Source organism: Lactuca serriola, chromosome 4, assembly GCF_051521515.1.
Source record: "Lactuca serriola cultivar US96UC23 chromosome 4, Lser_US96UC23_V15, whole genome shotgun sequence".
Classification (NCBI taxonomy): Eukaryota; Viridiplantae; Streptophyta; class Magnoliopsida; order Asterales; family Asteraceae; genus Lactuca; species Lactuca serriola.
The window spans coordinates 259,861,534-259,933,622 of NC_136411.1; the positions used below are offsets into that span (position 1 = coordinate 259,861,534).

Here is a 72,089-nt window from a genome sequence, read left to right on the forward strand (position 1 = left end):
TTCAACATTTCCATATAATATATAATACTCAATTATGTAGCTTCACTCATTTAGCACCAGGTATTACTTATCCAAGTGTCTTAAACCATTAAGGCATAAGCTTAAGTCTCATTTTACTCTCATTATACCAATTAAACACATAACTTAAATTTATAAGTCATCTGTCCATGACTTAATCATATAACCAAATTTTATATTAAAATCAATTTTCCTCCACGTACAGCTCATCAATGCCACTTAATTGATTTATTATAAGCTCAATTTCAGTTTTCTCACAAATTCACCAAATGAGGTTTTAAACTTAATTTCCCCAAATTCAAGAATCGATCGTCTTTCAACATGGGATGTTATATAAATAGGCATAATCCAAGTTCAATTTTTACATAATCATCAAGAACCCTAAATAAATTAAAGAACACTTACTTGGAGAATATTATATCATTTGATATTGAAGATGACTAACTTCATATTATGATTCTTCTGTCTAAGTGATTAATTCTGATGGATGGAATTACATACACTATTATGGTGCTTTATAGAGAGGTTGGATGAGATATAAGAGAAGAAAAGACGTATCCCCTTCAATCGTTTCCTCTACTAAGGGGTTGTTTGTTTTTTTGTGAAGATCTGTACAACCACTTTTGTCTGTGTCGTGCAGATAACGCGCAGACATATGCTTTCACAGAGTGTTTGTTTTTTGGAAGTGCGCAGATCAAAAAACGTTTGCGCGAGATCTTCCTGGCGCAGACATCGACCACACTCTTCAAAGGTCTTCAGACCCCATTTTAACCTAAACCAAAAATTAAGTTTGTTAATGTTTATGATGGAAAATTAAGTTTGAAAAATCAATTTATTTCAGCAGCTACAGACACTAAAAACAAACAGTCTTCTTATTGCAGACTGCAGACATTTGGTCCACCTCTTCTACCGTAGAAGCTTGCAGATGTGCTCCGTAGACTGCAGACATTTTGGCTTCAAAAAACCAAACAACACCTAAATGTGTATTCAATTAATCAATTACACTTTATGAGAAAGTATTAGAACTTTTGATCCCTCAACTTATGGATAAATGTCATATCCATCATACTACATATAATTCATCCTAGGGACCTGATATGTCATTATGGCAAGCATTATAGTACACGATATAAATGTACCTAACATGTAATGGATATTACAAAATATTCCTAAGGCCATACTAATGTGTTATTTTCCAACATTCTCCCACTTGACCGAATGACTATTTGTATACATGTTTCATTATTTGGCCAAGATAATTTCATCATGTTTCATATTAATATCACAAGTAGAAAAGTACAGCCTTACGAATCCATTTTATATACGGGACCCCTACCAATCATACTATGGTACTTCATATGAAACTTAAGATTAATTTTGTGACAACCCGAAATTTCCATTCTGAACAAACCATATCAAGCCAATAGAAGTTAGAATAGTTACAGTGAAATTCCAGACTTTGGGTATAAGTTTGAGTATTTCAGGATTAGCACTTAAGGAGATATCAGGAGAGTGGATGCACTAGGGTTTTGTGCAACACTGTTATTCCAATACTCTAGGATATTAGAGTTGATTCCGGGAATAAAATATTTTCTGCCAAAAATCCCAAGACTATATACAGAAATTTGAACCATATTCATTCATTAGTTACATTTCCAACTAGAGAAAAGTCAAATTCTCTCTCACGGATCTTCGGGTTTTTATCCCAAATCGTGAGTACTTCTATCTAGTTATATTATATAGCTTAGATTGTGTTTTATAACATCAAAATCGGATCAAAACCCCAAGATTTGGGAGTTTACCGCCCAAGAACACTTGGAGAGTAAACTCCTTTTTAAGGGCCAAAAGAGTGCCCAATATCCCTTAAAGCCATGGAACTCAAACTAGAAGCTACCATTACATGTTCAGACCACAAGATCAATTAGAAACAAAGGCTAGAAGTGAGTTCACGGCCAAGGATGTTCTTGGGCCGTGAACTCCATTTTTAAGTGTCAAAATGCCCTAAAAACCTTCCTTAAGCCAAGAGACTTATTTAGACAAATACCCTAGTGTGTTTAGGACTAGCAAACACCTTTAGAATACCAACAAAAAGGTGTTCACGGCACAAGAAGTTCCAGGGCCGCGAACTCCAAATAATAGTGCCAAATGGTTCTATAAACTCTCCTAAAGCATTGGACAATTTCCTTGATTCATTCTTAGATAAATTAGGGACTTGAAAACACCACAAACACCCTCCCAAGGGAGATTCCGGCCGTAATCTCCAATGGATTGGTCCTAAGGCCGTGAACTCCTAAAAGGAGTTAAAAGGAAGCCCAAACACTTGTTTAAGCCTTGAACCACTTCACCACTTAAGTTGTAATAATGTTAAGCTTCATTTAGTGACCCTATGGAGAGTTTACGGCCAGGAGTTTACTCCCCCGGGCCGTAAACTCCAACACATATGGTCGTTTGACCATAAACTCCCATAAGAGGTCTTGCACTCCTTTGTTGCAACCCATTAGCCTCCTAGCACTTGACCAAAGTGTTTTCCTCGCATTAGGATGTTTATACATGTTTAATTAGTGTTATAATCACTAATTTTTTATATACATGTGTCTTCATATGTAATTAGGACCATTGTGTGTGTCTAAAGTTTCCACTTGACACCTAGCAGTCCTACCTCTTCAGTTCATCCGTATCACCCACAACAGGTGAGTTCATACCCCTTAATCAATGTTTTAACTGTTTTTAATTGTTTTATGGGGGGGGATACAAGTAGAATCGTGCTAGTTATTATATCAAACACTTGTGATTAATAAGCAGCATTCAAATGATTGGCTACTCATTAGCCGTTTTACCAAACAGTTTCATTCAAATGTTTTTCATAAACATTTTATATGTTTAAAACTCCTTATTAAACTGTACATTTTACTCTGTATGTTTCCATTCAAACTCATTTACAATTGTGTTTCAAACAAATGTTTCCTCATACTTAAACTGTTTTATCAAACCCATGCCTTCAAACCGTTTTATAGATTGACATCAAGTCGATCTTTCCTTAGATAATAATTATGTTCAAAGGTTTTACGAAACTTATTTTATGCTTTTATATTATAAATTGCATGCCTATATATGTATAGTTATATAAGAAATGTTGAAAGGACTTAGGCAGGCGATCCACCCTATTTCCTTTTCCTCGATTTGGATGTGGTCTGGTGGGATATCGGGTACCCGTCCGAAGGTCGTTTAAATATTAGTTATATATCATGTGTACATATATAGTCATAAAGGTCCTTCCAGTTCATCCAATGCCCTTGGGTAGCAAGGGTATACATCCATGTCCATAGGTACCAGTTAGATTATTAGTAAACTACCATATGGGTAGTTTAGGAAGATACTAGAACTATTACTAGAACGCGATATCATACAATGAGTCAGTTCATTCATGAGTCAATACTTGCTAGATAGAGAGAGAACACACATTACAGCTAGCACACGTGGAACATTACAGTACATTACTATACTATTACATAGATATGTTTACATGATCACACTTACATGAGTACAACTACATGATCACTTACATGAATACACTTACATATACACAGGACAGACGTCACTAGGTGCTATAGCATGGAACCAGTTTAGGATCTAGCTATACCGATGAATCACAACGAAATTGTGATAGTTATATCAGGTATACATGATCAAAGTATTGTGGATGCTCACGGCTTGCATACATGCAGGGGTCGTGGGTAGGTCCCAAAATCCCTTTGACAGGGGAGCGTTTAGCCTGGGATCTAGCCATCACATTATACCTTATCCCTCAAATAAGGCATTTGAGTACCGATGTAGTTATTTATTACAAATGCTACAGTACTTAGAAGAATTACCCTAGACTTAAGGTAATTAGTACGGTTGTAGTTTGACACTACACCATAGTACTATTTCATTATCCTATTACATTCACTTCGTGAACATTCACACGACGCATGGTAATGTAGAAACTATATTTTTGGTTAATGATAGTCAGACTTGGGAAAATACACACTCTTACAAGAGACACACACAGACACTAGATGCCATGGTAGAAGGCTACATATAGATCAGTTAAGTCTTGGTAGAAGACTCCCTGTTATAATAGTAGGAATCATAGGGATTTCTAGAGTTTTTCAAACGTTTACAGTTGTTTTACGTACATTTTCAATACTTACAATTCATATACATAAAAATTCTTACATACAAATTAAGACACTAAAATACTTATGATCTCACCAGCTTCAAAGCTGATACTCGCTTTCCAAATTACTTGTATCCTGATGTCATCAATAGACAAGTACCGATGCAAGGTTTAGAGAAGATGGAACTCATTCAAGACTCATCTTTCATTTTGATTTATGCTTTAGTGTCTATTATAATTTGACAGAACACACTTGTATAATAATTATATTATTAATGCAATGGATGATGTTGTTGCTTGTTTACTACTTTTCATTGTTGTGATACTGTACATGACGTCCTCCGCCCTAGAACGTTTCCGCCGTTCTTGGTTTTGGGGTGTGACAGATTGGTATTAGAGCATTGTTTATAGTGAATTAAGTATATCAACCCATAAAAGATATACTAACTATAAATACAATGGGATTAAAAATACTCTGACCAAGAGTTTATACTTTAAATAATAAAATATGTAATTAAGTATACGTGCTGCATTCATACTAAAATCAGTGTCACTAGGACAGTACAAAAGAATTACGATTGTTGGACAACACAGGTAGACTTAGAGACATATGGTCAAAACTGGGAAGATATAGCCTGATAACCTATATTATCCGAGAGTTGACTAGCATGTGCCTAAGTGTAGTTATGTGGGTGCAACAAGCCTAAAATTTTACCAACCCTACCACAATGAGAACAGTAGAACATAACATTAAACTTAAAATACTATAGGAGTATTTGGTGTTACTATAAGTACGTTATACTTGAGAACTAAAACGGGATCTTCATTACTAAGTTGATAGTTGCTAAGTGGATACACAAAGGCTATATGTAATTAGGATGTTATAGACTTAGAATCTGTGAAAATTTTACTTTACCCCTAATGTGTGTGAATTTGGAGTTAAGGTCACTTATTCGAAGGCCTATCCTGTTTAGATTACATATAACTGGCATGCACTTCACAAACAGCAATGTAACTAATGAAGATTTTCTAAATAATTATCTAGATACATCGTCTAAAAATTATTTTCTTACCCCAATTCTCGCGTAGATAACATGGCTGGACTCCATCCCCACGGCAACCAGTACCTTCCGAATGAGGTCATTGCTGGATGGTTTGAAGAAGAACCAGAGAATGATCATCCTATCCCTTTGAATGATCACCATGATGAAGACCTTTCAGACGATGCTAACTCCGAACCAGAGGTTGAGAACCTACCCCAGGAAGCTCTCGTTCCAATTCCTAACCCTCGTCCGGCTTTCCATGGCCTGACGCCTCCATGGGTGGAATGCTTGGAAACATGGAGCCAAGAACAAGATCAGCCCATGTCATTTAATGGTGACCGAAGCTTTTATGACCTAAGCTATGGGGGCTCAGCAGAAAGAGTCTTGTCAATCTTGGTCCGCAGAGTGGCCCGAAATGAGATTCAAGGCAGGACATCCCTACATCAGATCAATGAAGTTGTCGCTGATGCGAGAATGCATACCCTCCGCACCATTCGTCTAGAAGATGCCCGCGAGAGATCAGAGAGAAACCATGAAACCCTGCTGCAAGCACTGGCTGAATCACGAGCCGAAGTCATAGAACTCCGCGTACGCCAAAGAGTGTACGAAAGGCACCTACTTGATATGGAACGTCAACTGGCTGAACTGAGAGTTCACCAAAGGGATGACCGTCGCCAATAGTAGATGCTTTACTTCATTTTCCTTGTTAGAAAGTAATCGTTTTTCTGTCTATGCCCGAAGTGGCATTTTCTATGAAATTATCTTGTACCGTAAGTACTTTTGGTTAGGTCTTTATGCTGTCAAGAACTATCTTCTCTGGATATGATGTAAGACCTTTACAAGGTCATTTTTTCGAATCTTTACGTCGTGAATATCAAAGATATTGACAGCCGGCTAACTTCTGAGTCATTCTTCATTCAAGTACTCTTATCATACTTTCATTGGAGTCTATCCGAATCATGCTTTAGTTAAGTCATTGGACTATAGTAATTTAGTTCTGGAGACATTTCCAAGTCTCTTTCAGTGGTTGGATCATGTTATTCACCAACCAACGATACCTCGGCTTGAATGACAAACGTCTTGAGACCATTCTACAAACTCAATTCCCTTCCGTACTAGGACTGCATCATAGGGATGTAGGTCAAACTTTCGAGAACATACTCTTACTCTCTTCTTGAACAATCAAAGTACATATAGGGTCAACCAGAATCGCTCACAAAATCCTTATCTTTCGTGTTACAGAATCATGTTGTCATCCGGAAGCAATCAGTCGAACAACGAAACCTCTGCCTTTCCTATGGACGTCGCTACCTTTCAAACCACAGTTACAACTGGCGTGATGGCTGCCGTGACAGCTTTCCTTGCGCACCGTAGCGCTATCAGCACAATCAATGCTGATGATGGGATTGAAGTTTCCAATCGTGGTATCCATCCAGGAAGTCGCCAAACAGTAACAGTCACAGGCTCGCAAAGCCGAAAGACAGAGAACAAGAAACGAAGGCGTCAAGCCCAGAAAGAACGCAAGAAATTCCAAAAACTTTCCATGCAACAACAGCAAGTGGAAACCCCTGCCATCCCCATACCGAGTAGACCATATATAGGAACACTCTCGAAGTGCGACCGGTGCAACTACCACCACCAGGGAATTTGCCGAGCCGGGCAATGCGATAATTGCAACAAGATGGGGCACATTGCTCGTTTCTGTAGAACTACCTCCACCACTGGCGCAAGCCTAGTTTGCTATAATTGCGGTGAGTTTGGACACTATAAAAGAGATTGCCCGAAAAAGGAAATCAAGGAAAGAACCCGCGTCCCCATGACTCCCACTCGACACTTCACTTCCACCACCAATGTTGGTGTTGTCCATATATGTCACCAGTGTAGTGAAATTGGACACCTCAAGAAGGATTGCCCAATAGCGAAGAACTCGGGTGCAGATGGGAAAATTCTCAGGATCACAGCTGCGGGAGAGCCTGCTCCGGAACCCTAGTCAATGTAATTTAGGCGTTTCGTTGCAACAGACTTATAAACCATCCCAATCTAGTGCAACTAGAGTCTTACCTTTTGCGAGATCCTGTCTGTATAGGGATGCTCGTGCTGCGTATACTTGTCTTTTATAGTATACCTTATTCGCAGCAATAGTCTTGTAGTAAATCTAAATTACTGTAACTCTGTTCATGGTTGTACGGTTGTGTTTTGTCTGTAAACGCCTTATGTTCAAATCTAATGTCTTTAAGTTTCTGTATGATTCCGACATTATCATATGACTCGATTGAATTTGATCCTCACAAAAACAGTTTCATACGTACATCTCTTTGTCAGTAAACGTCGTTTTAGGGAAGCCGTCAAATAAGAACACCGAAGTACTCTTGCATGGAGTACCTCATAGTTCCTTTCTTTCCAAAGAAATCCCCGAAGTACCACTCGTGCAGTACGTCAAGTTCAATCCAAGGATTCATACGGTTGATCTATCATTGAGGAATGTATACATAAGGGTAATATATAATCAAGGTTCTACAGATTTAGAATTGATGATTCCACTTTAACTTCTTTTTCTTAGATGGGATGTGAGCTTAAAGAAGAATCAGTTATTCGACTATCTTTTCAATCTTAGTTATATACGACTCGTATACACGAGATGGTGATCGTTGAACCATGAATGAATTCTAAAATGAACTTCAGGACGGAGAACTACCCAAGACTACGAGTAATCGCATCGTCATGTGAACGAACTTAGAACCCAGTATGACTCCCGTAAATAGATCGCCCCACAGTCTGAACACCTACGGAGATACAAGAACAGCCCGGAAAACTTAACGAACTACACAGAAATAGAATTAGAAGACTAGGGTTCTCAGCCTGGAGAACTCCGGTCTTATTCTTCCAGAGACCGACGGATGGCATCGTATGTACCTTGGATATCGAGGACTCCGTCAAGATTTTTCATTAGAAATCGTTATCTCTGCCTCACATAGATGAGATCGTTGAGCAAACGCAAGGAAATAATTACTTTCAGAAATGGATCTAAGATCCGAATATCACTAGTTCGAGTGTTAGGGAAGGATCTCCGGAAGACTATCTTCCGAACTCGATGTGGACACTTCGAGTCCGTAGTGATACCCTTCAAATAGGACCAATACGCCCATAGTTTTCATAAGCTAAATGAGTAGGGTATGTCTTTCTTACATGGATCAGTTCGTCATTTCTCCATGTAATGACTTACTTATCTACCCTCGTAGTAAGAAGAAACCCATGGAAACATTACCTTCAGAGGTACTTTTCGCGAAGTTCTCTAGGCACGAGTTTTGAAATTGAAGAGTCAAATTTCTATGACACACTGTTAGTGATGTGGGAAATTTTGAGTACTCTTACAATTTGTCAAAGCCGTTGAGAATTTGTCGACACCAGAGACGCCGACAGACATTCGCCAAATTCTAGGTCTTACAGACCTACTGTCATAGTTCATTCAGAACTCCTCGCAAATTACAGAAACCCTTTCGACTTTGACCCAGCAAGGGGTGGCCCTTGACTAGGAAGTTTAGCAAGAGAAAGAACCTTTCGAATTCCAAGTGAGAGACCAAATTCTTTAGGAAGTCTCACTCTGAGAACGGCTTAATATGCTTCGTAAAGCCTGGAAAGCTAAATCCAAGATAAATAGGACCTCCGAGATTCTTACCAGAATCGGTCTTGTATCTCGCAGACTAGATCTACTCTGCTAACTCAGTAACGTACATTCTACTCTTCGCGTCTCAATCGTGAAACCATACCTTTCCGTTAGGACTCTTGTAAGTCCACTCGTCGAGATCCTCACCTTCGTATTAGAACCGTAGTGACCCTCGACCGAGAGGTCAAGCAGACGAAGCAACGTCGTCGCCAGTTAGTGAAGGTTCGTTGGGATACAAACCGAGGACCCGATTTCACTTAGGAGCGCTAGAACCAATCGATTAGGAAGTTTCCTCCTCACGACTCGATCATTCATACTTACTTCCTTATCTAAATTCTAATTTCGGGATGAAATTCCCTTTAACAGGGGGATGACGTGACAACCCGAAATTTCCATTCTAAACAAACCATATCAAGCTAATAGAAGATAGAACAGTTACAGTGAAATTCCAGACTTTGGGTATAAGTTTGAGTATTTCAGGATTAGCACTTAAGGAGATATCAGGAGAGTGGATGCACTAGGGTTTTGTGCAACACTTTTATTCCAATACTCTAGGATATTAGAGTTGATTCCGAGAATAAAATATTTTCTGCCAAAAATCCCAGGACTATATATAGAAATCTGAACCATATTCATTCATTAGTTACATTTCCAACTAGAGAAAAGTCAAATTCTCTCTCACGGATCTTCGGGTTTTTATCCCAAATCGTGAGTACTTCTATCTAGTTATATTATATAGCTTAGATTGTGTTTTATAACATCAAAATCGGATCAAAACCCCAAGATTTGGGAGTTTACCACCCAAGAACACTTGGAGAGTAAACTCCTTTTTAAGGGCCAAAAGAGTGCCCAATGTCCCTCAAAGCCATGGAACTCAAACTAGAAGCTACCATTACGTGTTCAGACCACAAGATCAATTAGAAACAAAGGCTAGAAATGAGTTCACGGCCAAGGATGTTCTTGGGCCAAGAATGTTCTTGGGCCGTGAACTCCAAATAATAGTGTCAAATGGTGCTATAAACTCTCCTAAAGCCTTGGACAATTTCCTTGATTCATTCTTAGATAAATTAGGGACTTGAAAACACCACAAACACCCTCCCAAGGCAGATTACGGCCGTAATCTCCAAGGGATTGGTCCCAAGGCCGTGAACTACTAAAAGGAGTTAAAAGGAAGCCCAAACACTTGTTTAAGCCTTGAAGCACTTCACCACTTAAGTTGTAATAATGTTAAGCTTCATTTAGTGACCCTATAGAGAGTTTACGGCCAGGATTTTACTCCCATGGGCCGTAAACTCCAACACATATGGTCTTTTGACCATAAACTCCCATAAGAGGTCTTGCACTCCTTTGTTGCAACCCATTAGCCTCCTAGCACTTGACCAAAGTGTTTTCCTCGCATTAGCATGTTTATACATGTTTAATTAGTGTTATAATCACTAATTTGTTATATACATATGTCTTCATATGTAATTAGGACCATTGTGTGTGTCTAAAGTTTCCACTTGACACCTAGCAGTCCTACCTCTTTAGTTCATCCGTATCACCCACAACAGGTGAGTTCATACCCCTTAATCAATGTTTTAACTTTTTTTTAAATGTTTTATGGGGGGATACAAGTAGAATCATGCTAGTTATTATATCAAACACTTGTGATTAATAAGCAGCATTCAAATGATTGGCTACTCATTAACCGTTTTACCAAACAGTTTCCTTCAAATGTTTTTCATAAACATTTTATATGTTTAAAACTCCTTAATAAACTGTACATTTTACTCTGTATGTTTCCATTCAAACTCATTTACAATTGTGTTTCAAACAAATGTTTCCTCATACTTAAACTGTTTTATCAAACCCATGCCTTCAAACCGTTTTATAGATTGACATCAAGTCGATCTTTCCTTAGATAATAATTATGTTCAAAGGTTTTACGAAACTTATTTTATGCTTTTATATTATAAATTGCATGCCTATATATGTATAGTTATATAAGAAATGTTGAAAGGACTTAGGCAGGCGATCCACCCTATTTCCTTTTCCTCGATTTGGATGTGGTCTGGTGGGATATCGGGTACCCGTCCGAAGGTCGTTTAAATATTAGTTATATATCATGTGTACATATATAGTCATAAAGGTCCTTCCAGTTCATCCAATGCCCTTGGGTAGCAAGGGTATACATCCATGTCCATAGGTACCAGTTAGATTATTAGTAAACTACCATATGGGTAGTTTAGGAAGATACTAGAACGCGATATCATACAATGATTCTGTTCATTCATGAGTCAATACTTGCTAGATAGAGAGAGAACACACATTACAGCGAGCACACGTGGAACATTACAGTACATTACTATACTATTAAATAGATATGTTTACATGATCACACTTACATGAGTACAACTACATGATCACTTACATGAGTACACTTACATATACATAGGACAGACGTCACTAGGTGCTATAGCATGGAACCAGTTCAAGATCTAACTATACCGATGAATCACAACGAAATTGTGATAGTTATATCAGGTATACATGATCATAGTAATGTGGATGCTCACGGCTTGCATACATGCAGGGGTCGTGGGTAGGTCCCAAAATCCCTTTGACAGGGGAGCTTTTAGCTTGAGATCTAGCCATCACATTATACCTTATCCCTCAAATAAGGGAGTTGAGTACCAATGTAGTTATTTATTACAAATGCTACAGTACTTAGAAGAATTACCCTAAACTTTAGGTAATTAGTACGGTTGTAGTTCGACACTACACCATAGTACTATTTCATTATCCTATTACATTCACTTCGTGAACATTCACATGACGCATGGTAATGTAGAAACTATATTTTTGGTTAATGATAGTCAGACTTGGGAAAATACACACTCTTACAAGAGACACACACAGACACTAGATGCCTTGGTAGAAGGCTACATATAGATCAGTTAAGTCTTGGTAGAAGACTCCCTGTTATAATAGTAGGAATCATAGGGATTTCTAGAGTTTTTCAAACGTTTACAATTGTTTTACATACATTTTCAATACTTACAATTCATATACATACAAATTCTTACATACAAATTAAGACACTAAAATACTTATGATCTCACCAGCTTCAAAGCTGATACTCGCTTTCAAAATTACTTGTATCCTCAGGTCATCAATAGACAGGTACCGATGCAAGGTTTAGAGAAGATGGAGCTCGTTCAAGACTCATATTTCATTTTGATTGATGCTTTAGTGTCTATTATAATTTGATAGAACACACTTGTATAATAATTATATTATTAATGCAATGGATGATGTTGTTGCTTGTTTGCTACTTTTCATTGTTGTGATACTGTACATGACGTCCTCCGCCCCAGAACGTTTCCGCCGTGCTTGGTTTTGGGGTGTGATAAATTTAAGCCAACTGACTTTAGAGTTAAGTGGTCATGCATTATTATGGAGGAATAATAATCAAGTACTTGAATAATTAAAAATTAAAAGGTTCATTGAAACACTATGTTAGAATTACAGAATACTAGGCATATTTTTAAACCCATATTGACGACATGTTCACATAATCGGGTGGTAGACCTTTCATTATCGGATCCGCTAGTGTATTATTAGTGTCAATGTGTTCGATACAAATATTATTTCCCCCACTTGCTCTTAAACGAACAAATATTTTGTATCGAGGTAAAGCCTCATTCCACTATAATTATTGCTAATGACCAGAAAACTTATAGAGGCAATATTATAGTAAAAGGTTTTCTTTTAATGGCATGTAAATGGAGTTTGTGATCATGAGTCATGTGATTTAATTCATCAACAAATTTTCATGGAATGTTTCTATGAAAAACAAATTTCTCGATAATAGTTGATATAGTCGTCAATGTTTATTTACGACTCTCCCATAATATTGGCCGACTAATAGCATACCGATGTATCCTACTAATAACTACTTATCTTTGCATTTTGTAAAGACATAGCCAAGAAACATCACTTATATGTTTTTACTTATTTCACTAAACAAGTTTTCCATTATTAGTCCCATGAAAATATTATAAACCTTTATTGGAAGCTTCCTAGTGATTTAGACAATGATTTAATGATAATGGCTAAGCATGCCACCGAAGATATGTACCTTAACTGTGGAAGGAACTTAAAGGAAGTATTGTTGCATTTTATATCGATTTACTACACACTCAATACATGTATTTAGGGACATGTCTAACGCCCTTTGGATTCCTCAATGTATTTATATGCCTTTTGCATATTACGCTTCATCGAGATCCTTCATATCGAGGTGATGTGACAATAACTGTTTCGATTTGTGCAACATATCATTGTTATTACCCGGCAAGATAATGTCATCTCAATATAGTATGAGTATGATAAAGTCCCTCCCATTGATGTTGAGGTATATACACTGATCCATATGGTCCTTAATGAAGTCATTATTGTTCATCACTTTATTGAACATTAGATACAATCGACATGAAGCTTGATTTTGCATGTATATTGGTTCCTTGATTTTACACATAAGATGTTCTTAAACCTTATAAATGTAATTATTTGTGTGGGTTATGTAAACATCATTATGTAACTCTTACTTAAGAAAATTGTTTGACATCTATTGGATGTATCTCTAAATCCAAATGAAATACTAGAGCCATTATGATCCTAAGGAAGTCAATTCAAGAAAATTTGAGAATGTTTCTTGGTAATAAATACCCTATTTTGTGAATACCTTTTAGTGACCAAACGAACTTTATGACATTCAATGTTCATCATTGGGGTCCAATTTGGTCTTAAAGACCTACTTGCATCTTATGGGTTTGAAAACCCTTTGGTAATTTGGCATGTTCCCACACATTATTCGTTTACATTAAATTAAGGTCTTCAATCAAAGATTTATTACGCTTAGTTGATTGATCACAAGTTATAGCATCACTCTCCATGACAGGGTTATTTCCTTCCATTTGTCAAGATCGGTCTCATGTAAACGTCAAAGTTTGTGAGCCGCTTACATCGTAAAAGAGGTCGTATGTGCAATTTCATGGGTTTTAATGCCAACATCTTGAGTGAGATCTTTTATGATGATTCATTTACCCATGTATTTGAAAAGGCTTTTTATGGGGCAAAACTAGAATCTCCTAATGAAGTGCTAATAGTAATGGGCACTTGAATTATAACTGAAGGTTCCTGAAGGTCAAAATCCCTCAATAAACCACTCCCACTAATTTTGGCATTCATAAAAAATCATACATGCTTCATTTCTGTATAGTACTGTGTGACAAAACAAAGAGACGGTAACCTTTAACGCTTTTAGGATAGCTGATGAAGAAACAACTTACAGTTTTCATGTTTATGTGATTCAGGATTGTAGATTTTTGTTTCGGCCGTACATCCACACCCTTAAATGCCTAAAGCTTGTATTCTTCTTGGCAAAACTCAAAAGGAATTTTAATAACAGACTGTAAATTAACTTTGTTTAAGATGTGGATTGTAGTTTTTTAATGCCTAGGTCCAAAATTAGGATAACTTGGTGTTTGCAAGCATACTTTTCACCATGTCCATTAGGTTTCTAATACTCTTCTCAACAACATTTTTAATGAGGAGTACACGACATGGGGTATTGGTTAATTAGCCCATGATCTTTGCAAAATTCAAAGAAAGATCGGGGTCCGTTTCTAAGTTCTGTATGCCTACCATAATATATGACACTTATATCTAATCTTAATGTTTATAATTTATGGACAAGTTGATTTTCAACTTTGGCGTCAAGCATTTTAAATATTTTAAGAGATTTAGATTTTCCATTCATCAAGTACGGATACATGCATCAAGAATAATAATCAATAAAAGTTATATGTGATTTTTGACCACATACCTTTGTCAAGATCTACATAGGCCAATATTAATAAGCTTTTGTAAATTGAGCATCTTGTAGATCCTTATTTATTCCTTTGGATGCAAGTGATGCATTTATTGAATCATGAGAAGTCAAGTTACAATAGAACATTTTACGACACGTATCATCCTATATTGTGATTTGTGGCCTAAGCCTTAATGTCACAACGTGGATAAAGTCTCAAACTTCTCAATTTAAGTTCTCTTCAATATTAAACGATATTGAAGGTTCCAAATTAGATACAAATAATTAGTTTCAAGTTATACTCGATACATAAAGAGTGTTTTTAAGACATTAACGATAACCACTTCCAGAAAAACAACATGAAAAATAACTTGCATTGCCAAGTGTTTCTATGTTCAAGTCTTCATTATTCCCAACATTAATTGTTCATTAAGTTCAATCCAACTTACAGATTGTATGAAATCCCTATAGTGAAAAAAAAACATACGTACAATTAAACGTATAAATCATAAATGCATATAATCCATCTTTCCTTGTAAGCCAAAAATTCCATTAGGTACGGCCTTGTAATGACAATATTTGCAACAAGGTTTACGGTACCCATATTTTGGACGTTATTAGAAATATCCTCATCACTTTTTTTTTAAGTTGCGCCTTTTTTTAGTAAAGTCATTTCATGGGACCGCATGATAAAACATACCAGTATATTTATTATTAACACCAAAATAATAGGTTTTATAGACACCCTACCAATTATCAGTTTTGTTTTGGCTAGACCAACAACTGGAAATAATGGCATACCAAAATCATGCTATGCTACACAAATATTGTAATCACCTTTGCGCAAAAATACAACATTCATGCATTTTATGCTTGAAATTTCACTGCATAACTTATTATTCAATTAGCCTTTGGGTTGCTTGAATAACAACTCATACAGTTGCATAATGTGGTGTTTAATAAACTCTAATGTCAAAACTTATGTAACCTTTCTTTGGTCCAGTGACTTAAGCTTGACATTAAAGATACCACTCGTCCACATACAAATTAAGTCACAAACAAAATCATGTGGTTACCTATTAAGCATAATATGATAATAAATTTAAACTGCATCATTAAGTGGTCTTAAGTTCATGCTTAAGGACAATACTTTAGGATTATTAGTAACATAAAGTTTTCTCTTGATAAATAACGAATTATTTTGAATTTGGAATAGATAAAGCACAACTTCATGATGGTAGGAAATATGCAATTAGATACCAACTAAAATATCTAAATTTTATTATATTGGCAAATAGCTATATGATCCCATTACTTATCCACAACATATACCATTTAAAATGATTTTTCATAAGAGATTTTGTTCATGAGGGGTATCCTTCACAAAACGTACTAGACTTTGCTCCAAAATCATAGCTATTTGGCATTTGGTTTAATTTTAATAAAGCATCAATGAAACATTACAAATGAAGTAATGGACATATGAATTTCAGTTTGAAATTTCAAAAGTTGTAGGCATTAAACATGATAGTTTATATGAGTTGAAGCAGTAGATCATTCATCAAATGAATCTAAAAACTATAATTCATCTGTGACTATTAAATCACTTTCTTTAAAAAACAAACGCCAAAATGGATTTGCAAATTTTCCTTTTAATAAGTAATCATAATAAATTTAATAGTATTTCATTCTTTTCTCTTTTTCTTTTATTCATTGTTAACGGCATTTTATTCAACATATTATGCTGACAATGACTCTTAGTCTTAGGCCTCAACACTGCAAAGATTTGAAACCACTTACGCCACCAATTTCAACATGAATTTTAAGTTGTAACATAGAAATCATAACAAACCAAATTGAATAATTTGGAGGATGAGCATTAAGAATGAAATTCCATCAAACACTAATCCTAATTTATAGTTAGATTTTAATATACCCAATTCGGTGGAAGAGTATCTCCATGACATTTCGTAGGGCACTAATTATGTTGTGCAGAAGAAAAAAAAAACAGGAAACACTTATACTCAAGTATACAATGGAAATTCTAGACATTTAGGTGTTAGACATAGCATGATTCGTGAGCTCATCATGACTGGTGTGATATCTGTGGAGTTTGTAAGAACTCAATTGAATTTGGCCGATCATCTAACCAAAGGGTTAGATAGAAATCTTGTGCACAAGGCGGTTGTAGGGATGGGTTTGAAGTCCACATAAAATCTTTTATATTGAGATGCCCAATTCCCATCTAATGTAATATTAGATGCTGAATTCAATGTGGAAAGCTTGATATTTGAAGATTGGAACACATTTTATCATCATCCCAAGGTATGTGTTCAGTACTGCAAGTTAAGAAGGTTGAAATTTTATTTCTTAATAGTTCTTTGAAAAATTGCATTTGCAGGTGCAAGAACAAAAGAACTACCTATATAAGTATGAAGTTTAGCTGCTTCAAGAAGTTGGGACTTGACTTTGATATACTTATTGAAGGATGGGACACAAGCTAGTAAAATATAGTGTCAAGTTAGAACTTATGAGAATGTAAATTGTTGTGTGTATTATCTTCATGTATTCACTATGAATAGAAAGGGTTCAATCCGTAGTGACACCCTAATATTCGTATATTTGGAATGAATAATATACTAATGTGAAATTCAATCGTCACGACATTTCATTTATGCATCAATTTGTTGTTGTTATGTTTCATTTTAAGTTAATCAAGATTACACTTAAATGGGGGAGGTTTGTTGGTGATTTTTGATCATCAATGTTATTTAAGTGTAATGAGATTACTTTGTGTTGACCAAAAATGATCTTGATAAATATTAAACAAGTACGGAAGGTGTGGAGTACACACTTGTTTAAGTTTGATCAAGTTTCAAAGTACACTGTCATTTAGGGGCGAAGCCCCTGAACGAACGGGAGTCCGGGGGCAGCGCCCCTGGGAGCGGGGTGCAAGGGGCGGCAGCCCCTGGCGGGGTCCAAGGGGCAGAGCCCCTGGCTGGGTATGTTACTATATTAAAAATGCATCAGAAAATTGATTTTTCAGATAATTGACCATTGGTTTGACCCTTATCCATATATCTGTTTTTATGACAGTTTTTATGGTTTTATGACAGTTTAAAACTGTCATATGACAGTTTTCAGACAAAGATATTAAAGTTGGTTTTGGTCTCATTTTCTGGTATATATGAAAATATCATCAAACATTCTCGGTTCTTGTCTCTCTGAGTCTTATCCAATTGAGGATTTGGGAGTACTACCAAATACTTCGATTTGAAAGTGATAATCACAATTCTCAGAATTTCCAAGCCTTTCTACACCCAAATTTCTAACACTTACGAACATAATTGTTTCTTATCATAAGACAAACAAAATTAAAAATTAGGGAGAACGTATAAAACATGGCTCTTACTGGAAATTGCCTACCCAAAATAATTTGGTTTTTGGTTGATTTGAGTTAGGCACTTATAAGCGCTACAAATCATGCAACTAAAAAATGAATTTTTATAGGAAATTCTTAAGATTGCAGGCATCATTCATGTGGTTTTTAGAGGAGGCATTAATCATTACCCAATGTGTTTGATCTCTAGTTTTGAAATCAACTCACAATCGTTAGAGTTCAAACACTAAAATGGATACAGGTTTCAAAATTCCAATTTCAAGAGAACATGGGATCGTTACTTCTATTAGGGCATGCGACTATTATCAAAGAACACTTCAAATCTGAAATAATGGCTTGATAATCTAAAACTAAACCATGCTCTGATACCACAATGTTATATAAATAGGCATAATCCAAGATCAATTTTGACATAATCATCAAGAACCCTAAATAAACTAAAGAACACTTGGAGAATATTATATCCTTTGATATTGAAGATGACTAACATCATATTATGATTCTTCCACTTCACATAATGGTGTCTAACTAATTGATTCTGATGGATGGAATTACATACACTTGACGGAATTAGCAATAAGAACCTTTTATTAAAAGTTTTGAGACCATGGGGACCATCCGTGAGATTTTTTAAAATTAGGGACAAAACTTGATATTTTGTGAAACCACATGATCATTTATGAAGTTTTCTTATTGATTTTCATTTCTTTATGACTGCAAAACCTAAAATCCTTAGCTGCCGTATTGTGATTAACATCTACATACACCCCTTTCTTTCAGCCCATTACAATCATTTCCATTATCATTCCTACCATTTTCAATTTAGCCCAATCCAAATAAGTGTAAAAACATTTATAAATTCATACCTTATCTTTAAATCCGAGAATCGATGTTCCATGATATAAGCCATTATTCTCTTTTTAAGAAACTTGATTCCATAGTGTAACTTAGTAACGGAACATAGTACATGACCTTGTATTTTTTGTTTCACCAAAAATGGAAGAGAGAGTGTTAAGAAGGATACAGAGAGTAATTCCCTAAAATTTGAGATCAAGAAGAGACGAATTGGAGACTAGGATTAGCCACATTTCCTTCCAAGATGGATGATGAACTAGGATGGGTTTGGTGGATTTCCAGGGTGGTTATTAAATCGTCTCGTAAGTTCCAATATCTGTGCTTGTAATTTTTCTCGTGCTTTTCGTTCCATTTCTATTTGTATTTGCAACTCTTGTACCTAAAAAATATTAAAACAATCATATATAACTAGTGAGTAAATAATTTATGAATAGTAAAACAATTATATATAGATTAACATTTTTATCCATTATAGTAACATACATTATTTTAGCAAATAATAGGAACCTACTTTATGGATAAGCATTTGATAAAAAAACCCAACAGGAACTAGAACCTCTTGGAACTGAATATGGGTATTTTGGCCCGGTTATCTGTTCTCCTAATCCATCATTTTTACTTTTTATTCTTTTCGTTTCGGTCTGATTCGGTCATGTTATCAATTCTCCCAATCCAAAATTTATGATTTTCGGTTATTTCAGTTCCGATCCAGTATACTTTACTTTTTATTGCTATAGGGAATGTACGTTTTTGTCTATATTCGCAACATACTAAACTTTAGCATATTGTTGGTCTTATCTATAATGGTAACCTACTTAATATACCTTTAAGTTTTACCTTAATGACTACACTTTTTTATAAAATAAAAATAATTAGAAAACTTAATTTCTTTTTTACATAATAACATCATACTATTAATTTTAACCATGATAAACAGCATAACATGTTCTTTATACCAAAATAAAATTTCTACTTAGATTTTTTTATCCATAAGCAAGGTACTTTAGTTTTCTAACATCAGCAATATACTTACATTTTTTTACCTATAATTGCAAGATTCTTTTTAAAAATTTAGAGTAAAAATGCACTTTGCCTTTTTATCCATACCAGCAACACACTGTTTTTAATGCATCATTGCGATTTTTTTTTTTCCATAATAGAAACACAGACTATCTACTTTTGAACAATATAGACTTACTTACATTTATATCCATAATATATAGCAACCTACTTTTTTTCTATAATAGTAATATACTTTCTTTTCTATCCATAAAAGCGACATATATTTCTTCATAAACACACAATTCGTTTTTAAGAAAAGTTTACCTGCTGCTGCAACTGCGTGTAGTCAAAGGATGACATGGCACACCCATAAGAAGGTCTCCCTGTCGCTACATATTTAAGATCTGAGTATCCTATTCCAAAAACATGACTCTTCCTTTTCCCTACCTGACTTTGTTTCCACAACTCCACATTATCCCCTGTATGCTGAATGATGTCCTCCCCATACTTCTCAATCATAGATCTCTCATATGCCTCCTACAATTAACAACATTATTATTATTGTAGTAGATGTTAAGAGAGTAAATATTTCAAAAAGAAAAAAAGATGAGAAATATAACTTACATACTCCTTCCACGATCTAACACTACACCACTCTAACCCATTTATTGTAAAAAACCATTTGGATACCTGTAGAGCAAACCCAAACTAAAAGTTAACTTTTTCACATACGAGCATAAAATAATTCCTGTGAAAACTATATTAAACTATTCAGCGACATGTAGTAGAATCCAAACATATGGAGATGTTAGTTTAGTTCGTACTACGTCATTGTTGAGTGACACTGTAGACTCGATGTATTTCCCTATTGGAGAGATTTTGGAATCCATATCTTCACACGTAAACACTATTTCTTTGGTGTTCTTCTTCATATCTAATTCGTAAACATTGCTTCCAGCATGAATGAGCAAATTTCCGTTTCTCATCAAGTGTATTAGCGATTTACTCCATGGAAAAAACGAGATTGGGCCATAAGTTAACACCTTCGTCCAATCTCCATCTCCATCCATCTTCCACAACTCGATCATTTCATTACAATATTCGCTTGACATATAACTTTCTTCCTCAATGAGAATGGCGACACAGAAGTGGACGCATCCTTTTAGAACCATGAAACCCAAACAGTTGGTCATTTGATTTCCGAAAGAGGGCATTGCTATCTCTGTGAACTTTTCAGTCTTTGTGTCGAATCTCATAACTGAATAAGACCGAATAAAGCTTTCTGGTTCTGTTTCCACTTGTTTTAAGAAATAGAGTTTTTCATTAAAAAAAAAAAAATGACTTGGGTGCTCCCAGTAATCTCCAGGTTTAGTCCAGTAATTTCCAGGTTCAGTCCAGTCGGAAGCACTTTGTTTGAAGTCCTCAGTGGACTCAACATTTCTCCATGAGTCTGATTTTAACGAGTATATATAAATATTGGGATGATGGGTTACATGTAAAAGCCTGTAGTCGTCATCACTAGAGATATAATACAACCCAAATATACCTTGTGTATCACAACTCATTTTAGACAGACGCTTATCGTCATTTGTGAAAGGATTCCATAAAGTTAGATGAGAATATATGTCAGGATTTTCGTGCTTGATTGTACCTATGCATAACAGTCCATGCACAGATGTTAAAATCGATATGTTTATCATGTGCCTCATATTAATTGGTAAAAGAAATGGAAAACGGCCCATGGTTAAACCATCTTTAGGTGCTTCGCAGTCTATGCTACAGAATGTATATCCATCGGTGGTAGGTAATACGAGGTGTTTGTGGTGATTTACATGATCATCGATTAATGCGCTGGCAAAAGCACCTGATTTTAGGAACAAATACCATTTCTTGCAAACACACATTAAACTGGGTAGAGCTTCCACCGGCATCCTTGGTAGTATCTGGAATAAAAGTATCTCCTGTGGAAGCTTCCGAGGGTGGGACTCCGCCATGGTCTATATTGCTTCACGGGATAGGGATATTGCATGTATTGCCATTTAGGTATAGAGAGAGTAGAACTTTTCGTGTGTTGGATAATTCTGATTTCTACTTTTAAAAGCGGAATTAAGATTTGGGAATATAGTTACAAATTAAATTTGTGGTAAATGTGACCAAATCAAGGGTTTCAGAAAAAGTAAGCATCACTAGAAAATGAAGTTTGAACAGATCAATTTGAAGAGGTTAATTCTAGTTGTTTAGGTTTCAATGATTTTCGGTCAAATTCAGCCTAAAAACCTGTGGTTGATATTGACCCGTAAATATGGGCCAAATATTGTTAGACAGTTACACATCGAGTTTGAGTGTATGTAGCATTGTTTTTAGAATTTTTATTTATGTGTTGCGTTTTATATTTACAGTAAGTCTAAACTAGGGGATATGAAGAAAACCTGTTTATAAGTCATTAAAATTAAATTAACATTTTCGTGCATCAAAAATCATGAATTAAGAATTAAGCAGGATGTATGCAAGCTCTAAAACTTGCCTAACCTGCAAAACCGACTCCAATATCAATTGAGGAAGAATTTCACAAAACTGATCCCAAATTTTAGGGAAGAAGAAGCAAATCATAACACGATTCTTCTAAAATTAACAAACTTTTATACACATTCACATAATTTACCTACACAAATCCACACATACTTTATATTTCAACAAATTAGAACCGAGATAAAAGAAAGGTACTTACATTCCCATGTTTCTCAGCGGAAGTTCCATATTCATCATCAAACTCAACTCTAATAAACCTAAACTGAAATTGAATACGGATCTTTAGACGGATTACTTTGGCTGAAGCCCAAATTCTAAATGAATTGGCAAACAAACCGATGATGGGTTTCTGTACACACCAACATTCAATAATTCTCATGTAAAGTCACTATTTACTTAAAAATATTAGATGAAGAAGATACGTAAAGGTTGATTTTGTATATCTCCGTAAAACCTGGTTGGTCATGAAGTAAACCCAATGATTTTGTGCAGAAGTAAGAACACCAACAACACCGATTTGCTTTTCCTTCAGTAAATTCATAAGTTCCTCAACTTTTGCTTCATCGGGAAAGAAAAATCCTGCCTGCAATTAGCCAATTTCTTGATTTTCTTCATATCGTAAGAATTATTGAATTAATCAATCACATCAAGCAAGAAAGTAAGAAACAGAACGAAAAACCTTAAACCTTACCTGCGTTTCAACAAAACTCATTTTCGTACCAATTCCTTCCGCCGTGATCACCATAGACGGAAAGGGTCCCCCGATGTAATGGTAACGAATCAGACTGTACCGCTATCGATTTCGAAAACGCAGGACATTCCCACATCTGGAGACGAACAGCGAAATAGAAAGTTTAGGGTTTTTTTGCTTGAGACTCGACGACGGCGGAGGTTAGAGGAGAGGCGGAGGCCGATAATTCTCAGAGAAAGCGAGAGCACATTGTCGTGACTCGTGAGAGGTATCAGTGGTTTTCAAGCCGGAGCACAGCATGATGACCAAAATCAAGAGTTACAAAGGTGACATAAAGTCGTTAGGTGCGGCGGCGAGGAAGCAGGATGACCAAAATCAAACAGCTACAAAAATAAGCCAACGGCTCACCTTTTTTTTTTTTTTTTTTTTTTTTGCCGGACTTACAGTTCTACTCTCCCTATGAAGTGTATCGAGTCTGTTATCATTTTTTTTTTTTGATATATTTGGAATTTTGATCTAAATAGGACATACATATTAACCCATGTTAAGCATCTATTCTAACCTAATAAGTTAAAATAATTTGTGTCATTGTCATGTTTTTCATGTATTACAATATATAATGTTCTTAAATATTCTGAATTTTGTATTTTTCACTTGGCATTTTTTATTTTTTCCATTTTTTCTTAAAAGGGTAATATATTTTTATATTTGTATATATATATTTGTTTACTGAGTTTTTTCGTTCATATTTACCACATCAACTTGTTAAACTGTACACATTCAGTCCTTATGACCGGGTACTCCAGATTAACCGGTAAAAATCTACCCTAATAAATAAGAATGATTTTGCCACATGCCTTCTTCTTATTTATTTTGACACTTGTCATTTTCTAGATTTTTTGAATTATTTAATATCCACTTGTCATTTTTATAGAATTTTTCATTTTTAGTCAAATACCACCTATTAAATGTCATCTCATATTAGTTAATTTTATTAATATATTAATTAATGTACATAATAACTTTCTATTTGTAAATTCTTCTTTCTATTAATATATAACTATATTAATGTAGATAATACATTCCATTTGTGAATTCATATTAATTAATTTTATTAGTATATATTATTTAAGATTAAATTACATAAATGGTCTATGTAATTTACCAAAGGTCATAAACTCAGTTGTTACTTATTTTATTATGAACATGATTCTTGTGGTTATCAAAACTTGCATGAATAGTCTTTTTTTTTTTGCTCACACGTTTTACTTTTGGACATTTTAATAAACCCGTGTAATACACGGGTCACACACCTAGTAACTTAATATGGTAATATATTTCTGACTTTGTACGCATTTAGTCCTTAATATTTTTGTATACATTTGATCGTTAATCCTACCTAATAAATGAAAATACTTTTGCCACTTGTCATCTTCTCTTTCATTTTGACAAATGTCATTTTATAGGATTTTTAAAATTGTGATTTTCCACTTGTCATTTTTTTTGGGGATTTCAATTTTCTTAAAATAAATTTCCAAAAAATTCTAATGGGTTATATATATGTAAGGTTATCATTTTATTAATTTGATAATAAATTCTCATAAATTCTCCAAAAGATTAGATTTCTATAATAAATGCTTCAAAAGATTACATTTTGTTATTGAAAAATATTATTTTATTAAATATTTAATGTTTATATATTAATATTAAATTTTTATTTTTAATAAACCCATGTAATACACGGGTGTTACACCTAGTATTATTTTGTTGCAAAATAAATCATTTTTTTGTTTTTGTATTTATTCAATACTTATGAATGATTTCATTAGATTTTCTCATTATATCTTACGTGGGCCAACCCAACCCAACCCATATAACTCGTTTAAGTATATGGGTTCGCAAGTTCATAAGTTAGTGTGTGAAATCCAGTCCGCATAACCCATTTAATAAATAAGCAACACATTTTCAAAAAACAAGGTTTTTCAATATAAAGTCATAAAGTGATTAAAGTCATTAACCATTCGACGACAAGTGGGATAGTAGGCGACCGGTGAATCGACGAGGAGCGGGTGACAGGATGAGGACGTGAGGACCGACCGTAGGCCAATGATGGTCTGGTGGATGCGTTCTTCGTTTGTGACTCGTGAGTATATTTGTTTTATTTTTTTATTAGGGCACCACAAAAAAAGCTAGCCACACAATTATACGAATACGGAAGACGAATGAATACGATGATACGAAATATTATAGAAGGAAGTAAGATTTCATTTATATATATATATATATATATATATATATATATATATATATATATATATGGGTTGTTGCATTGACCCGCGAACGAATATAGGTAATCCAACCCAACCCATGAAATAAACATTTTGATGGGTTGGACGGTTTTGTCACACCCCCAAACTTGGATGGCAGAAACGTTCGGGGGTGGATGACTTTCTTATATTATATCATAACATAATGCATAATAGTGACCAAAACAAACACAATCATCATAAATATAGTTGAAAAAGTTACATTGTTGTAAGAGTTACATGTTTCAAAATCAATTACAATATGATGATAAAAGATTTGTTTAACGCCTTAGCGTCTCATCCTCAAAAGCTTGTAGTTACATGTTTTATTGTTTTCCTGGAAATACAAGTGGTTTGAAAAAGTGTCAACAATTAAGTTGGTGAGTTCATAAGAGTATGTATGAAGAACTGTAAGTTTTTCCTTGTAAAACGATAGTGTTCGTTCGAGAAAATCCAATATTTTCTTTAAAAATGAGTTGTGGTCTTAAATGCCCTAAGACCGAAATGTACAAGTATTTTTCAAACTTAAAATAGTAATATGCATTTTTGATATATATAAAACCGTTTGAATGAGTGTTTCCCCGTAAACTAAATATATCGTTGTTATTCCATGTGAGTTTTTATAACCATGCTAATGACATAGATGGCATGTCGTGACGTTCTTCAGGCGTCGAAATGTTATGACATTTGTCACCTAAGACCTGCCTATCTAACTTGAAACATCCCAAAAATACAGTCCAAAAATTTCATTTTAAATCATTAATAAACCATAGATAACAATTTATCACACAAAAACCATAAGTCATGTATCTTAAAATGTCAAAAATATCAGTCAAACATATCAGAGTAAAAACATCCCAGGCTAATCAAATGGTGGGTGCACTACAGTTATCCCGAACTCTTCCCCTTGCTACCGGAAGTACTTGAAACCAAAACTAAAAACTATAAGCACGAAGCTTAGTGGGTCTCCCCAAACTACCACATATCATATACATAATCACATAACTTTGGCCTTCCCCGCTACATCGGGCCCCGCCCAGCATCGGACCGAAGTCCGGCATCGGCCTCGCCCGGAATCGGACCAAAATATGGCATCGGGCCCCGCCTGGCATCGAGCAAAGCTCGATATACATATGAACATATCAAAAAATACATATAAACATAATCACATAACATAAACATATGAACATTCCTCAGGCCCCACCCAGCATCAGACCAAAATCCGGAAGCATACAAACATTCCTCGGGCTTTCCCCGACATCAGATCGAAGTCTGAAAACATATAAAACAAGCAGATGCAAGAATCACGAAGATATCAAGCATACAAACATTCCTCGAGCTTGTCCCGGCTTCTGACCGAAGTCCGAAACACATAAACCTACATCGGGCACTGCCCGACATCGAACCTTAGTTCAAAACATACTAACATATATAAACGGGCCGACATTGGTGCCTTCGACCCATTCCTACTGGAAGGAAACTCACCTCAAATGCCGGGTGATAATAGCTAAAACGTCTCTGCTTCTACAACCGGCTCTACTCACGCCCTATACAAAAACAACCCCTTAGATACCATTCTATACCTGAGACCCCTTCACGAGCCAACCTTGGTCAAAGTCAAAGTCAAGGTCAAAGTCAACATCCCAAGTTGACTTAACTCGTCGAGTCATCCTCCTGAATCGCCGAGTTTCCATGCTACTCGCAGTCATGATAAAATGAGTCAGCTTGTCGAGTCGTCCCTCAGACTCGTCGAGTTCTACCCTTTACAGAATCGGGACCAAACAATTCAACTCGTTGAGTTCCTATATGAACTTGCCAAGTTCTTCAGTCAGTTGCTTCATCTTAATGGGTTAAGCCCTTATTCTTCAGATCAGAGCTTCATACTTCATATATATTGAAAATATCCTTTTAAGGGTAAAGTTTCCAACTATACCCGTTTATAGCCTTAGATAATGGGTTTAACTAAAACCCTAACTCTTAATGACCTAGATCTTGATCCAAATGCCATCAATACTCCAAACCAATGCATATAAACTGAGATCTGGACCCTAGACACTACAGGAACACGTAAAGCTTCCATCTTTCTCTCCATGCATGGCCTTTTGGAGTTAAAAAGGCCGAAATAACATCTTAAAGCTTGCATGGGGGCTTCCATGGCCATAAAGTTTACACCTTTATGCCATGAGAGCCCTTCAAGGTCCTAGATCTGGAGGTATACTCACTTGGGACGTCCATTTCCCAAAGATCATGCTTATTGGGAAAAAAAAACCCAATAAAATGACAATAAGGAGATCTAAGAACTTACTAAGCAACTTTGAGACCTGCTTACCAGAAAGTGAAGAGAATGAAATGGTGTCTCTGGATCCACTAGCTTCTTCTTGAATCCCCAAGCTTCTCCTTCCTTCATAAGCTTCAACACACACAAAAGTCACTCAAAATGGCTCCCAAGCTCACAAATGCATTAGGGTTTCGTGACTTAGGGTTTGAGACTTGGAGGCTGGAAATGAAGCTAGCATGAGGGGATTAAGGTGCTTAAATAGGGTACAAATCCCCGAAATTAGGGTTTCACCCCTGCTAGCCTACTCGTTGAGTTGAGGGCTTTCAACTTGTCGAGTAGGTTACTTAAAACCTGCCCGTCTTTTGATCTCTACTCGACGAGTCTGGGGATCCCAACTCGTCGAGTTGCTCTACTAAAATGAGTAAATTATAATTTAAATACATACTAGGAACCAAGCGTTACAATTCTCCCCCACTTGTTTCAGACTTCATCCTCGAAGTCTGCTATCTCGAATAAATCTGGGTAGTGCTCTCTTATTTCCTCTTCTGGCTCCCAAGTCCATTTTGTGCCCTTGCAGTGCTGCTACTGCACCTTCACCAACTCAACCATCTTGTTCCTTAGCTCCTTCGTCTTGCTGTCTAGGATGGCCACTATGTTGGGTTTTGAGCATTCTAACACTCCTAAGTGTACATGCAACCCTAAATACCTTGGATATATGTTTTCTCTATTATACATGCAATTATGAACATCCAAGGTATTATCCTAATCTAGCAACCAAAATAATGAATATAACAAGATAGAATACATACCTCTTTGATGTAGAAAGTCTTCATGAAGCTTGAGTGCCTAGTGCCTCAAGTGTGACACCTCAAATGGTTCACACAACACCAAATACACTTGGAATAACTTGTGAGAAACTTGAACACTCCTAAAATCGGCTAGCCCTTTCTTCTTATTATTCATAGTGGCTGATTTTTCCCAAAGAATATGATCTTATATAGTTGTTACAATTAGGGTAAACCCTAATTGTCATGGCCTTCCATTTCCTTGGATCCATGGGTTCAAATACACCATGGAGCATCCATGGACCATCCTATGGGTTTTAGCCCAACTTGATTATCCATGGAGCATTAGCCCACTATACAAGTATGGATGATTTACACAATCAACCCATATATTTAATTTGTCTTCTTTTGATCACTTAATTAATTCTAGATTAATTCTTGATCAATACTAATTAAATAATCCTATTAATATATTAGAACTTATAATATATTAATCAACCTTAAGTGTTATTTCTCTCATTATAGTCTATCCAAGTGCATGATGCCATGCAACCCAAATGGACCATGCCAGGTCGGGTCAAGTCTTACCAATTATAGTTATGGACTTAGACATTAATCCAACAGTCTCCCACTTGGATAAGTCTAAAACTATTATTGCAAGTGTGACTTCAAGAACTGACTGGCAATCGTAGCTCTCAAAAGCTTCCGTCGAACTCTGACCTTGCCGATGAACTCTAACCTTTGTCAATGACTTGTCCATTAGATAAGGGATCATATATTCCTCCATTCTAGATATCATATGGACTGAGACATGGATTATAAATCATTCTCTCTGTCCATCTGTTGTTTCCTGATTTCCGATTCATGATGACTGACTAATTGAACAAATCAAATCAGTCCTGGCCCGGCTGAGCACTTCCATTTGTCATCATCAAATCATCGAGGGGCCCACAGATATCGCTTTTATCCCGAAGGTAAAAGGAATGGATAAACTTCAACTCATATGGCTTATTCTACTACTTGTTGAATCATACACAAAGGCACGTTTTATAACATCGAGTTACCAATGCGTTTTCGTGCAATCAATGTATAACCAACTCATAGTAACAACTCATATTTCTAGGTTTGAAGAATATAAGATATTATCGTCTCATGATAAAATCCATGAAGTGATTCCAATGAGTGCGGGTTGAATCCAATACTCAAAACTTATGAGCACTCATGAGTGTTGTAGCCCATTGTCCAACATCTTAGACCTCTACAAGCCAACCCATGACAGTCTTAATTCATATCTACTTCCAACATATGACCGACTGTGGATGGTTTGAATAACTTGGTCATTCTGGAAGAATAACCTAGTTTATTCTGGAAGTCAAAACATGCAAAGTGAAACACAATAATAATTGAATCGAATATGGTATCAAAACCTATGAACATAAATAAAACACCTTTTATTTATCACCATATGATTACACATTATTCATTGTATACCGTTTCCACTATCAACTTTATTCTTGAATTTAAAACAATAGTTGTCCCATGCTCCAAGCATGTACACTATGTTTTCTAAACACTAGTCATGCCATACACCAAGTATGCATACTGTGTTTGTCTATGATATTTACTTTGTGAAATAGATCAATTGAACATAACTCCAATGACTCTCATTTCACAGTCCCAAATCTTTACTGCAAATGCAAGAATTCCAAATTCATGCCATTTACTGAAATCTGTTAGATTCTAAACTTATATGCATTGATCCTCTTGTAATGATTATGCACAAAGTCAGAAAGACTTGACAACAAATATTACAGAGCATTCCAAAGGAGATCAGCTCCTTGGAAACATCCTTCTTGCATTAAGTTTCCTAATCTTGCACAGACTGAATAATTTCTATCTTGAAACATTTTCAGATTCCATTTTGACTATCACTTCTGAACAAGAGTTGCCTCCTTACAGATTATGTCAATATGGTCCTTCCAAAATTATCACTATACTTTCAACTGTCCTTCAGCAACCAATCTTTGGTAAACCTAAGATTGTCCTCGACAATTGTTTAATCCTTTTAGTCATATCCAATTCTAGACCTTTTTCCTTCTTAATGCCCCAGGCATTTTGACAATTTTAGAAAGGATGAACATAGCACATGTAATCGATCCTATATCCGAAGCATATGGGACACGATTCATGATGTCTCACATAAAGACTAAACCCGTCTTTTGCTATAACATTTCCATTTCTATTTGCTAAGTTCTCATAATACAGATTATGAAAAGGGATGCCGTAATCATAATCGAATTTTAGAACGCAAATAATGGACCCATATACAGAATTTCCTTATGTTGAGCCATTCCAACATGAAATTCATATATATATATATATATATATATATATATATATATATATATATATATATATATCCTTGACTAAATGATTAAAACCTCACGATCTAAGCTTATAGATTTGAGATGAAGTATAATTTCCTCTCCCTTAACTATAGCAAAACAACTCTTTCCCAATTGAAACTTTTGTTTTCTATAATTAACATTGATAACTTGCAACCTTTATAATAATTATCATGCTCCCACTAACATGATGATTATTAGCATAACACTTATGCTCCCACTAGCTTTGACATGTACTTAGAAATTAGCTGACTTTCTTACCAAAGTTCAGATTTCTAATACTAGATTGTTTTGATAAAACTTTATCAAAATCATACACCTCTTTTAGATAGCTCATAGGTGTGTCTAAACAATTTTAGAACTATCAAAAGGGATGCCGTAATCATAGTCTCAATTTTTTAGACCATTTTGCCACTTCTCACAAGTCCATGTTAGTGTGCCGGTTAACCACACAGCTCCACTAACGACTTGTAGAATGCAAATATCACAATTGCTATCTACTTCAAATCTACTTGGTGGAAGGGTTTCCTCACCATCATTTTCATGAATCGGAGAGAAACCTTATGACCCTTAGATTTAATGGTGTATGTGTTCTTATCCATGTGAATTGTCAAAACCATAGTCACAAGACAAGGATAATGACAAATCCAAACTCATATGGACTGAACTCAATCTTAATTTCTTGCCACCTGGCAGCTCAAGGGCATGCCATTGCTTCCATGTTGTTGTGCAACCAATTGAGAACTTTAAGAACTCTTATGTAAAGTCAACTTTAATTGGAATGGGAACATAATATGTCAACATGATAGGTTATTAACCTCAAGTCGTGTGCTAGTGAAGAACTTCAGGTTTTATTCTTGATTAGTTCTTGAGACTTTCAAGACCTTTAACACTCCCACTGTCCTCTTGACACATAAGACTTTCTTGTCAGATACTCAAGAGACAGTGTGGATTCTAATCAAGACACACACTTTCACAAAATTGGCCTAAGTTGGTCTTTGTTTTATCCAAAACATCACAACTTACCAATTTCAAATGTACAAGAGTAGGGAACTTTTACTCTTACATTTGACAAGTGTTTTAAACCTTCTTTAAGACATGTCACTCAAGTTACGATCTTAGAGTATAACTCTAAGAATTGTTTTTTGGAACGAAGTATGAATCATCTTCTTGATTTAACCACTTAAACAATTCATAACTCCTCTTCTTAACTATCAGAATGCACTTAGAGGATGAATTGTGATAAGGTCTCTAAATCATTAAGATGGTCTTAAAACATGATACTAAAGTACTCTCCCATCTTTTTAGATTTGAGAAACTTTTATCTTTCAGCTTAAATTGATTCTTCTTATTTACTTTGTCATACATTGGAACCTTTTCCAATGTCTCAGAATTACACTTAAGCTTGTAAGTGTAACCATATTTATTGAGCTTTAGTAAATTATGATGAATAATCTTATCAATCTTTTGTGGTGGACTTGACCAATGCATAAGAATGTGTACTCGATCCCTTAGTCCTTCACTTGACTCACATATACATGTGAACAAGGAACTAGTCTTAATTTTCCAAAGCTGAAAGTTCTCATTCATCATACTGTACAACTTGTATGATTTCAAGTTTCGGTCCAATTGAAACTTGGGTGATGAGAATCTTTCCTTATTTGGTAAATTTAGACATTACCACAAATGAAAGAATCAATTTCATATTTCCACTCTTGCTATTAATGGAATCTTATAAGCAACAAAAATTTTCACAGATGCTATTGTAAGGATATTTTAAAATAAATAAAATCAGAAATTTTCGTTTTATTTTAAAAACTTTGCAGAAAACTATCCTTACAGTGCAAAAGCACATGAAAACTTTGTTGTTATGTATTTCCAAGCAATATATCATAACTCCTAAGAAGTAGCTCAAGAATCCGTTCTTCAAACTATGCGATAGAAATCCATCTACGCGATCAGATTCAACATATTCTTTCTTTAAGTTTCTTCACTTTTCTTTGATTCTTAAAACATCACCATGTGATCCAGTCACATCATGTATCAAGAATCTCAGAGTAGAAGCTTAGCAGAGTTAAATAGTGGACTTTACCTGAAGTAGAGTCAAACTTATTGACTTTAACACCCTTAGGTAAATTGGCAGCTTCGCAACCAATGCCCCTTCGTTTGGCAATTTAACATATGGACGCTTTGGTAATGGAACATGGGACTACCACAGACTTATCCTTTCTCTTTACCATTTGGTCAACCGAGTTGACTATGGCCGATCCCTTTCCACTGGGAAGAGAGAGCTTTACTAGATATCCAATGTCATCATTGTCAATGTCCATAAAGTTTTAGGAAGTTGATCTTAGCAAATAGATAAGATCATTAAGGGTATTGTCATAGTCTATTTCATAGGTGTTCCAAAGGAACTCACTATGTGACTTAGAAAGTGATTGAACCACCAACTTTCTCAAGACTTTGACACCCAACTCTCCCGGCTTGTAAATATGTGACTTCATCTCCAAGATGTGATCACACCTAGACCTTGCCTTGCCAATAAGGCTTGAGTGACCTTAAACTTTTCAAGAACTTGTGGGTTAGGGAGAATAATTTGGAGGAGGTGAAAGAAGTATGATTTCCATGGGACATCATCTTCATTTAGGAAAGCTTGATTCAAGAGATTTGGGAAGATCATAGATGTTTAAACCAGACATCTTTTGGGAGATGTTCAAGATAGTTGATCTAAAGTCCTTAATATAACACCCAATATGAAATATTAAGGCTAGGACCCTACAAACTATTTTATAACTTAGAAGAGGGATGCCGTAATCCAAGCTATAAATATTTGAAGGTAGGTGAATGACGATTCACCAATTTCCACCAAGATAAACAAAATGTATTATTAGGTTTTAATTGGATTTGAAACTCCTAGATCTTTTGAGATTCATCGAACTGTTCAATGGCATGTTTCAATCTTGAGCGTGCCTTTCAGGTTTTGTGACTGGGATGCCGAGGATCACAAAACAAGGTGTGAAGTAACCATGCAAATTACTTGGTACCCTTAAGTGTTTATCCCTCAGTCGATGTGCCGGTTAACCACACACGCTCCATCGATACTATGATAAACATTAAGTTACCCTTTGCCTACCTCGTTAAATACGAGTTAGTGTGCCGGTTAACCACACACGCTCCACTAACCGACTTAAACAAAGTGCAAAGTGTAATTTCATGGATTAGCACCTTATTCACATTTTCCTAAGTAAATAAGATTGGGTATTTATAAATGGTTTAGTTACTTAGTATTTATCATTAATACTTTTAATGAAGGGAGAATTCTAGTCCTTGTCCTACCCGTTCGGCTAACGACCCTCCACCGGTCAAGGAAGCGGTGGGTGAGAGTGGAAACCCATTAAACTGTCATTTTATAGGCAGTAACCTTATACCCCCCTTATAGAATGGCTTCGTGAATGAGGCCTACTAACGGTAAGACTGACTTTACTCTTATACATATATAGATATTATTAACTTATAATATTATAAAGTATAAGGGTTGAATTTTAACTTTTAAAATTCTAAGGGCTAACTTGGAATTAAAGTATTCATAAGTGAAAACTTTTTCAAATTCCAAAACTTGAGGGCAAGTTTTGAAACTATTCAAAACTTGAGGGCAAGTTTTGAAACTATTCAAAACTAATTAATTCCATAACTTATGTGTTTAAAGTAGTTTTAATCAAAAAACTCTTCAAGTTCCATAACTTGAGGACAAGTTATGGAAAACTTTAAATTATTAAAGAATGTAATTATTCTTTATTTTATAACTTATGCAATTAATTAAGGTTACACATTTTATTACTTAATGAAGTGACTCTTGAACTTCCATAACTCGAGGACAAGTTATGGAGTCATAAAACCATTTAATGAGACAAGACTCTTCATTTTGTAACCTTTGCCAACTTTTATGAGTTTTATGAAACTTAAATGTGATTTTTCATATAACTTGAGGACAAGTTACAAAAACACATTTTAGAATCAACTCTTAGATTAAAATGGATTGAAAACACATAATCAATTAACTTTTCTATTAATCTAAGCAACTCATAAGAACAAGATAATTCAAATAAAACTTTTTCATGTAATTAGTCTAAATCTTAAACTAATACAAAAAATGAATCTATTGACAGTTATCTTTGAAATTGGATTAGCATGAACAATACCATATCAAAAACAAGTTTATAAGTCAAAAAACATCTTAGGGTAATGTTCCTAGTCCAATTCCAGCCAAAAGAAAGTCGAATATATGTTGTCTGGGGGTCCAAATCGTCGAGTGCATGAACCAAATCGGCGAGGTGGAGGCATTTTGCGTTGGACTTAGCGAGTCCATTAATGGACTCGGCGAGTCTGCTGTGCAGACAACATCAAAACTCAATTTTTTCAGCTACTTTTGCAAGTATAACAAGAAAACAAGCCTAGGCTCTGATACCACTGTTGAGTTTTGAGCATTCTAACACTCCTAAGTGTACATGCAACCCTAAATACCTTGGATCTATGTTTTCTCTATTATACATGCAATTATGAACATCCAAGGTATTATCCTAATCTAGCAACCAAAATAATGAATATAACAAGATAGAATACATACCTCTTTGACATAGAATGTCTTCATGAAGCTTGAGTTCCTAGTGCCTCAAGTGTGACACCTCAAATGGTTCACACAACACCAAATACACTTGGAATAACTTGAGAGAAACTTGAACACTCCTAAAATCGGCTAGTCCTTTCTTCTTATTATTCATAGTGGCCGATTTTTCCCAAAGAATGTGATCTTATATAGTTGTTACAATTAGGGTAAACCTTAATTGTCATGGCCTTCCATTTCCTTGGATCCATGGGTTCAAATACACCATGGAGCATCCATGGACCATCCTATGGGTTTTAGCCTAACTTGATTATCCATGGAGCATTAGCCCACTATACAAGTATGGATGATTTACACAATCAACCCATATATTTAATTTGTCTTCTTTTGATCACTTAATTAATTCTAGATTAATTCTTGATCAATACTAATTAAATAATCCTATTAATATATTAGAACTTATAATATATTAATCAACCTTAAGTGTTATTTCTCTCATTATAGTCAATCCAAGTGCATGATGCCATGCAATCCAAATGGACCATGCCGGTTCGGGTCAAGTCTTACCAATTATAGTTATGGACTTAGACATTTATCCAACACACTAGTCTCTCGATTTAATTCAGGATGTCATCAACCTGAATATCCTCTAAAGTTACAACCGCTAAGTCATCCACCAAGCATTTCCACAACTGGGAAACATGAATAGTGTTGTGGATCTGGCTGAGCTCTGCTGGAATATCCAAATGGTAAGCAATCTGGCCCACCCGAGCCAAAACCCTGAACGGACCGATGTACCTGGAGCCCAGCTTTCCCCACGTCCTGAACCGGATGACACCTTTCCAAGGTGACACTTTCAGGAGAACCATGTCGCCCACTTAAAACTCCAAGTCTGAATGACGCTTGTCGGCATAGCTTTTCTGCCGACTATGAGCTGCTGGAGCCTGATCCGGACCTGATGGCTCCTCTTAGTGGTCTTGAGTACTACCTCAGTACTCCCCATGACTCTCTGACCGACCTCGCCCCAACAAATTAGGGTCCTACACTTTCTCTTGTAGAGCATCTCGAAGGGAGGTCGGTCTATGCTGGTGTGGTAACTGTTGTTATATGAAAATTCCGCTAATGAAAGATATGTATCCTAACTGCCATCGAAATCCAATACACATGCGCGCAACATGTCCTTAAGAGTCTGAATCGTCCTCTCACTCTACTCGTCCGTCTAAGGGTGGAAAGCGATACTGAAGTGAAGACGAATACACATCTCGTCGTGAAAACGCTTCCAAAATCTGGAAGTAAAACAGACGTCTCGGTCTGACACAACTGACACTGGTACTCCATGACGTGCCACCACCTCACGTACATAAATCTTGGCTAGCTTCTTAGTCGATATTCTCTTCTGGATCAAGATAAAATGGGCACTCTTGGTCAACCGATCCATGATGACCCATATCGAATCTACTCCACGTGTGGTCCTGGGAAGCTTGGTGATGAAATCCATGGTGATGTCTTCCCATTTCCGCACGGGAATATCCAACGACTACATCTTGTCGTGAGGTCGTTGGTGCTCGGCCTTGACCTTTCTGCAGGTTAAGCACAGCTCCACATACCACGTTGCATCCTGCTTCATGCAGGGCCACAAATAATTAGGGTGAAGATCTCAATACATCTTCGTTGCCCTGGGATGGATGGAGAACCTCGACTTGTGAGCCTCATTCATTAAAATCTGGCGTACACTGCCCCAGTATGGAACCCAGACCCTCTTATGCAGGGTTAACAACCCACATATGTCATAGTTAAATGAGGCCACCTAGCTTATGATCTGCTCACACTTCCGGCGCTCCTCCTTCATGCTCTCAACCTGCGCCTCCCGGTTCTGCTCTAGCAACAAAGTAATCACCGTCATCCTAAAACATATGTCTTGTATCGAAGCCGCTACTGCCTTGCGACTCAGAGCATCGAGCACAACATTGGCCTTCCTGGGTGGTAAAGGATCTCACAATCATAATCCTTCACCACATCTAACCACTGACGCTGCCTCATGTTCAGATTCGGCTATTCCATGAGGTACCTTAAGCTCTTGTGGTCTGTGTAAATGTTACAACGAACCCCATAAAGGTAATGTCACCAAATATTGAGGGCGAAAACCACATCCCCCCAGCTCTAAATCGTGCGTCGGATAGTTCTCCTTATAAGGCTTCAGCTGCCTCGAAGCATATGCTATCACATGACCCCGCTGCATCAACACCGCACCCATGCTTATGATCGAAGCGTCACAGTAAACCACAACGTCGTCGACACCATCTAACAAAGTCAAAATTGGTGCCTTGTATAACCGCTCTCTGAGAGTCTCGAAGGCTGCCTGCTGCTAAGGCCCCCAGTGAAATATCATCGACTTGTTGGTTAGTCGGGTAAAAGGAACAACGATCTTGGAGAAATCCTAGATAAATCTCCGATAGTAACCCGCTAGAACAAGAAATATATGAATCTCAGTTGGAGACCTCAGAACCTCCCACTGCATCACAGCCTCTATCTTGGCTGGATCGAACAAAGTACCCTTCTGGTTGACAAGGTATCCCAGAAACTACACCCCGCGCAACCAGAACTCACAACTTGGAGAACTTTGCGAAAAGTATCTCCTTCCTCAGAGTCTCCAGCACCTCCCTCGGGTGCTCCTCGTGCTACTCCTGAGTCTTGGAGTAAACTAAGATATCATCGATAAAGACTATCATAGACCGATCCAGCATCAGCCTACACATGCGGTTCATGAGCTCCATGAATGCGACAGGAGCATTGGTGAGCCCAAACGGCATCACCACGAACTCATAGTGACAAAAGAGAGTCCTAAAGGCTGTCTTCTGCACATCGTCATCTTTGAATCGCATCTGGTTATAACCCGATCATAGATCAATCTTGAAGAACCAAGATGCACCCTGAAGCTGGTCAAACAAATCATCAATCCTCGGGAGGGGATAATAGTTTTTCACCGTTACCTTATTCAGCTCCCGAAAGTCTATACACATCTGATGTGACCCATCCTTCTTCTTCACAAATATGATCGGGGCTCCCCATTATGATTTTCTTGGCCTGATAAATCCCTTGTCTAACAGCTCTTGCAGCTGTGTAGACAACTCCTGCATCTCGGGAGGAGCCAACCAATATGGTGCCTTGGCTATCGGAGTCGCACCTGGGACTAGGTCAAGCCTGAACTCTACTTGCCTCTCAAGAGGCACCCCAGGAAAATCCTCTGGGAACACATCCCAGTACTCTCGTACGATCGGTACATCATGAACAGTAGCCTTATCCTTATCCCGGGTATCCATAACATAGGCGACATAGCCTGCGCAACCCTGTTGAAGGTAGCATCTCGCCCTCGCTGTCGAACACAAAGTCAGTCCACACTGCGGCCTCTCGCCCTGAATCACTAACCCTCCCCCACTAGGAGTCTGAACTCTCACTAGCTATTGCTCGCAGTCGATCACTTCCCCATTAGGACTCAACTAGTGCATACCAACTATAACCTTATTCCCTCGCAGGGGAATAAGGACCAGATCCATAGAAAACTGTTCATCAAATAACTGCAGTGTACATCCCCGGTGAACCCTTGCCACCGGAACGATGCTATCATCTGCTATCTCTACATCAAGTGGGCAATCCAGCTCCCCTGGAGCCCCTACGAATCGCTTGTTGAGCGCGAGCGACACAAAAGATCGAGTAGCCCCTGAATCAAATAATACCAGATAAGATATACCGTTCACAGGGAACGATCCTATAATGAAACACATAAACATAAGAAATAATCAATATAAATAAAGAGATAAGGAGAAGGTACATAATCGTCACCACATCAGGAGCTGCACGTGCCTCCTCTGTTGTCAGATGGAAGGCTCTGCTCTTCGCCACAGGCGCCTCTGATCGGCCCTGATGGCCATCAGTAATCCTCAACGTAGCAGGAGCGGGTGCTGCCACCTGTCCTGCTGCTGCTAAACTCGGACAATGGGACTACTTTTGTCCCCTATGATTGCACCGAAAGAAAATCAGATCTGATACTGTCGAGGTGGTAGTGGTAGTTGTACAGTCCCTACTCACATGACCAGTTGCAACTAGCCGCACTTGCCATAACGGATGTGGCCCTGCTGGCTCCTTGATCGGTGATCTGATACCTTCGGCTTCTTGCTTGCACTCTCTGACTAAACCCCCTCTAGTTTTCTCTTCCTTTCCATCTCCAAATCCAACACACACACACACACACACACACACACTCTCTCTCTCTCTCTCTCGCCCTCGTAATCATATCTTCCAGCGTCTTACGGCTGGATCGACTCACAAACTGGCGGATATCACTTTGTAGCATCTCATGGTATTCGGAATTTTTCATCTCCTCGTCTACCATGTACTTCAGAACGAGAATGATACTCTCCCTAAACATGGCGGTGATCTCAATCACTGTCTCAGTGGTCTGCTGGAGATCTTAGAACTCCCTAGCAAGCTGCTGCACCTCTATCAGAGGTGCAAACTCGACCCTAAACCTGACCGAAAAATCACTCCAAGTCATCGCATCAAGAGGTGCATCATCTTCAATGGCATGTACGACCACCTCCCAACAATCACATGCTCTGTCCTTTAGAAGATAGGAAGCAAGTCAGACATTGTCCCCCTCGGGACATCAGATCGCAGGGAAGGCATTGGCGACATCTTCCAACCACTTGCTGCTAGCAAAAGGGTCTTGAGCCCCATGATAGTCTGGAGCTCCGCAAGCTCAGAACTCCCTAAATGTCATCGTGCACACCCCTAACATGACCGCCATCTCGGTTTGGAAAGCAGTCAACCTCTCGTCAAGAATCTCTAGGATACCCTCCTTGACTGTACCAAAGATCACAGGAGTCTGGTCTAAAATACTGCGCGTGATCTCAGATGAGATGAACTCCCTCATCTGGTCATCTAGCTGCCCAAATCCAAAGCCTGAACATGATCCCTCACTGGCGCCTGAACTGTCGACTGGCCTAGTGCGTAATGTCACCATACTGAAAAACATACCATAACAAACATCAAAATACCCATCATAACTCGAGGGATCACACATATTACAAGTTTCCTCGATTCATCTCAGCCTTCCTTGATTCGAGTATGGATCCTATGCTTTCAGTAATACGGGACCATACTACCTTCCACATCTATCCGTACTTTCCTTAAGAAATGCCTTGAATCCACCAAGTCCCTTCTACTACTACTACTTCATGCGCTAATCTTATCCTAGGCTTGCCCTAGAGGAATCTCCAACCCACTCTCCGCCATCAGCTGCATAAGAAGTCCCTGTTATCTCTCCCTAACTAGCTCGCAAATACCATTACACATCACTAAGACCAGATAATTCTTCGAATGAGAGGTCCTACCCTACAACGGTTAGACTCATACAAGAGCTACAAAATAGAGCTAACCTTCTGAAATTATTTAGTCCTCGTAATATGTAACTTAATGTATTCGTTTACTAGTTAGTTAAAGATAACTAGAACTCCTAAAAGCACAAAACAAGCAGCATTCAAACATTGAGTAAACATAATCAAGCATATCCTACTCTGTCAAACATATTAGAGTCAAAAACATCCTAGACTAATCAAATGGTGTGTGCATTGCAGTCATCCCGGGCTCTTCCCCTTGCTATCGGAAGTACCTGAAACCAAAACTAAAAACTGTAAGCACAAAGCTTAGAGAGTCTCCCCAAACTACTACATACCACACACATAATCACATAACTTGGGCCTTGCCGCTACATCGGGCCCCGCCCAGCACCGGACCGAAGTCCGGCATTGGGTCCCGCCTGGTATCGGAGCGAAATCCGACATCGGGCCCCTCCCGACATCGAGAAAAGATCGGTATACATATGAACATATAAACGTAATAACATAACATAAAGATATAAACATTCATTAGGCCTCGCCCCACATCGGACCGAAATCCGGAAGAATACAAACATTTTTCGGGCTTTCCCTGATATCGGACCGAAGTTCGGAAACATATAAAACAAGAACATGCAAGAATCACGAAGACATGAAGCATACAAACATTCCTCAATATTGTCACAACATTAGACCGAAGTCCGGAACACATAAACCTACATCGGGCACTGCCTGGCATCGAACCTTAGTTCGAAATATACTAACATATATAAACGGGCCGAGATTGGTGCCTTCGACCCGTTCCTACTGGAGGAAACTCACCTCAAATTTCGGGTGAAATAGCTGAAACGTCTCTGCTCCTACACCCGGCTCTACTCACGCCCTATACAGAAACAACCCCTTTGATACCATTCTATACCCGAGACCCCTTCATGGGTCAGCCTTGGTCAAAGTCAAAGTCAAGTTCAAATTCAACACCCCCGAGTTGAATTAACTCGTCGAGTCATCCTCATGACTTGCCGAGTTTCCATGCTACTCGTAGTCGTGATAAAATGAGTTAGCTCATCGAGTCCTCCCTCAGAGTCGTCGAGTTCTGCCCTTTATAGAATCGGGACCAAACAACTCAACTAGTCGAGTTCCTATATGAACTTGTCGAGTTCTTCAGTCAGTTGCTTCATCTTAATGGGTTAAGCCCTTATTCTTCAGATCTGAACTTCATACTTCATATATACTGAAAATATCCTTTTAAGGGTAAAGTTTCCAACTATACTCGTCTATAGCCTTACATAATGGGTTTAACTAAAACGCTAACTCTTAATGACCTAGATTTTGATCCAAATGCCATCAATACTCCAAACCAATGCATATAAACTAAGATCTGGACCCTAGACACTACATGAACACGTAAAGCTTCCATCTTTCTCTCCATTCATGGCCTTTTGGAGCTAAAAATTCCGAAATTGTTGGATAAGGTGTCTAAGTCCATAACTTATTTGGTACATACTTGACCCGACCCGGCATGGTCCATTTGGGTTGCACTTCACCCGAACTATTTATGGATAATTTAATGAGAGTTATACACATATTTTTATTAATATATTGTAAGTTATAATATATTAATATGAAGTTATTTAATTAGTCTTAGTCTTAAATTAATTATGAATTAATTTAGAGATTAAAAGCAAGACTAATTAAATTGTGGGCTATTGTTTTATATGGTGTGGGCTAACCCTCATTTGTTAATGGGCTAGGCTTATATGGAAGTCCATGGATGATCCATGGAGCTTTTAACCCATGGATCCTTGGAAAAGGAAAGGTCATGGGTTATTAGGGTTTCACCCTAACCATGCACACTATATAAGCATGCTTATGTTGCATGAAATAGCCACTAGTGTGGTTTTGTGTGTGTGGCCGATTTTCTATGTGTGTATACACTCTCTCAAAGTTTTCCAAGTGTTTGTGGTGATTTGTGATTCCATTTGAGGCATTCACACTATTGGTGCTTGGCTCTCAAACTCCAAACAATCAACCATCATCAAAAGGTATGTATTTCTACTAGTAGTTTTATGATTCATAATCCTTATGCTATGCTAGTTAGGAAGAAACCTTGGAAGTTATTATTTGCATGTATTTTAGAAGAAAACATAGATCCAAGGTTTATTAGGGTTGCATGCACACTTAGGAAGTGTTAGATTGCTCAAAACCCAATAGTGGTATTAGAGCCTAGGCTTGTTTTCTTGAATACTTGATGCAAATTGCTGAAAAATGTCGAAAAACTGCATTCTGCACAGCAGACTCACCGAGTCCATTCATGGTACTCGCCGAGTCCATGTGTATATTCAACCAACTTGCCGAGTCAGTTCATGCACTCGACGAGTTGGCAGGCCTGAGTGCAGATTTTCGAGTTTTGGTGTTGGAATTGGTCTAGAATCATTACCTGAAACTGTTTTGATCTTATAAAACCTGTTTTTGATGTGTTAATGATGATGGTGGACCAATTTCAAAGTAATAATCAAAATTTCAAGTTTATATGTGTTCATATGATTCTTGAAATTGTTGATGTGGATGTTCATGTTCATATGAGTTTTGTTAGATCATAGGAATTATTTGCAAATTGTTTGTTAGTTAATTCTTGATCTTAATGTGTTTTAATGGAATTCATAATTTGTCCTCAAGTTATGGAATTCCAAAAGTTTTTTCTTTTAAATTTTTTTTTAAGAATTCATAAGTTACACTTTAGAAGAGTTTTTCTAATAAATGCTTTTATGGACTTCATAACTTGTCCTCAAGTTATGGATTTCCAAGAGACTCTTCATTAAAAGTATTAAACACTTAATTAAAACTCATAAGTTATGAATATCCAAAAGTTTATGAATTGTTCAAAACTTGCCCTCAAGTTTTGGAATTTGTAAAGTCTCACACAAACTTTAATTCCATACCCTAGAAGTTTTAAAAGTTAAAATTCTACACTTATACTATTTATAACATTAAAAGTTTATTATTATATATATGTATAAGAACAAGTCGTTTTACCGTTAGTAGGCCTCATTCACGAAGCCGGTCTATAAGGTGGGTATAAGTTTGTTGCCTATAAAATGGCAACTTAATGGGTGTCCACTCTCACCCACCGCTTGCTTGATCGGTGGAGGGTCGTTAGCCGAACGGGTATGACAATGACTTTAAATCCTCATTAAAAGTATAATGATTATTATAAAGTAACTAAATATTTTTTATTTAATTCCCAATCTTAGTTACTTTAGGAAAAATGTTAATTTGGTGCTAGCCCATGGAATTCACACTTTGTACCTTACCAAGTCGTTGGTGGAGCGTGTGTGGTTAACCGGCACACTAACTTGGACTAGTAAGGATCACGAAGGGTGAGTTAATGTTTTTCATAGATCAATGGAGCGTGTGTGGTTAACCGGCACATTGATTAGGTGATAATATTAAGGGTACCAAGTGAATTGGTATGGTTATTCACACCTTGTTTTGTGATCCTCGGCATCCCAGTCACAAAATTTGAGAGGGCACACTCGAGATTGAAACATGCCATTGAAAAGTTCAATGAATCTTAAAAGATCTAGGAATTTCAAATCCAATTAAAACCTAATAAATTATTTCGTTTTTCATGGTGGAAATTGGTGAATCGTCATTCGCCTACCTTCAAATATTTTATAGCTTGGATTACGGCATCCCTCTTCCAAATTATAAAATATTGTGTTGGGTCCTAGCCTTAATATTTCATATTGGGTGTTATATTAAGGACTTTGAATCAACTAACTTGATTTTCTCCCATTATAGATGTCTGGTTCAGACAACTATGATCTTCCCAAATCTCTTGAAGATGGTGTCCCTCAACATCATGTTTCACTTCCTCCACCTCCTCCAATTATTCTCCCTCACCCACAAATTCTTGAAAAGTTTAAAGTCACTCAATCCCTATTGGCAAGCATAGTCTATGTGTGCTCACATCTTGGAGATAAAGTCACATATTGACAAGCCGGGAGAGTTGGGTGTCAAAGTCCCGTGAAAGTTGGATGTTCAATCACTTTCTTAGTAACATAGTGAGTCTCTTTGGGACTACTATGAAACGGACTATGACATGACCCTTAATGATGTTATCTATTTTCTTGGTGTTGTGGAATCAGCAATGATTTGGAACACCAGTAAAGCAAATTTGATTAAAAGAACAACTTCCCAAGTCTACATGGATATTGAAAATGGTAGCATTGGATATCTAGAAAAGGATTTCTCTTCCCAATGGAAAGGGATCGGCTATAGTCAACTTGGTTGACCAAATAGTAAAGAGAAAGGCAAATTCTGAGATAGTCTCATGTGCCATTACCAAAGGGTCCATGTGTTTTGTTGCCAAAGGAAGGGGCATTGGTTGCGAAGCTGCCCTATTCACCTGAAAGGTCATAAGGTTGATCAAGTCAAGAGGTTTGAATCTACTTCGGGTAAAGTCTACTGTCTAACTCGATTAAGTTCCTATTTGGAGATTCTTATTACATAATGTGAATGGGTCACATGCTGATGTTTTTAAGAATCAAAGAAAAGATAGGAAGCTTAAAGTAAGTATATGTTGATTCTGATTGCAAAGGTGGGTTTCGATCGCATGGTTCGGCAATCAGAATTTTGAGCTGTTGCTTAAGAGTTATAATATATTGCTTATGAATAGATAACAACAAGGTTTTCATGTGGATTGTAAGGATAAGTTTTTCTGCAAAGTTTTAAAATAAAAGGAAAAAAGGGTTTTAATTTTATTTATTTTAAAAATATCCTTACAATGGCATCTGTGGAAAATTGTTGCTTATATGTTTCTAGTAATAGCAATATTGGAAAGTGGATTTGATTCTTTCATTTGTGGTAGTGTCTGAATCTACCAAATGAAGAAAGGTTTTCATCACCCAAGTTTCAATTGGACAGAAACTTGGAATCATACAAGTTGTATTGTATGATGAATGAGAATTTTCATCTTTGAAAATTAAGACTAATTCTTTGATCACATGTATATGTGAGTCAATTGAAGGACTAAGGAATTAGGTACACTGGGTGTGCGCTGGTCAAGGTCCACCACAAAGATTGATTTGTCATGATTTACTGAAGATTAGTAAATATGATTATACTTATAAGGTTAAGTATAATTCTGTAACATTGGAAAGGTTACAATGTATGACAAAACAAATGAGAAGAATCAAATTAGGTAGAAAGATAAAAGTTTCTCAAATCTGAAAGGATGGGAGAGTACTTTAGTATCGTATTTCATGATCATCTTAATGATTATGAAACCATATCACAAATTCATACTCTAAGGACGTCTTAGTGCATTGTTATGGCTAAGAAGAGAGGTCATGAATTGTTGGATTGGTTAAGATCGAGAAGATGAGTCATACTTCGTTCCAAAACAATTCTTAGAGTCATACTCCATGATTGTAACATTGAGTGACATAAAGTAAGGTTTAAAACACTTATCAAATGTAGTGTAGAATGTTTCTACCCTTGTACATTTGAGATTGGTAAGTTGTGATGTCTTGGATGAGACAAAGACCAACTAAGACCAATTGTGTGAAGTGTTAGTCTTGATAAGAATCTGCACTATCCCTTGAATATTTGTTTTGTCAAGGAATGGTTCTTGACTGGGGAAACTTATATGTCAAGGGGACAGTGGGAGCCTTAAGGATCCTGAAAGAGTTTCAAGATTTAATCAAGAATAAAACCTGTAATTTATCACTAGCACACGACTTAGGGTTTGCAACCTATCATGTTGACATAATTCTTATTTCTGTACCTACTTCAAATAAGTTGAATTTGCATGTGAGTTATCAGAGTTCAACTTGGAAGCATTGGTGGGCCTTGTGCTACCAAGGTGACAAGAAACTAAGATTGAACAAGTTTAATCCATGTAAGGCTGAATTTGTCACTAACCTTATCTTGTGATTATAGTTTTGACAAATTCACATGGATAGGAACTCATACACTATAAAATCTAAGTGTCATAAGGTTTCTCTCCGATTCATGAAATTGATGGTGAGGAAACGCTTTCACTAAGTAGATTTTATGTAGATATCAATTGTGTTATTTGCATTTTCAAAAGTTGTTAGTGGAGCACGTGTGGTTAACCGGCACACTAACATGGACTTGTGAGAAATGGAAAATGCCTAAGAAATTGAGACTATGATTACGGCATCCCTTTTCATAGTTCTTGAAATTGCTTAGACACACATGTGAGCTATCTAAGAAAGGGTGTATGAATCTAAATTTCAGAAGTCCAGCAGATTTCTGGAAATATGTCAGAGCTAGTGGGAGCATAAGTGTTATGCTGATAATCATCATGTTAGTGGGAGCATGATTATTACGTTTAGTGTTGCAAGTTAGCAATGTTAATTATAGAAAACAAAGTTTCAATTCGTGAAGTTGCAGGGGTTGAAAAGTTGTTTTGCTATAATTAAGGGAGAGGAAATTATACTTCATTTCAATTCTAGAAGCTTAGATTGAGATTTTAATCATCTTTAGTCAAGGACATATATATGAATTTTATGTCTGAATGGTTCGACTTAAGGAACTTCTGTATATATTGCGTTCTCAAAATTCAATTATGATTACGGCATCCCTCTTCATAGTTAAATTTTGAAAACATGGCAAATAAAAAATATTGTAGCAAAAGACTGGTCTAGTATCATGTCTGTATGTCAAACATCATGAATCGTGTTCCATATGCTTCGGATATAGGATCGATTGCATGTGCTATAATATTCATCTTTGCTAAATTTTCCAAATGCTTAAGGCATTGAGAAGGGAAAAGTCTAGAACTGGATATGACTAAAGTGATTAAGCAATAGTCGAGGACAAATCTGAGGTTCGCCAAAGATTGGTTGCTCAGGGACAGTTGGAAGTATGATGTAAGTTTTCGGAAAGGACCATATTGACATATTCTGAAAAGAAGTAACTCTTGGTCGGAAGTGATAGTCAAAATGGGACTATGGAAATGTCTCCATAGGTGGAAGTTATTCAATCTATGTAAGATTAGAAAACCTTAATGCAAGAAGGATGTTCAAAGCAATGTACTTTGAATATGAGACTTCGTTTCCATAGAGTTGATCTCCTTTGGAATACTCTGTAGTGACTGTTGACAAGTTTTGTGAATTTGTGAATAATCATTACAAGAGGAACATTGCATAAAAGTTTGAAATCTAACAGATTTTTTGGTAAATGATAGGAATCGGGGATTCTCACATTTACAATAAGGATTTGGGATTGTGAAATGAGTATCATTGGAATCATGTTCAATTGATATACATCACAATGTAAGGATCATAGACAAACATAGTGTGCATACTTGGAGTATGGCATAACTATTGTTTAGAAAAACAAAGTGTACATGCTAGGAGCATGGGACGACTGTTGTTTTATTCAAGTCTTAAGTTGATTGTTTGAAACATTATACAATGAATAATGTGTAATCAATATGGTGATAAATAAAAGGTGGTTCTATTTATATTCAAAAGGGTTTTGAGACCATATTGGATTCGATTATTATTGTGTTTCACTTTGCATGTTTTGACTTCCAAAATAGCTAGGTTATTCTTTCCGAATGACCAAGTTATTTAAACACTCCACAATCGTTCATATGTTGGAAGTAGGTATGAATCAAGACTGTCATGAATTGAGTTTGTAGATGGCTAAATGGGTTTAGTCATAGCAATGGTTGCTACAACATTCATGAGTGCTCATAAGTTATGTGTATTGGAATAAACCCACGCTCACTTGTATCACTTCATGGAATTTATCTCGAGTGATCGTGAGACGGTAATATCATATAAATCTTCAAACCTAGAGATATGATTTGTTACCTATGAGTTGGTTGTGCGTTGATTGCACGTAAACGCATCAGTAACTTGATGTTATAAAACGTGCCTTTGTGTACAATTCAACAAGTAGTAGAACAAGCATATGAGTCGAAGTTTATCTGTTCCTTCTAGAAATAGAAGCGATATCTGGGCCCCTCGATGATTTTGTTGTGACCTATGTACCGGCCGGTCAGAACTAAATTGATGTGTTCGATTAAGTTCTTTGTCAAACAAATCGAAAATCGGGAAACAAACTGCCGGACAATAAGTACGACATTGTTCCATGTATTTGTCCGGCTGATATCATGAGAACAGAGGATTATATGATCACTTCTCTAAAATGGCGCTTCATAGTTCAACAAAGTTTTCGAGAGCTACAATTGGTGGTTGGTTCCTGAAGTAACATACGCAAATATAGTTATTAGACTTATCCAAGTGGGAGTCTGTTGGATAAGGTGTCTAAGTCCATAACTTATTTGGTACATACTTGACCCGACCCGGCATGGTCCATTTGGGTTGCACTTCACCCGAACTATTTATGGATAATTTAATGAGAGTTATACACATATGTTTATTAATATATTGTAAGTTATAATATATTAATATGAAGTTATTTAATTAGTCTTAGTCTTAAATTAATTATGAATTAATTTAGAGATTAAAAGGAAGACTAATTAAATTGTGGGCTATTGTTTTATATGGTGTGGGCTAACACTCATTTGTTAATGGGCTAGGATTATATGGAAGTCCATGGAGCTTTTAACCCATGGATCCTTGGAAAAGGAAAGGTCATGGGTTATTAGGGTTTCACCCTAACCATGCACACTATATAAGCATGCTTATGTTGCATGAAATAGCCACTAGTGTGGTTTTGTGTGTGTGGCCGATTTTCTATGTGTGTATACACTCTCTCAAAGTTTTCCAAGTGTTTGTGGTGATTTGTGATTCCATTTGAGGCATTCACACTATTGGTGCTTGGCTCTCAAACTCCAAACAATCAACCATCATCAAAAGGTATGTATTTCTACTAGTAGTTTTATGATTCATAATCCTTATGCTATGCTAGTTAGGAAGAAACCTTGGAAGTTATTATTTGCATGTATTTTAGAAGAAAACATAGATCCAAGGTTTATTAGGGTTGCATGCACACTTAGGAAGTGTTAGATTGCTCAAAACCCAACATAAATAACATCTTAAAGCTTGCATGGGGGCTTCCATGGCCATAAAGTTTACACCTTTATGCCATGAGAACCCTTCAAGGTCCTAGATCTGGAGGTATACTCACTTGGGATGTCCATTTCCCAAAGATCATGCTTGTTGGAAAAAAAAACCCAATAAAATGACAATAAGGAGATCTAAGAACTTACTAAGCAAATTTGAGACTTGCTTACCAGAAAGTGAAGAGAATGAAATGGTGTCTCTGGATTCACTAGCGTCTTCTTGAATCCCCAAGCTTCTCCTTCCTTCACAAGCTTCAACACACACAAAACTCACTCAAAAATAACTCCCAAGCTCAAGAATGCATTAGGGTTTCGTGACTTATGGTTTGGGACTTGGAGGCTGGAAATGAGGCTAGCATGAGGGGATTAAGGTGCTTAAATAGGGTGCAAAACCCCGAAATTAGGGTTTCACCCCTGCCAGCTTACTCGTCGAGTTGAGGGATCTCAATTCATCGAGTAGGTTTCTTAAAACCCGCACCTCTTCTGATCTCTACTCGAGAAGTCTGGGGGTTCCCAACTTGTCGAGTTGCTCTGCTAAAATGAATAAATTATAATTTAAATACATACCAGGAACCAGGCGTTACATAACTTTAGCTAACAATTAGGGTGTTCATCAGTCCCGTATAGGTCTATACACAAGTATCATGCTCTCTTACGGGAGACTCTAGTTATAAAATAGGACTTTTGCAGGTATCCTGACAGGTACGGTGAAGAATTTGTCTCACAAAAATGGATTCAATGAGTTTACGTTTATTTGAAATGAAAGCATTTGCATGTGTAATTATGCCTTTTCCATGATAATAAAAATAGTATGAAATAATTATATATGTATTTTATATAAGTATACACTTTGCTCAACATGTTACGAAAGTGTTAAGGATTCATAAACTATACTTATATAGTTTATTATTGTATTTGGTTTTTGTAACCATATATACACATATATACATATATAGGGTTTAGTATACTTAGATATCCATAAATAACAAGTATTTTTCATCTAGCACAAGTAAGTTAGTTTTTAGTATGAAAATGTCCACTTTTCTAGTTTTTGACTTTTAACGTCACAAATGGCAAATAGTTAAAATATAGTTACGTAAAACTTGTGTTTACCGGTTTGTGATTTTTAGGTCAAGTTAACTTTATGTGTTTTAAACAACATATTTTTGGTCAAAACCTGCAAAAATGGTGCTATAACCTAGTTATGACCATTTTTGCTAGAAAACCCATTTTTACATTTCTTTTTGTAAAACTAAACTTTGGCATTTTACTCTAGTTTCAAAACATGTATGTAAAATAACATATTTTGGTTTAGATCTCTCATAAGGCTTCACTGGCGACATTCTTCGTAAGGCTTCACTGGTGACATTCTTAGGTTTCAATGCCTCTAGTTGCGTCTCCTTGATCTGTGTGGACATGTGTGAATGGATAGTTATAGTCAATGATTTTACTCGGCGGCCCGAGTATTCTTTTCGACTTAGGGTATCTGCTACTTTGTTCTCCTTGCCCGGATGATAGCAGATTTCACATTCGTAATCATTTAGTAGTGCTACCCATTGTCGTTGTCTCATGTTGAGTTATTTTTGATTGATAATGTGCTGGAGACTCTTATGGTCAATGAAGATTATGCACTTCGTGCCATAGAGATAGTGCCTCTAGATCTTTAAAGCAAACACCACTACTCCTACTTCAAGGTCATGTGTGGTGTAGTTGACTTCGTAAGTCTTAAGTTGTCTCAAGGCATATACACTAACCTTCCCTCATTGCATGAGCACACAACCTATACCCTATTTGGACGCATCGTAGTAGACCACCAAGTCTTCCGTCCCTTTTGGAAGAGACAAGATCGGAGCACTGCATAGGGCTTGTTTTAGCGTTTGGAAGGCAGTTTCTTGTGTATCCTCCTAGTTGAAGGTCACTCTTTTCTGATTCAAGGTAGTGAGTGGCTTAATGATCTTGGAGAAGTTTTGTATGAACCTACTATAGTACCCAGCAAGGCCTAAGAACTGGCAGATTTCCATCGGTGTTCTTGGTGCTTTCCAGTTCTCAATTGCCTTGAATTTTGAAGGGTCCACATGTATCCCTTCCTTGCTGATCACGTGTCCTAAGAAGTCCACCTTTCGGATCCAAAAATCATATTTCGAAAACTTCGCATAAAGTTTCTCCGCCCTTAATATCTCTAGGACTTGGCGTAGGTGCTGCTTTGTTCTGCCTTACTTTGTGAATAGATCAACATGTCATCGATGAATACTATCACGAATTTATCTAAGTAAGGTCGGCATACACGGTTCATTTGGTCCATGAATACTGCTGGCGCATTAGTCAATCCATAGGGCATCACTACGAACTCGTAGTGACCATAACGAGTTCTAAATGCCATATTAGGGACATCTTCCTCCTGGACTCGCAATTGGTGATACTCTGAACTCAAATCAATTTTTGAGAAGTAGCTCGCTCCCTGAAGTTGGTTGAATAGGTCGTCGATTCGGGGTAGGGGATATCGGTTTTTGACGGTGAGTTTGTTTAACTCCCGATAGTCAATACACATACGAAACGACCCGTCCTTATTCTTAACGAATAAAACTGGTGCTCTCTAAGGTGAGAAGCTTGGTCTGATGAATCGTTTGCTCAGCAATTCGTTTAGTTGACTGGACAATTCTTGCATTTCGGTCGGGGCCCATCGGTACAGTGATTTGGCTATGGGGTTGGCTCCAGGAATCAATTCGATTCTGAATTCGAATTATCATATAGATGGTATTCCTGGAAGGTCTTCTAGGAACACATCAGTAAAGTTACAGACCTCTGGAATATTCTTGATATCCTTCACTCCCCTCTTCTTTTCGACAACCTGTGCTAAGAATATGTGCTACTTCTTGCATAGATAGTTATGAGCCTTGATGCAAGAGATGATTCAAAGGTTTGTGCCAGGTTTGTCACCGTAGATGACAAGGGTTTTGTTATTCAGTAAGTTGAGTCGAACACCTTTTCGAAACAAAAGATATTGGTATAGCGAGGACTCAACAAATACATGCCAATGATAATGTCAAAACTCCTTATCATAATAGGCATTAGATCGATTATCAAGGAGTAATTGTTTAGGGTTAGAGTGCATCCTACGTATATGTCTTTAGTGCTTTCAGTTTTACCATTTGCCATTTCCACTGTGAATGTTTCATTGAGCAGTTGTGGCTTTTGTTTGAGTACGTGTTTAAAATTGTGGCTCACAAAACTTCTCTCCGCACCACTATCAAAAAGTATGCATGCATATGAGTTATTGAGAAGAAATGTACTGTTAACCACCATGGGATCCTTCATGGCCTCCTCGTGCCCTAATTCCATAACCCTTCTTGTACCCCCAACATTCCTGTTATTGGATTTTGTGCATTCTCTCCTGAAGTGACTCGTTACCCCACATCCGTAGCACATTCGGCTCACGCCCACATTTGTGGTTGGGGCAGCCTGTTGGGCTAGCGCCTTATAGAAACTGACAGCGTGTCCTTTCTTGTTGCAGTTGGTGCAATGCATTTCCCAGTAACTCTAGTGTGGTGGAAGTTTCACTTGACACATTTGGGTAGGCTCCCAGCATATTGTTTTGTTGGTGTTGGGGCGGTCGGGATAGTGGCAGTGTGGAATGCACTATTTGTTGTCTCTTGGCCGACTCTTGCGTCAGTTGGCCCTTCCTCTTGTTCCAGGGTTTTGTTTTGTTGTCTCCCCCTTTCGTTTGTTCGGGGACGACCGTCATAAAGCCCTGGTGGACTCCATAATCTGCAAGTGTTTGTGCCAAGCGTTTGACACTGTTAAAAGTGGATGGATTTGTAGATACCACATTTCCTTGAATCTGGGGGGATAGTCCCCAGATGTAACGCTCCACCTTTTTGCTTTCCGGGGTGACCATCCCGGGACATAGTACTGCTAAGTCGTTGAACTTGGTAGTTGCTATATCAGAGCCATTCATTGTGAGGCTCCAGAGTTCTTGCTCCAGCTTTTGTACTTCACCCCTTGGGCAGTATTCTGCTAGCATCATGCTCTTCAGGTCATCCCAGTTCATAGCGTTGGCCACTAGGAGAGGTAGCGATTTGACATGGCTGTTCCACTAGGAGAGGGCCCCGTCAGCAAATGTGCAGGCTGCGAATTTGACCGTGCTCTCTTCTGGGCATAAGCAAATTTCGAATACTGACTTTGTCTTCTCGAACCACCTTGTCAGGGCAATGACGCCTCCGTTGCCATAGAAGGTTTTGGGTTTGCAGTTTGAGAAGTCCTTGTAGGAGCATTCTCTTGGGTGTCCATAGATTTCGCCTTGGTTAGAACTGTTAGTACCATTTCCAATCTTATTAGTACCGTTGGTACTAATTTGTGCCATGGCGGCGGTCACAACGTCTATTACAGTAACTTGAAAGACAACAAAATCCATCGGTGGAGGTGGTGGCGGTGGTGGTGCTGCTGATGTGTTGATTCCATGCCTGTTTGATTTGCGTGGTGGCATACTTCTGCCATAAAGTTCAAAGATGGAACGATGATAAGTTTTCAATAGTGGGTAAATGGTTGGGTATTATCGACTTGGAAAAATCCCATTAATGTATGTTTTATGTCCCATCCTTATTGTAACTTGCAAGAAACTCATGAATAGAATTCTACTATAATAAGTAAAAAATTGCATAATAATTTATGAAACTAAATGACAAACCCTAATGAAATAAAATGCATGCCAATTTCATTGGTAATATATATATTACTACATGATTTTGGGAAACTTTGGCCTTTGCGAAGGTCTACAATACATCTGAAGTGAGAAAAATTGAACATCATAACAACCCTTTGAATAGTGTAATCACTTATTCGTAGGGTCGAGCCTACATACAAGAAATAGTAGCACCAACGCTTACTTGTAAAACCTAATCTATAACAAAATGTGAGCAGTATAAGTACTACTCGTGACGTGTGGTCTCCTGTGGGCCATGGGATGAAGTCATGGAGGCCTGCATCTCTGCTACCCGACACTCAGCCTCGATCACCCTCTCTTTGAGGGTTGAGTGTCTCTCCTGGTACTCTCTCATCTCCACTCACGCGTGTTGGATTAGGTGTCTAAGCCCATAACTATGTTGGTGTGTACTCGACTCGATTATGAGCATTGTCCTTTTGGGTTGCCTTCACCACAGCAACTGATAGGATGAATTATGGACAAAAAGGATTAATTATGGTTTATTAATATATTATAAGAAGAATATATTAAAAGAGATATCATATTATTTAATTAGTATTGATTATAAATTAATTTGGTGGTCAAAAGAGACTGATTAAATAAAGGGGACTAATATTGTAATTATTTGATAGTTGCAATTGGGCTGATGGATCACCTTGGAATAAGGTTGGACAAATTCTATGGAAGCCCATAAGGAATTCATCCAAGGGCTATTCTAGAAAAGGTCCATGGGCTGCTTAAGGCTTAAGCAGTCATATTAGGGTTTCCACCTAAAAACCCTAGTAGCCACAAGTATAAATAGAACCCCTGACATAAGGATTTCGGCCCCAAATGCTTCTTGGAGTTGCCCTAGCCGATTTCCACCCTTCTCTTAATCATCTTGTTGCTAGTGGTGTTTGTGACTCCATTAGAGGTGCAACACCTGGGGCACTAAGCTTTCAAGAGTCAAGGACTTGTGGAATTTTCTTGTTATTGCTATATAACAAGAAAAGTATGATCTAAATCCTAGTTTATATATAATTTTGAATTTGTATGCTAGTCATTAGGGTTTATTGCTTTGGTATTCTGTCACACCCCAAAACCAAGAACGGCGGAAACGTTCTAGGGCGGAGGACGTCATGTATAGTATCACAACACAGTAAATGCAAGTAAGCAAACAACATCATCCATTGCATTAAATATATAATTTTAATACAAGCGTGTTCTGTACAGTTATAGACACCAAAATAATGTAAGTCAAAATAATAAGATGAGTCTTGAATATGCTCCATCTTCTCAAAAGCTGTCCTCAGTACCTGTCTACTGATAACCTGAGAATACAAGTTATTTTGAAAGAGTTTATCAGCATTAAGCTGGTGAGTTCATAAGTATTTTAGTGTCAATGTTTGTTGTCAAAAACGTTTGAACCTGTCTCAATGTATAAGTTTGTAAAGATGTAAGTAAGTATTTGAAAGTGTTTGTAAAGGTTTGAATCTCTCAGAAAATCCTATATTTCTATTAAAGAAACCTTCTACCAAGGCTTAACTGTTTTGTATACTCGTTTGTTGTAAAAGTGTGTAATTTCCCAAGTGTAACTATCATTTAATAAAATATAGTTTGTACATTAATGCTCAAGTGAGGTTATCACTAAAATATGTAATGGGTAAATCATTGTAGTACTGTAGTTTTGTATAATAGGAACTATTGCTGTACTAACTACCTTAAACCGGATTTATATTAAGGTATAATGTGATAAATTGCACCATGCTATCGACTGGTAACAACGACATAATGAATGGTCGTAATAAAGAAATGACGTTTGGCACCCGCAGACCTGTAGGTCTGGCTGTAGCTAGCAGCAAGGTGTAGGATAGTCAATCCAGTATAGATCTATACGCAAACTCACGCTCTCCCTCCAAGAATTCTGGCTACAACTCGGGCCATGTCATTTAAGGCATGCCCCGACACAGTGGATCACAATTGTTAACGTATTCATGTATATGAAATGTTTCTCGTTCTAGTAAAATTGTATATGTTCTCCTTTTAGTATAGATGTATATGTCCTGTTTCTAGTATAGATGTATATGTTCATGTTTCTAGTATAGCTGTATATGTTCATGTTTCTAGTATAGCTGTATATGTTCATGTTTCTAGTATAGTTGTATATGTATCATCCTGTGTTACCCCGATGGTAACTAACTAATGATGTGTCTAGTACGTATGAATATGGAAGTACTTTTATGTCTATATATGTATATTTGATATATAATTAATATTGAAACGACCTTCGGATGGTCACCCGAAATCCCACCAGACCACATCCAAATCGAGGAAAAGGAAATAGGGTGGATGGCACTCCTAAGCCCTTTAAACATTATTTATACATCTATACATATATGGGCATGCAATTGGTAATATAAAGGCATAATTAAGTTTTCATAAGACATTTGAAACATAAATAGAATTTCTAGAAAAGATCGACTTGATGTCAATCTATAAAACAATTTGAAGGCATAAGTTGATAAATAGTTTAAGTATAAGGAACATATGTTTAAATCACAGTTTGTAAATAAGTTTGGAAAGTAAAAGAGTTTGTAAAACATTTCAAAGTAAAGCAGTTTGATAACCAGTTTGAACAGTGGTAAAATCATTGGTTTCCTAGTTATTAATCACATGTGATTCAATGCAATCACATGTGATTCAATGCAATCACATGTGATTGAGCAATAACTATCAGTGTTTGACTTGTATTCCCGCCCATAAAGTATTTAAAACATTTAAAATCATTTCAAAGGTTGATTAAAGGGGTATGAACTCACTTGTGGTGAGCTGTTTGAATTGCAGTGTCGGATACTGTGCTAGGTGGCAAACAGAGACTTGTTTACACGCACGAGCCTAGTTATCATATAATAAGCATATATATAACTAATTAGCCAAATAATAACTTAACAAATAAGTTAAGATACTTACGAACATGTAAACACTTTTTATAAGTGTTAAAGGTCCTAATGGTTGCATCTAAGTTGCTACGGGACAAGGCAAAAAGGGTTTGAAGCATCAAATGACCTTGTATAAGAGTTCACCACCCAACAAACCCCACCTTTGGAGTTTACGGCCGTAAACTCATGGGTTTATGGCCGTGAACTCCTCACTTGGTGGTTTTGGGTGTTCTAAGGTGTTATCTTGATCCTAGAATTAACCTAGCTTTGTTGGAATAATCCTTGAAGTAGTTTAAGGCCCTAGAATGCCCCATTGAGGAGTTTACGGCCTAATGACCATATCCCCTAGAGTTTACGGCCATAAACTCCTATGGGGTGTTGGTTTTTAATTCATTTGAGGCACTTGCTCATGAAGGATAGCTTCCATGTTTTTATGTAAGGCTAAAGGGGACAAGAGGCACACATTTGTGCCTTCACTTGGAGTTTACGGCCCAAGTGATGTTCCTTGGCCGTAAACTCCCTTTTAGGGATGATTCTTATGTAGTTAAATCCCCATTCAAGTCCTATGCATTTAAGGGTAATAGTCTTAAGGCCTTAGGGTTGTTTGTGGTGCATTTTACCCTTGGAAAAGGGGTTTACGGCTCAAGAGCATATCTTGGCCGTAAACTCCTAAAACTTAATGATATTGAAGTGTTTTGGTGTCCAAATTAGCCACAAGCATTAGAGGGTAAATGTCCTTAAGCTTTAGGGGTGGTTTAGGGCACATTTAGCCCTTAAAAAGGGGTTTACGGCCCAAGAAATGTCCTTGGCCGTAAACTCCTATATCTTGTGGTTCTTGATTGCTTTCTAGTCTCTAAAGATCATACATTAAGTCCTTAACTAGTTGCCTAACAAGGAAACGGGACTAGGTAGCCTTAAAGCTCCATTTTGGAGTTTACTCCCCAAGAACGTTCTTGGGCGGTAAACTCCCGGATCTTGCAGTTTAGACATGTAATTGATGTTATAAAGCATATAACAAGTAATAAAACACATATAGGAAAGTAGACTCGCAATCTGGGATGAAAACCCAAAGATCCGTCATAGAGAAAATGGCTTTTCTCTAATTGGAATTGTGAATAATGAATTAATTAAATTCAGAAATCTATTTATAGTCCTGAAATATTTTGGCATAAAATATTTTTATTCTGGATATTGGACTGCAGCATTATGAAACTTGAAATGCTCAAATTTCACAAAACCAGGAGCATCCACTCTCCTGATATCTCCTTAAACGTAAACCCTAATGTACACAAACTTGTTTGGAAAAGTCTGAAAATTACTGAAACTGGACTGGTTTCTCTTGAATAGATATTGTTCGTACAAATGGAAATTTCGTGTTGTCACATCATCCCCCTGTTAGAGGGAATTTCGTCCCGAAATTAGAATTTAAGAAAATAAGAGTTACAAATAATTAAGCGAAAAGATGAGGGTATTTCAGCTTCATCTGATCCTCGCGTTCCCAAGTGAATTCCGGTCCTCGCTTGGCGTTCCAGCGAACCTTCACGATAGGGATACGACTTTGCTTCGTCTGCTTGACCTCACGGTCCATGATCTCGACTGGTTCTTCCACGAAGTTGAGGCTCTTGTTGATCTCGATCTCGTTGAGTGGGATTACAAGAGTCTCGTCGGATAGACACTTTTTCAAGTTAGATACGTGGAATGTAGAATGTACGTTACGAAGTGTGTCGGGTAGGTCGAGTTTGTAAGCTACGGGGCCGACTCTTGCAAGAATCTCGAAAGGCCCTATGTACCTCGAATTAAGCTTCCCACGCTTGCCGAAGCGTATCAAGCCTTTCCAGGGTGAGACTTTGAGAAGGACTCGGTCTCCCACCTGAAATTCCAAAGGTTTTCTTTGTTTATCGGCGTAGCTCTTCTGTCGGTCTCTAGAGGCTTTCAATCGTTCACGAATCTGAGCGATTTTCTCTGTCGTTTCCCGAATGATTTCTGGGCCGGTGAGAGTACTGCCGGAAGCTTTCCCCCTAGCTAATTGTGTATCACCCACCTCAGCCCAGCACAAAGGGGATCTGCACTTTCGGCCGTAGAGAGCTTCGAATGGAGCAGCCTTGATGCTCGTGTGATAACTGTTATTATAGGAAAATTCGGCAAGGGGTAAATGAGTATCCCATGCTTTCCCAAAATCAATCACACAGGCTCGCAGCATATCTTCCAGTGTTTGGATGGTCCTCTCACTCTGTCCGTCGGTCTGAGGATGGTAGGCTGTGCTCATGTCCAGCCTTGTTCCTAGGGAATGTTGTAGTGATTGCCAAAATCTTGAGGTGAACCTACTATCTCTATCGGAGATAATGGACATAGGTACACCATGTAGCCGTACAATTTCCCTAATGTATGTTCTCGTAAGTTTCTCCATCTTGTCGGTTTCCTTGATAGGCAGGAAGTGTGCAGACTTGGTCAATCTATCAACGATGACCCATATGGTGTCAAGTCCACCCGTTGTCTTGGGCAACTTGGTTATGAAATCCATAGTGATCCGCTCCCACTTCCATTCTGGAATCTCTGGTTGTTGCAGTAAACCAGAGGGCTTCTGGTACTCGACCTTTACCTTTGCGCAAGTAAGGCATTTACATACAAAGGTAGCAATCTCTGCTTTCATATTAGGCCACCAGTATAGCTTTTTAAGATCCAGATACATCTTATCTGAACCTGGGTGGATGGAATACCGAGTGTTGTGCGCCTCGGTCATGACCAAGTCTCGGAAACCACCGTGTTTCGGTGTCCAGATCCGGTTCATGAAATATAAAGCTCCGTCACCCTTGGCTTCTAAATTCTTGTCCATTCCTCTAAGGGATTCACTCGTCACATTTTCAGGCTTCATGGCTTCAAGTTGAGACGTCTGAATTTGCTTAGACAAGTGTGAATGGATGGTTATTGATAATGACTTGACTTTGCGACCAGAATATTCCTTCCGACTTAGGGCGTCTGGTACCACGTTGGCTTTACCCGGATGATAACGAATATCGCATTCGTAATCACTGAGTAGCTCGACCCACCGTCGTTGTCTCATGTTGAGCTCCTTCTGATCGAAAATGTGTTGTAAACTCTTGTGGTCGGTAAAGATAGTGCTCTTCGTTCCATACAAGTAATGTCTCCAGATCTTCAGAGCAAACACTACTGCTTCTAGTTCAAGATCGTGTGTCGTGTAGTTAACCACGTGTGTCTTCAACTGTCTCGAGGCATAGGCGATGACCTTACCTCGCTGCATCAGAACAAAACCGAGTCCTTGATTTGAAGCATCACAATAGACCACGAAGTCTTTTATTCCTTAGGGAAGGGATAGTATTGGTGCGGTGCACAAGGCTCGTTTGAGCGTTTGGAACGCTCTTTCTTGTTTCTCTTCCCAATCAAAGGCCACGCCTTTCTGGGTCAGGGTCGTAAGAGGTTTCGCTATTCGAGAGAAGTTCTGAATAAATCTGCGATAATAGCCAGCGAGGCCTAGAAATTGACGAATTTATGTAGGCGTCTTGGGTGCTGACCAGTTCTCAATGGCTTTAATTTTGGATGGGTCCACGTGGATTCCCTCTTCGCTTACCACGTGTCCTAAGAATTCGACTCTTCGGATCCAAAATTCACATTTCGAGAACTTTGCATAAAGTTTCTCTTTTCGTAATGTCTCTAGAACTTGTCGCAGATGATCGCCATGCTCTTTCTTACTTCGGGAGTAGATCAGGATGTCGTCAATGAAAACGATGACGAACTGATCCAAGTAAGGTCGGCATAATCTATTCATCAGATCCATGAAGACTGCAGGCGCATTGGTCAATCCGAATGGCATCACCACGAACTCGTAATGTCCGTAACGAGTTCGGAAGGCTGTCTTCGGCATATCCTCCTCTTGCACTCGTAACTGGTGATATCCGGATCTCAGATAAATCTTAGAAAAATAGTTCGCCCCTTGCAGTTGGTCAAATAAATCGTCCATACGAGGTAGAGGGTAACGATTTTTGACCGTCAGTTTGTTGAGTTCTCTGTAGTCGATACACATACGAAATGATCCGTCTTTCTTCTTAACAAACAAGACCGGTGCTCCCCAAGGTGAGAAACTTGGTCTTAAAGCCCTTACTGAGCAGTTCGTTAAGTTGACCGGAGAGTTCCTGCATCTCAGCTGGTGCTAAACGGTAGGGCGACTTGGATACTGGGGTAGCTCCTGGGACTAAGTCGATTCTGAACTCGACCTGTCGTTGCGGAGGTAGCCCGGGTAGTTCTTCTGGGAAAATGTCGGGGAAGTCGCTCACTATAGGGATGTTCTTTAGTTCTTTCGTTTCGAGGCTCGTGTCGACGACGTGAGCAAGGAATGCACTGTATTCCTTACGCAGATACTTCTGTGCTTGAATACTTGATATAATACGAAGACTTGCACCGGGTTTGTTGCCGTAGACTATAAGGGTTTCGTTAGACGGAAGGTTTAGACGGACCGCTTTCTCGTAGCACATGATGTCAGCGCGATGAAGACTTAACCAATCCATGCCGATAATAACGTCGAAGCTTTTTATTGAGACCGGCATAAGGTCGATTGGGAATGAATTGTTAGGAGACAACCTAAGTATATGCTATTAGTACTTTCAGTTTTCCCATTGGCCATTTCTACTGTGAATTGTTCATTAAGTGCGTGTGGTTGTTGCTTAAGCATGCGAGCAAATTTGTGGTTTACGAAGCTTCGCTCCGCTCCACTATCGAACAGAATGCATGCATAGGAGTTATCAAGGAGGAACGTACCACTCACCACGGTCGGGTCAGCAACTGCTTCCCCGTGGCCTATAGCTAGTACCCTCCCTGCTCCTCCAATATTCCTCGCTTTGGGGCAGTCCCTTTTAAAGTGGCCTGTTTCGCCACATCCATAGCAAGTTGGGCTCGCGCCTGAGCCAGAAACTTGGGAGATCGGTTGTGCCGGGAAATTACAGAAACGGATGGTGTGTCCTTTTCTGTTGCAGTTAAAACACTGCATTTCACGGCAGGCGCCGTTGTGATGGAAGTTGCATTTGTTGCACTTCAGCAAACTTCCAACATACTGCTTCGTCGGAGTAGTAACAGCAGCAGGGGTTACCGCGGCATGTACTGCCACGATTTGCTGCCTCTTGGCAGCTCACTGTTTCTTCTTCTCATCCCAGAATTTCCGCTTAGTATCAGTGAGTTTGGAGGGTTCTGGGATGGATAGGGTGGTTGTGGTTGCAGGGGTTTTGACTCCATGGTCAATGAGTCTTTGTGCCAAGCGCTTGGCACTGTCGAAGGTAGCGGGGTTCGATGCTAAGACATTCCCCTGATACGGAGGCACTAACCCCCATATGTACCGTTCGATCTTTTTCCCCTCAGTGGGAACCATATTGGGGCAGAGGGCCACCAGTTCGCTAAATCGGGCAGTGTAAGCGATCACATTGGTGCCCTTCATGGTCAGGTTCCAGAGTTCATGTTCCAACTTCTGGACTTCGCCCCTCAAGCAGTATTCCTCAGTCATGAGGTCCTTCATCGTTTCCCAGCCTATGTCGTTAGCCATGACGAGTGTTAGGGCTTTAACGTGGCCGTTCCACCACGTTAGGGCTTTTCCCTCAAAGGTGCATGCGGTATATTTCACTTTGCACGCAGCAGGGCATGAACAGATTTCGAAGACTGATTCAGTCTTCTCGAACCATTGCGAGAGGGCAATGACTCCGCCGGTGCCATGGAAAGGCTTCGGCTTGCAGTTTGTGAAATCCTTGTAAGAGCACTCTCTCGAGCGCACAGGGATTTCGGCTGGAATAGATTCAACAGGGGTTCCACCTCTGCTGGCATCGGATGAGTGATACTGAGCCATGGCAGTTGCCACTGCTGTAGCTACGACAGCATTCAGGGCTGCAGTATCGATGACCGGAGGCGGTGGAGGCGCATGATTATTCCTATTCCTGGGAGATTTACGAGGAGGCATCTTTCAGCTATAAGTTTATAAAGATAAGAAAGATGGTAAGAATCAATTTGTAAGCAACGTGAGAGTGACACATGGACTAACTAACCATAGCCCAACAGTTGAATGAGTGTTTGAAATCACAATAAGAAATATTAGTAGGAATACACAAGTGTACAGATTTTTCCCACAGATTAGATAGATTTCAATAGTACGGGTATTACTGATGTAATAAGTTCAAGGAGAATCGACCTAACAGTAGGTCTTACATCATACCAAAAGGATAAGTTTGACAGTTCTTAGATTCCTAATTAGAGTACTGAAAGTTTGGAATATTTTACAGACAAGTGCTACTTAGAGCACAGATGTTTAAAGGCTAATCCTTAATCAAAAGACAGAGATGTACTAGACATCATCTAACGGCGATGGGAATTTCCCGGGCGAGCCCTGAGGTCGGAAACTTGACGAAACACCTCTTGAAGGTGTCGATCTTGAGCTCTCTGACGAGCTCGAAGTTCTAAGACCTCAGCTCGGGACGCAGCCAGCTGTTGCTGTAGGGTTTCGTTAGTTCTCCGGGTCCGTTCCATGTCTTCTTCAAGACGGTGGATGCGGACTGTGTTGACACCAGAGTTGGCATCAATCTCCATGACCCGGTCGATGGCTGCTCGACCTTACTCGACATTACGAGCTATTCTGCGGATAATGACTGGCAGATCTCTGTCAGCAGAGCCACCATCGCTAATGTTGTAAAAGGTTCGGTCCCCAAAGTACGGTAAGGGTTGACCCTGCTCATCACTCCAGCGATTCAAGTTGGTTGCCCATATGGGAGTAGGACCTGGAAAAGTTGGTCGAGGGTTGTTGTCCGGGGCTTGACCTACAAGCGGTAGGTTGTTGACTTCCGGCTCGGAGTCGGATCCATCAGAAAAGCCTTCTGCAAGGTGATCATCCAAAGGGATTGGATGCTCATCTTCGGGCTCTTCATCGATCCACCCGGCATTGCCTTCATTTGGAAAGTACAGGTCGCCATGATGGAATCCAGCCATTTAGATCTACGCGAGAAGAGAGGTATAAGAATATAGTATACGTGTAACTAGTAGTACAAAATACACCTATAGTATTTTAAGTTTAGGTTCTACTGATCTTCTTGTGGTATTGTTGGTAAGTTTTTAGACTTGTTAACATATCACAACCATTCTAGGGCATATGCTAATCACTCCTAGGACCAGCATAGTTGATCAGGCTATGCCATTCCCAGGACTGACCATACATCCCCGAGCTCACTTGTGATATTTAACAATCGTAATACTTTTGTTCTTGTCATTGTGACACTGATTTTAGTATGAATGCAGACTAGTATACTTAATTAAATATTTTAATATTTAAAGTATAGACTCTTGGTCAGAGTGTTTTAATCCCTTTTGGGTTTATAGTTTAGTATATCTTTTATGGGTTGATATACTTGATTCACTATAAACAATGCTCTGATACCAATCTGTCACACCCCAAAACCAAGAACGGCGGAAACGTTCTGGGGCGGAGGACGTCATGTATAGTATCACAACACAGTAAATTTAAATAAGCAAACAACATCATCCATTGCATTAAATATATACTTTCAATACAAGCGTGTTCTGTATAGTTATAGACACCAAAATAATGTAAGTCAAAATAATAAGATGAGTCTTGAATACGCTCCATCTTCTCAAAAGCTGTCCTCGGTACCTGTCTACTGATGACCTGAGAATACAAGTTATTTTGAAAGAGTTTATCAGCATTAAGCTGGTGAGTTCATAAGTATTTTAGTGTCAATGTTTGTTGTCAAAAACGTTTGAACCTGTCTCAGTGTATAAGTTTGTAAAGATGTAAGTAAGTATTTGAAAGTGTTTGTAAAGGTTTGAATCTCTCAGAAAATCCTATATTTTCTATTAAAGAAACCTTCTACCAAGGCTTAACTGTTTTGTATACTCGTTTGTTGTAAAAGTGTGTAATTTCCCAAGTGTAACTATCATTTAATAAAATATAGTTTGTACATTAATGCTCAAGTGAGGTTATCACTAAAATATGTAATGGGTAAATCATTGTAGTACTGTAGTTTTGTATAATAGGAACTACTGCTGTACTAACTACCTTAAACCGGATTTATATTAAGGTATAATGTGATAAATTGCACCATGCTATCGACTGGTAACAACGACATAATGAATGGTCGTAATAAAGAAATGACGTTTGGCACCCGCAGACCTGTAGGTCTGGCTATAGCTAGCAGCAAGGTGTAGGATAGTCAATCCAGTATAGATCTATATGCAAACTCACGCTCTCCCTCCAAGAGAATTCTGGCTACAACTCGGGCCATGTCATTTAAGGCATGCCCCGACACAGTGGATCACAATTGTTAACGTATTCATGTATATGTAATGATTCTCGTTCTAGTAAAATTGTATATGTTCTCCTTTTAGTATAGATGTATATGTCCTGTTTCTAGTATAGATGTATATGTTCATGTTTCTAGTATAGCTGTATATGTTCATGTTTCTAGTATAGCTGTATATGTTCATGTTTCTAGTATAGTTGTATATGTATCATCCTGTGTTACCCCGATGGTAACTAACTAATGATGTGTCTAGTACGTATGAATATGGAAGTACTTTTATGTCTATATATGTATATTTGATATATAATTAATATTGAAACGACCTTCGGATGGTCACCCGAAATCCCACCAGACCACATCCAAATCGAGGAAAAGGAAATAGGGCGGATGGCATTCCTAAGCCCTTTAAACATTATTTATACATCTATACATATATGGGCATGTAATTGGTAATATAAAGGCATAATTAAGTTTTCATAAGACATTTGAAACATAAATAGAATTTCAAGAAAAGATCGACTTGATGTCAATCTATAAAAAAATTTGAAGGCATAAGTTGATAAATAGTTTAAGTATAAGGAACATATGTTTAAATCACAGTTTGTAAATAAGTTTGGAAAGTAAAAGAGTTTGTAAAACATTTCAAAGTAAAGCAGTTTGATAACCAGTTTGAACAGTGGTAAAATCATTGGTTTCCTAGTTATTAATCACATGTGATTCAATGCAATCACATGTGATTCAATGCAATCACATGTGATTGAGCAATAACTATCAGTGTTTGACTTGTATTCCCCCCCATAAAGTATTTAAAACATTTAAAATCATTTCAAAGGTTGATTAAAGGGGTATGAACTCACTTGTGGTGAGCTTTTTGAATTGCAGTGTCGGATACCGTGCTAGGTGGCAAACGGAGACTTGTTTACACGCACGAGCCTAGTTATCATATAATAAGCATATATATAACTAATTAGCCAAATAATAACTTAACAAATAAGTTAAGATACTTAGGAACATGTAAACACTTTTCATAAGTGTTAAAGGTCCTAATGGTTGCATCTAAGTTGCTACGGGACAAGGCAAAAAGGGTTTGAAGCATCAAATGACCTTGTATAAGAGTTCACCACCCAACAAACCCCACCTTTGGAGTTTACGGCCGTAAACTCATGGGTTTATGGCCGTGAACTCCTCACTTGGTGGTTTTGGGTGTTCTAAGGTGTTATCTTGATCCTAGAATTAACCTAGCTTTGTTGGAATAATCCTTGAAGTAGTTTAAGGCCCTAGAATGCCCCATTGAGGAGTTTACGACCTAATGACCATATCCCCTAGAGTTTACGGCCGTAAACTCCTATGGGGTGTTGGTTTTTAATTCATTTGAGGCACTTGCACATGAAGGATAGCTTCCATGTTTTTATGTAAGGCTAAAGGGGACAAGAGGCACACATTTGTGCCTTCACTTGGAGTTTACGGCCCAAGTGATGTTCCTTGGCCGTAAACTCCCTTTTAGGGATGATTCTTATGTAGTTAAATCCCCATTCAAGTCCTATGCATTTAAGGGTAATAGTCTTAAGGCCTTAGGGTTGTTTGTGGTGCATTTTACCCTTGGAAAAGGGGTTTACGGCCCAAGAGCATATCTTGGCCTTAAACTCCTAAAACTTAATGATATTGAAGTGTTTTGGTGTCCAAATTAGCCACAAGCATTAGAGGGTAAATGTCCTTAAGCTTTAGGGGTGGTTTAGGGCACATTTAGCCCTTAAAAAGGGGTTTACGGCCCAAGAAATGTCCTTGGCCGTAAACTCCTATATCTTGTGGTTCTTGATTGATTTCTAGTCTCTAAAGATCATACATTAAGTCCTTAACTAGTTGCCTAACAAGGAAACGGGACTAGGTAGCCTTAAAGCTCCATTTTGGAGTTTACTCCCCAAGAACATTCTTGGGCGGTAAACTCCCGGATCTTGCAGTTTAGACATGTAATTGATGTTATAAAGCATATAACAAGTAATAAAACACATATAGGAAAGTAGACTCGCAATCTGGGATGAAAACCCAAAGATCCGTCATAGAGAAAATGGCTTTTCTCTAATTGGAATTGTGAATAATGAATTAATTAAATTCAGAAATCTATTTATAGTCCTGAAATATTTTGGCAGAAAATATTTTTATTCTGGATATTGGACTGCAGCATTATGAAACTTGAAATGCTCAAATTTCACAAAACCAGGAGCATCCACTCTCCTGATATCTCCTTAAACGTAAACCCTAATGTACACAAACTTGTTCGGAAAAGTCTGAAAATTACTGAAACTGGACTGGTTTCTCTTGAATAGATATTGTTCGTACAAATGGAAATTTCGTGTTGTCACATATTCACAACTGTATGTTTAATTTAGAAAAACCTAGATCCAAAGCAATTAGGGCTGCATGTACACCATAGGATGTTGTTATGCTCATAACCCAACAGTGGTATCAGAGCCTAGGTTATTTTTCTATTGAATAGATGCAAAAGTGAACTGCTAAAGATTAGAAAATTGAAAATTTTAGCTGTCTGACTGGCTGACTCACCTCCATAGTGGACTAGACGAGTCCATGGTGCTGGTGCCAGGATTTTCGATTTTCTGGCCAGATTTTGTTAAAGATAATTGCAAAAACTTGTTTTTATTGCCTAAATTTGACTTTTTATGATTGGTATGGTTATCCTTATCAAAATTAATGGATTTGGTTAAATATGCATAATATAAGATTATTATGAGTCAAATATTTGACCTAGTAATTTACAAAACTTTCAAATTACACCCTTTAGGTTTTATAGTTTAAATTTGAACTTAAAAGTTTTGGTTTTTGAAATTTAAATAGTTAAACCATAATATTTTGAAAGGTTTCAAAATTTGTCCTTAAGTTTTGGAATTTAAAATTTAATTAAAAAGCATGAATTTTGAAATATTAAATTCTAAAACCCTAGTATTTTGAATAATTCAAATTGGACCCTTATGGTTTCATTAAATTAATTATGTGTTTAATTAAAAGAGAAAATTAATGAATCCATAATAATATGGTTTAAGTTTAATAAAATTAAAAGTCTAATTTATTAATAGAACCACTTAATATTTTAAAAGTGTAAAATACACCCTTATACTATATAAAACTAAAAGTCTAATATATTATGTATGTATAAGTAAAGACTCAGTCTTACCGTTAGTAGGTCTCATTCACGAAGCTGGTCTATAAGTGGTGTTTAAGGAAATTGCCTATAAAATGGTGATTGAATGGGTATCCATTCTTACCCACCGCACTCTTGACTAGTGGAGGGTCGTTAGCTGAATGGGTAGGTGTCACACCCCGAAAATCAAAGGTGGAAACATTTCCGGGGTTGACTCCAAGTTGTGTATCAAATCCAATGTACATAGTAATCACAGTAAACAACCATTACATTACATTTATATGAATGTTTACATTTGGTTCAAAAGTAAATTGTACAAAAGTTATACATATATCATATGAACAAAAGAGACGAGTCTTCGGAGCACTCCGTCTTCACCAAAAGATATCGCCGGGTACCTGTCTAACTTGGACCTGAGAATACAAGCAGTTTGAAAATCAGCATAAAGCTGGTGAGTTCATAAGCGGTTTTATTTTGTGAAAATGTATCGGTTTCCTTTAGATTTCCGAAAAGGTTTGTTATCCAAGAAAATCCCATATTTTCTTATGTTAAATAGTTTCGTTATCTTTCATTACAGTTCAGTGACAAGTTTTAAGTTAACCCCAGGAAAATCCCATATTTTACTAAATGCAAGATTGATTAAATATCACAGAGTATAGTTTAATATACAAAACTATAATTTAGACAAACTGTAAATAGAAAGTATTTTGAAAACCTTGGGACTAACATCCCGAACCAGTTATAAGATAGTTCGATAAAGACCATGGGATCACTATCCCGAAAATAGATATAAGATAGATTGATAAAATCATGGGATTATCATCCCGTATAAGAGTTAGTTTCAAAACCATGGGATTACCATCCCGAACGAGTTATAGACACAAAATCATGGGAATTATCATCCCGAACAAGATATAGACATAAAACCATGGGATTATCATCCCGTACAAGATATAGATTTAAGACCATTGGATTGCCATCCCGAACGAAATATAGATACAAGACCATGGGATTATCATCCCGAACAAGATATAGATTCTAAACAAAATCCTAGCTGTGAATAAGTTTATATTAATATGTATTGTGAGTCGGGTAACCATACTGATACGACAACGAGACCTCCTTGACGTTAGTCAGACGTCGGACGATATACAGAATTTGTCACCCCAGGCGTGCCCGCCTAACTGTAGCTAGCAGTTAAGGTGTGGGATTGTCAGTCCCGAATAGATCTATTCACAAATTCCTCGCTCTCCCTCCAGGAGACTCTGGTTACACTTCCAGAGAGGATTTACTTATCATCCATAAAGGGTAGTGACTATCTCACAATTTAGTATTAAACTATTCACAGAATTCTCATACGATACCAAACATACAAAGATTGTAAAACATGATACAGTGAAAATAGATACATACAATGAAACTATCTGGCAAAATATTCAAATGATACAGAGATAAACTGAATCAGACATAGTTTATCTAATAACTTTATACAGATATCAGTACATGATACAAAGAGAAATATAGAACCCCAAATTATTCCCATAATAATTTGATTAGTTTGGTTATTTGCTTAACTAAAATCCATTTAGTTGAAATTGATAAATCATTCCTTATGCTCAACATAATGCATAAGGAGTAAAAGAGTTTATAAGTTTGCCAGATATTATTTGAAACACATAAATGTTATGATTTGAAAACAGTTATGGTTTGCTTGTATTCCCCCCTGAAAACAGTTAAAAACAGTGAAAAAAGCGTAGGGGTATGAACTCACCGGACAAGAAGTATGACGATTTAGATGCTAAGAGTTGATCCGGGGCTTGTAAATACATGAGGTTCCTAATTATAATGTAAATATACACATTTGTATCTAATTAGGACATAGATTGGTTATTTGATAAGGACAATTGTTTCTAGTCGCGAAAACACTCCGATACAAGTGTTTGGAGGGACCCGGGTGGCGTTTAGGGACACATATAGTTAGGATAATGAATTGGGACATCAAAGGAACACTCCATAAGGATTTTACGGCCACAAGACCCTCTACCCATGAGTTTACGGCCGTAAACTCATGGTGGGGTGAGTTATGGCACAAAATGACTTTAAACACTTAGGGGATAATTTCTAGGCTTGGATTAAGGACTTGGAATGATTTTAAAACATCAAATAGACCTATTTATGGGAGTTTACGGCCTAGCATAGGCTTCTGGCCGTAAACTCCTTAATCCTCATGAAAATGGTGTTAAATGATGCAATAACAAATCACATGTGATTGCTAGAATTATTCCAAGGCCTAACCTGAGTTTTTATGGGACATTTGACGGGTTTTTGGAGTTTACGGCCTATGAGACCCCCCTCATGGCCGTAAAATCTTCTATAGGGTGATACAATATGATTTAAGGCTTAAAACTTGCATGGAAGGGCTTCTAAAATTCATCTAAAGGCTTTAGGGGTGTTTAGTTGGCATTCTAACACCATGGATCAAGGAGTTTACGGCCCAAGCACAAGCCTTGGCCGTAAACTCTTAGAAATCCCTCAAATAATGTGTTTAAGGTCCTTAAACTATTTTTGGTTGGTCCTATGATTTATTCCAAGGCTTTTGGTGGTGTTGGATGGCTTTCTAACACCTTAGAATTGAATTTATGCCATGTTTTGAGGAGTTTACGGCCCAAGCACATGCCTTGGCCGTAAACTCACCTAAATCCCCCAAAAATCATGTTTCAAGTGTCCAAATGCTAAAACCAATGTTCTATAAATCATATCTAAGCCATAATAGTGATTTGGAAGGGTTTAAGGTCAAGAAAACCCCTTAAATATGAGTTTACGGCCCAAGCTTGTGCCTTGGCCGTAAACTCCTTCAAATCCAATAAAATCCATGTTTTAAATGTTCTAAGTCCATATCTTGAAGTCCTTTAGCCATATCTAAAGTCCAATTGAGTTTAGGAAGG

At 37.6% G+C, this 72,089-nt stretch overlaps 1 protein-coding gene across 4 annotated transcripts; it reads right to left on the reverse strand.

The window, feature by feature from the left end:
- Nucleotides 1-19,050: 19,050 nt before the first annotated feature.
- Nucleotides 19,051-23,651, reverse strand: LOC145096968 (uncharacterized). Of its 4 annotated transcripts, none has more exons than XM_079034360.1 (6): nucleotides 23,219-23,651; nucleotides 22,982-23,110; nucleotides 22,727-22,876; nucleotides 20,623-20,688; nucleotides 20,323-20,535; nucleotides 19,051-19,375 (listed from the first exon to the last, which is right to left on the reverse strand). In XM_079034360.1, exons 1-6 carry the CDS (start codon nucleotides 23,270-23,272, stop codon nucleotides 19,253-19,255), a joined length of 735 nt encoding a protein of 244 aa, XP_078890486.1. In that variant the 5' UTR covers nucleotides 23,273-23,651; the 3' UTR covers nucleotides 19,051-19,252. The 4 variants fall into 4 exon arrangements, 3 of the variants coding, with proteins under 3 accessions (XP_078890486.1, XP_078890485.1, XP_078890484.1); XM_079034359.1 differs by adding an exon at nucleotides 20,823-21,448 and having other exon boundaries at nucleotides 21,545-23,110; nucleotides 23,219-23,237; XM_079034358.1 differs by having other exon boundaries at nucleotides 20,823-23,110; nucleotides 23,219-23,237.
- Nucleotides 23,652-72,089: the final 48,438 nt, after the last annotated feature.

Coding starts and splice junctions, on each gene's coding strand:
- LOC145096968 (XM_079034358.1), bottom strand. CDS start 21,992: ATGGCGGAGTCCCACCCTCGGAAGCTTCCACAGGAGATACTTTTATTC. Junction 20,536..20,622: donor TTAGATCGTGGAAGGAGTAT/GTAAGTTATATT, acceptor TGTTAATTGTAG/GAGGCATATGAGAGATCTAT. Junction 19,376..20,322: donor ACACGCAGTTGCAGCAGCAG/GTAAACTTTTCT, acceptor AATATTTTTTAG/GTACAAGAGTTGCAAATACA.